Genomic DNA, 72,089 nt, shown 5'->3' on the forward strand with positions numbered 1-72,089 from the left:
GCGACTTCTAGCCTTAGCAATCTAAAATAAAGTCGTAGAAAACGTTAAACCGAGAGCGTCCATAAAAAGAACGCCCAAATCTGACTTCGTATGAGGAAGTTATGATTTTTCGAAGTTTCGGCTTAGCAGTGTACAACCCGAAACTCGAATTTTAGTTCGAGCAGTTTTCGGCCTACAAAACCTAAATGAGAGTTGAAGATCTCATTAATAGGAACTTAACGATAAAAAGACAGACGAAAACGGAGTCCGTATGAAGGAGTTACGAATTCTTCGCGGTCATTTAATAGTCTAATCTCCTCCTACTATTAAATTTAAAATCGGTCAAGAATTAGCCTACGAAGTCTAAATGAAAGTTGTAGATCTTGTTTTTACCTACGCGTGGAAAAAAATAACGTCGAAAACGGAGCTCGTATGCAAAAGTTACGGGGTTTAGAAGTCGGCAGGGTGCTGCTGCAAAAGGGGTGATGTGGCTGAATATGGGCCAAGACTTTCTCCCCAAGAAAAGCCATCAGGTGATGACACGTGGCACCGACTCGGCGAGTCCATCAGGAATTTAGCCTATAAATAGAGGTGCCGGGTTCCATTCATTCTCACACCTTTCCTCTTCCACTTTCTCTCTCTAGACTCTCTCTCTAGCCCCCCTTAAGCCCCTTAATGTCTAGGTAAACCCCCTAGCACCCGAAGGAAGCCCCGAGGCTCCCGGAGTCCCGAGAAAAGAGTCTTTCGGTTCAGAAACGCTGCTCTAAGCGAAGCCCGGTTTCCTATAAACTCGCTGTAAGTGAGTTATGTCTACGCTATTTTTAATATAGTTTTTATTTAATTATAGTAACGTTATTAGGAACTTATAATAAGTACATGGGCTATTATTATGGGTTATATAAGTATTGTTTAACGCTTATATAATAGTAATAATAGCTAGACTATTAATTAGTCGCGGTTAACGTTAGACTAAACCCTAGTGGTATTGATACTAGGTTTTGTCAAAGGAAAATTGTTTTGGGATAACGAAGTGCTGTCCGAGTACCGAGTCACCACCTTATCATGTGAGTGCATAGTTACTTTCATCTTACACAAAGATATGAAGTATTTTAATATAAATTACGTGCTATGTGTGAATATTATCTGTATACTTGCTATCTATGCTGGATGAACAATTTTATACATGTTTTAAATGATTTAAACTGTATATGTATTTTATATCTACAAAATATGTTGGGTAAACATGGGTAGATGAAATATGAGTCGGATGATGATGTGAGAGGTGAAATAGACCATGAGGTGAGGGAGATAGGTGGACGATGTGAGAAGCATTTTACCCAAATGCTGGCCCCGTCATCTAGCAGAGTATGGATGACAACCACGGACTATTCTAGACAGTCCAGTGGAACACTAGCAGGCTCGCAACCTGTAGGTGTTGTGAACGATGTGTTCACCGGTGTACTCTAAAAACCCATTGACATGTATTGCGAGTGAATTTCTCGGAAACGATACTGTTGATAAACGAAATATCCCTGGCAGCTATGGATTTAGTGCCTGCTGAGTAAACCCTGGCAACTATGGATTTAGTGCCTGTTGAGCAAACCCTGGCAACTATGGATTTAGTGCCCGTTGAGTAAACCCTGGCAACGATGGATTTCATGCCTATTCCTTAGGATGATCCTTAGGAATGAATGAACAAGAAATAGTTGATTCTTAGGGTAGATCTTTAAGAGTAAATAAGATAACGGGGATGGGTAATTGGGTTAATTGTCTGATGATTAAACATAATAACTATATTATTGTGGGTTGAAAACTCTATGTACTCACCAAGTTTCCCAACCTGACCCACTCAGTTTATTTGTATCACAGGTGTCGATATGAAGCTACTTTACACTGAGGGATTTAAAAGAGATGTAGATCACTAGTGTAAATGAATGTAAGTTCTGTTTATGCTTATGTTTCTGTATTGACGATGACATCCCAAATGTTTTAAAATGGATAAAAATACATTTCTTCGGAAATGCTTTGATAACGTATTTATCATGTTTTTCTGGGAACAAATTCCGCAACATTTTTATTAAACGAGGTACTCTGATTTTTATAAAGCATAAACAAAATCGGTCTTTTCTGGCCGTGAAAAATGGGGATGCCACAACCTCCGATTATAACCCGATAGACCCAGGAAACTCCGAATCTCGGTTGGAGACCTCAGAATCTCCCACTGCATCACGGCCTCTATCTTGGCCGGATCGACCAGAATGCCCTTCTGGTTGACAAGGTGCCCAAGAGATTGCACCTCGCGCAACCAGAACTCACAGTTGGAGAACTTTATAAAAAGTCTCTCCCCCACTTAGATTCGACTAAGTCTTCACATTACATGAGAATTGAAGGATTCCCAATCCTCCTCGCTTTCTAATATCCCACTGATGACAACCTGTGCCTACCAATGCTAGCGTTTAATCACCGATTAAACCTTGAGATCTCCCATCCTCGGAAATATCGATGAGTACTCTTGAAATCTGATCCATTCTGACACCTCGATCCATCTAACATGCTGTCAATTGAAGACCTTAATCTTCACTCAAGCTGACGAATTCTCGTTCCCACTCCTATTCTTGCAGTACCACTGAACTCCAACCCAACACAGCCCATGCGAAAACACAATTCTCTTGAACATCCAATGACCAACCACTTATGCATCTAACACCCGCGGCTGATACTACCCTCTTCATGTCACCAGTTCTGTCCTAGCAACGGTAGTGCCTTGAACTCTAAAGTTCATCCATAGACAATTACCGAACATACCTGAACAATGATAGAATCCCAGAACGCTGACTTCACTGGAGAACTATCGCCCTACTACTGACCGAGGATCTTCCAAACAATACTCCTGCACAGATCTCGACAAAGATCCGGAATGATAACGGTACACGCGGAACCCGCTCCGTAAGGTACGTCCCTCTGTGGGTTCATCAAGGACCATTCGGTATGCAGGATGGCATATATGATCCTTGATAACCCAAACACTAGCAGAAAACCGCCTCGATATCTGACTTGTCCAAACTCACTCACGATCCCAAAGTGATACGTATCCCAACATCCATCTAGTAGAAATAAGAGGTGACATACCCGCAATATCTGGAGGAATACTGATCACCTTCTGCTGACATGACCAACCCAGCTACCCTGTAGCAACCTAAACCCTTGGAGCGACAAACTCCCTTGTGCACTTTCCTGTATGGGCTGCACTGACTCCGGCCCAACTGGCCTTTCACCCGATGATCAGAAGTCATGGGTCTCTTCCCGGGACCCTCTACTATACACACCTGGCACAACCCTCTCTTTCCAGGGTGCTCCAAATCGATCTCGCATCTGCAACTCTTGGAAATCATATCCTTCAGGGTCTGACACCCTGTCACGCTCACTAGCTCGCTTGCCAATGGCCAAGCTGCAACACTGGAACATCCTCTGTCCCCAAACCGAGTCACAAACTCTCCCCGAAGCTTCTCAGATTCTCCAAGACTCTCACCGATTCGAGTATGGATCCTGTGCTTTTAGTAGTACGGGACCCAATACTACCTTCCACACCTATCCATACTTTCCTCAGCAATCATCCCGGATCCTCCAAGTCACTTCCTCAAACTGGTACACCCAAGTCTCACTGAGCCTCACTACTAACCTACTGAAACATATCCTAGGCTTCCCTAGGTTCTTGTACCTACCCAATCCTCAGCTGCTGAAAGATGTCCAGTAATGTCAACTAGCTACCTCATGAATATAGCCACATGCAACAGAGATCAGATAATCCTTCGAGTAAAAGACCCATCCCTAGAACGGTTGGACTCAGACAAGAGCTGCGCAATAGGGTCAAGTCTCTCACTCTGAGATTATCCGGCCTATGTCCCATGTGACTTAGCATATTCACTTAATAGTTAGCTCAAATTACTAAGAGTCCCACAAAGCACAAAGCAAGCAGCATTCAGACGATGGAAAATCTAACCATCATATTCCAATCAAATCATTCTATCCTCTAATCAGGAATCTGTACATGCAATTCAAAGGCTCATACAATCAGGCATAACCTAAACAGGCTATCCTATTACTGACTGGTCAGTACTAGCATGCAAGTCTACAAGCACATACAATAGGCATATAAGGCATCCTCTTAGATCCTTAGCCCTAATCTAGCATGCAATTCTCATAATCATATCATATCATACCATAACATAACATGTATGGGTATCTTGGGGAAAAACTTACTTGAGCTCGGCTGATTGCACGCATCACACACTTTGTTCTTCTCAAAGTTCTATTCTCTTTTCAGATTCTTTTCAACTCCTTTTTATAAAATGGTTTTACTTTTGAAAATTTTCATACCAAGCCCTTAGTTTGAGTTCAGACACACCCGAGAGTATGTCTGAATCCCTCAAACCAAGGCTCTGATACCAACTTGTAACATCCCAAAATTCACGACCAAAAATTTCATTTTAATTATGTTATTACATAAAACCATCAGTATAAAAACATTCATAATAACGTCTCTTGTCAAAACCCAAGTGTCAATAATCCAAAACATAGTATCATAAAACCATATAAGAGCGCAATCCCCAAGGATCTCATGTACGGAAAACATAGTCTGATGCGTTGCGATCGAGCCGGCTCCTTTCCTTTGAAAACGAAGTACCTGAAACAAAAACTGAAAACCGTAAGCACAAAGCTTAGTGAGTTCCCCCATCATACTACATACCATACAATCACATAGCATACATACTGCCGGGCAATTCTGGGGTGCCCGACCTACCCGGTACGGCCATTCTGGAGTGTCGACCTACCCGGTACGGCCATTCTGGGGTGCCGACCTACCCGTGTCAAGCCACTCTGGGGTGCTGACCTACCCAAGTCAAGCCGTTCTGGGGTGCTGACCTACCCGTGTCAAGCCGTTTTGGGGTGCTGACCTACCCATCGGTCCTAACAACCGAACCTCAGGGACTATTCCACCCCCTACTACTACTATCACATACATCATAACATAAACATACTATCAGACATATCTGGGGTGTCCGAACTACCCTTCGGTCCTAACAACCGAACTTGGGGACTATTCCCCTCCTACTACCACAATCACATATAACATATCATGCCAGCATATAAACATATCATAACATACTGTCAGACATATCTGGGGTATCCGACCTACCCTTCGGTCCTAACAACCGAACTTGGGGACTATTCTCCCCCTACTACCACTATCACATATAACATATCATGCTAGCATATAACATATCAGGTAGTAGCAAACCTAGATGAATATCACAAAGACAATCATCTAACATACAACTCCTACTGGTGGGCCGGCATTGTGGCCGTAGACCCACCGCTACTGGAAGGTAACTCACCTCACACTGCTGAAGTCCCGTAGACTCAACCTCAACTGCTGGATGACAGATTTCTTGAACTGTCAATATCAAATATCACCCAATTAATAATTGGGTCCCAACACATAACCATAAATACATACTTGGATAATTACTACATTACCCGAAGGTTGGCTTTATTCAAGCCCAAGGCCCAATCCATAGGCCCAAAAGTCCAACTATGGCTCAAAGCCCAACATATGGCCCAATTTTCCAAATTGGGCCCAAACCTTACTATGGTATTATCCTGAGGCCCAACCAATTAGTCCAGTCCAACATGTGGTATTCTAATGGCCCAATATCACATAATCATAAAGGCCCATCTATGGCCCAATTTTCCAAATTGGGCTCAAACCCCTTACATGGGCCTTACCCTAGGCCCATTAAATTATTTTAGTCCAATTGCTTGACTTTGGATGGTCCATTAGTAACCCAATCATCAAGGCCCAATAAAGAGGCCCAACAATAAACCCAAGTGAAATTAGGGTTTCACATAAAATGATGATTAGGGTTAAGTTTCCTACTTAACCCATTAAGGAATTAATCCACTAAGGACTTAATCCACTAAGTCCATCACTCTTCTAAATAAATCATATGGTGTGATTGGGCTTAATACACACTTCCATTCCAATGGCCCAAATGTGGGTCCCGATAAGTCCAAGCCCATAAATCTAATATTAGGGTTTTCTAAACCCTAATTAGGGTTTCCAATCCCATCTTAGCCCAATAGGCCCAAAACCAAGTCCTTAAGCCCATTAGAGTTTTCCTTAGGTCAATTTGGGCTTATTACACCCATTAGTCACATGTTTGGGCTTTTGGGTCCATTAGTGCTTCATTGGGCCCATTAGGGTTTAATAGGCCGATTAGGGTTTTAGTCCTTTGTCCAAACATCCAAAAGCAATTCCAACACAACTAAGCACACCGCCACCCGACACGGCGGCCGGTGGCGGCAGGAGGCGGCAACCACCACCTCACGGTGGTGGTTAGGGTTCTTTCTCATTATTCCATCTTGTTACAATTACAATGTCAATCTAATTAACGCACGCACACCCTAATCTAATTACAAATACACACACACACACACACGGTGGTGGCAGTGGCGGTCTTCCACGATTTTCCGGCTTCACACCCATAAAACACGACTCTTGCTCGGAATGGGAAACCAACCACGTATTTGGTGGCGTATGGCAGCGACAATGGTGATTTCACGTCGGCAGCCACCGCCTCGTGGTGGTGGCGGTGGTTACTAGTGGTTCCCAGTCGAACAGCCACCCCCACACACGAGCATTGGAGCTGAAACACACCCATACGAACTCAGGGCCACTCCCATGGTAGCTGGTGGTGACGAGACAAGGCAGCGATGACGGAAATGGAAAGAAACGACAGCAGGAGGTGGTTTTGCGATGACAGCCACCACCTCACGGTGGTGGCGAAGGCTCCTCTTGGTCTTTTCCCATCATCCAGTCAACACATGCACTGATGGAGCACACACAAATCTCCGGCAACATCACCTTCAATGGAAACAGGGGGCAGTTGAGAGAAAACGCGACTGAGGTGGCGAAGGGATGATGGCGGTGATTGCTCACAGTTGCTCCGGCCTTGGAGACTTCCGTTGCAGCGCTGGTCGTCGTCAGTCATCTCGGTCCTTCGGTGGCCTGGGTCGTTCAGAGAAGCTAGGTAGAATGGGGTGGCGACCGGCAGTTGGGAGGCACAAGGGGGGAAGGGGTGACGACTACTGCATAAGGGAGGGTTTAGGTTTGGGGTTTGACTGATAATGTGATTATATACCCGACTCCTCTTAAAAGTTTGTCATAGTGGCAACATCAGTCCCTCCATGCCCCTTTTCTTTCAAATGTCATCCCATATTTACCCTTTCAACCCAATCCATGGAAATCCCTTACAAATTAAGTCTCATAAATTACCAAACAGCCCCCAATATCTTAATTATGACATAATCAACCCTTCCACCTCATTTCCTTTTAAATTAAATCCAAGTAATTACCACAGAGCCCCTGTCTTCATAAATATTATAAACTGAGACCGAAAATTACACTTTTAACCTTCAACTTTCGAGTTATGCCAATCAACTCCTCGAAACCCAAACCCTGCGTATAATTATTGAATTTAGGGCTACTATACATTCATTAATTAATTTATTTATTTAATAAATACACAGGGTGTTACACATGTGATTCAAATGTAAATCACATATGAATTACATGTGATTCAAAAGTGAATCACATATGAATTATATGTGATTCACATGTAAATCATATGTAATTCGCATATTAATCACATGTAATTCACATGTAAATCACAAGTGAATCACATATCAATTACATGTGATTGACATGTAAATCACAAGTGAATAACATATGAATTATATGTGATTCGCATTTAATCACAAGTGAATCGCATATGAATTACGTATATGTACGCACATGCATTTTGTGTGAGTGTTCTTCGTTAATTACTTTTTAAAATTTTCTTGTGAATTTCACATTTGAATCTTAAAAGATACAATCACATGTGAATATCACATTATATAATCACATGTGAATCTTACATGATATAATCTCATGTGAATCTTATATGATATATATATATATATATATATATATATATATATATATATATATATATATATATATATATATATATATATATATATATGAGTGTGTGTGTGTGTGTGTATATTTGTGAGTGTTCTTGCACTAATCATTTTTTTTTAATTTTCTTGTAGATTTTGAAGAATTTGTGGAAAATATTAAAGAGGTGAAAAATGATAAATTGAAGAAAATATGAAAATCTTGATATGAGGAAATGATAACATTGTGAATCTTTGTAGTTTTTTTATATATTTTATTTTGTATCGAATAAAATACTTGTAGTATTATGTTTATAAATTAATTAATAAAAATGAGGTTTTTTATTATTTACTTACGAGTATTAAAGTATAAGAAATATTCATATTTGCATTTGAAAAAATATGCATATATGTATCTAAAACGTTGATTTTTTTTAAAAAAAATTAGAGTTTATTTTTTTAAAATATTCTAGTTTTTTCTTTAATTTAGTGATTTTTAAAAATTTACTTTTTAAAAAAAATGCAGTTTTTTTGAAAAAATTGCAGTTTTTTTGAAAAAATTGCACTTTTTTTTGCATTTTTTTAAAAAAAAAATATATTTTTTTTCAATTGTTTTTTTAAAAATTCATGTTTTCTGAAATAAAAAATCTCCATTTTTTTACAAAAATCAAAAATTACTTTTTTTAAAAAAAAATCCGAAATTTGGTTTATTATGTTAATTTTCAATATTTTTTATTAATCTTTCCAATAACAAAAAAGATTAAACATTAAGTACGATTGGTAAGATGACGATCATACCCTTAATGAATTAATTTTGATATAATGCTCCACATTTAATTTTCAGATTCTTGGGAAACTATGAGTTGTCAACGAATTTCACACACACACATATATATATATATATATATATATATATATATATATATATATATATATATATATATATATATATATATATATATATATATATATATATATATATACTCGTATTACTATTTATATTGACAATAGCATTTATTCCTATTATTATTCTATAATTTAAAATTAATTTAATGTTTTTCTTTATTTCCTCAAAAATGGTTATTGTGTGTATTTTTTTTTAGTATTTTCGATATTTAATTTAATTAGAAGTAGTAAATTTTTTTTAAGTTTCAATTCATATTAGATAATGAGTATTTTTAAATATGTTAATTATACGAGTTAATAATTAATTAGTACACAATAAATTTAATTGTGTGATGTGTTTTTATATTGATGCGTTTGTATTTTAAACCACATTATTAAACCAACAAAAATTATTTTCATATCAATAAAAAAAAGGAACCACACTATTTAAATATTTAAGAATGTAGTTGGTGCGGTTTCAACGCAACCACATCATTTAACATATTTGTTGGTGTGGTTAATTTGTTAATGTGGTTTTATCAAAACCACACCTTTTAACACCTGCTTTTTTGATGCGAAGTTTTATATGTTGCACCATTAAACCACGATTTGTTGATGCTATTCTTTCTTAAACTGCATCTTTAATACTCATTTTAATATTTTATCTGTTTAGGGTTTTTAACATATATATTTTTAAAATCATTGTTCTTTTTCATCGAGATCATATGCGCATTAAATTCGTCGAAATCCAAATTTTGACATTAAACTATTCTCTCCATTAAAGCTAACTTTATTGTTATTAATTTTTATTTTATTTAACATATTTATGTATTAACAGATTGTTTCCTTTTATTAACATCTTAAAATGTGTACATATGAGATAGAATATTCATAAAAAGGATTGGACTCTTGTCTTTAGCATATATTTTTTTCATTTTAAGCTTCTACATTTTAAAATATCTGTGTGATCGGCCAACGTTAAAATGAAAAGTTTCCAAAAAATAATGATAATATAATCTACGCGGAAAGATCATAAAAACAACTATGTTTTGAAGTTTTTATTTGAAAAACCACTGCTTCATTTTTTTTCAGAAAAATTACTCATACTTTTAAAAATAATTGATTTTCCTTTCTTTTTTTTCCTTTTTTTTTTCTTTGGTAAGGTTTTGGTTTTTCATATTAAAATATAACAGTGATTTTTCAAATAAAAGCTTGAAAACTTAATGGTTTTTGTGATGTTTTCAGTGAATCTAAAATAAAGTTATAACTTAAAAATGTATTTAAATGTTATGTATTATCAAATATGTAAATTGAATATAAAAACTTGAAGTTTAAAGGGTTCGAAGTGTAAAATACATGAATCTCGTGGTGGCTTTGTGGGGTCACCACCCGATTTTTGTAAACTAAACCAAAAAGAAACTAGATTTGCAAATGGTTTTGAAAATTGCTTTTTTTTGGCAAAAAATCATCATGTAGGCCTATAAATACTAATACCTCTTACTCTATAAACTTATAATACCAGTACACATCAATCAAAAACATGGAAGTCATCACTTTCTTGTGTTCTCCTACGTCTCTTCATCATCGTGTCTACATGCTCAATCTCTTCCATCCCTACAGTCGTCTCTGACGATGTTGTAGACATTAGCGGAGAGCTCGTGAGAAATGGTGGGAAATACTACATCATCCCGATGGAAGGTAGTGACTACCCCGTCCCAACCATGCGTGGAAGAATCAAGTTAACCGACAGTATTGATGGTGAGAAAATTTGTCCACTTGACGTGGTGCTGGATCCATCGGATGATAAACTAGGAGACGGGTTCTACTTTTCTCAGCTTACTCGACAGTTATATCTCCAGTCATCACGCATCAGTATTGATTCGGGGCCTCCTGTGGGTGAATGTGAGGCGTCGACATCTTGGACCATTCCGGATGCTGAAGCAGAGGCTCCTTCAAACTTGATTACAACTGGTGGTGGTTTTGTTGGACTTTTTCAGGTTGTGAGGTATAGGCCAATAGGTCAAGACAGGGTGTTTAGGCCTCCTACCTACATGCTTCAGTATTGCCCTGAAACTTGCTTTAACATAAGCCTTTACTCATATAACGGTGTCACACGTCTTGCTTCCGGTGGTGCTCCATTTGAGTTTGGGTTTGTTAAGGTCCAAGCATCTAATGAGATATAGCATGTGATCATATCTATAATCTCGAACCCAAAAAATATATATAAGGAATAAGTAGGAGTCCATATATGGATTTTATTCCAATAAGACCCGTTTCCAATAAAACATGCTATGGTTGTACATATATATATGTGATCATGTTCTCTATCTAATATTACTTATAAAAAAATGTGAGTTAACGTATTCAATTCGTCATGGAACACTAAAACTTTTTTTCTTTTTTTTGTTTAAGAAAAAACACAAGCTTAAGTAATTAAAAGAAATAGCTAGGTAGACGTCCCAAGGGAACAACATCCACACAACTACAATATTATTGGGTTATAAAACCCGATTATCATAGCTTCGCGCTTTGGGTATTTTTACATCAAAGATCCCTAAACACTTTTGTTGGTCATTTTAATGCTTCCATCGAAATTTCTTCTTTAAAACTTGGATCCATCAACGATATATTAATTTATATATATAGCTATAAATTTTTTAATACAACAAAAGAAATGGTGAGCTAGCGAACTTTATCTTAATGAGGATTGTAGTTCATTACGAATAAGTGAGATTTTGATGTTTATCTAAAACGAAGATCCAAGCCTTTATGATTAGTTTCGTGAAAAACTCTTAAAATCACCTTGCAAATACAAATAACTATAAAAGATACACCACATGGGCAAAGGTTGTACGTGTCAACCAACCGGAAGCCCTGTTCACGCCATTTTTCGTTTTACTTTTTATATTAAACTTTTTTGTATTAATATTTTTATGACTTTGTTGGCCGATGGCTTAGAACAGTTAACCTGGACTTACTGTATAATATCAACAGAACTCAGTCATTAATAAATCCTTTTACCCCGCCGCGACTGACAGCAACCACTGTGAACTGCCGCTCAATGGAAACGCCTGTGCGGACCCTGGATCTAGATGGCGTCCTCTCCGAGTCAAAGAGGATCTTCAGAGCCAACTACAGCCACTTCCTCGCCTTATCTTTCCTCTTCCTCCCTCTCTCTTTCTCTCTCATCATCAACCCTACCCTCAGCCTCTCCAGCAACTTCTTCACCTCCGATCACTTCCGTAAGTTTTCCCCAAACCATCAAAAACCTGTAGTTTCTAATCTCCTCTACATCCTAATCGTCTACGTTGTCACCCTCTGTGCCATAGCGACGATCACCTACAGTACATACCATAGTTTCTCCGGTAAGCCGATCAAGTTCTTCGCCGCCCTCAAGTCCCTAACCATCTCCTTCTTCCCGCTCGTTTCGACCGCATATGTAGCTCTCTCTCTTCTCTTCCTGATTTCGTTGACTTTCCTCCTGTTTGTTGGAGTATTCGTTATGTTGGGACAAAACCTCGGGTTTGTATTAATCGATTACAACTCGATTCACTTCACGTGGTTTTCAGCCGTCGTAGGTGCGACGTTAATAGTACTCGTACTTTATTTCCACATGAACTGGTCTTTGGCTTTTGTGGTCGTTGTGGCTGAATCGAAATGGGGATTTGCGCCTTTGATCAGGAGCTGGTATTTGGTGAAGGGTATGAGATCAGTTTCGTTGTGGCTTTTGTTGTATTTTGGGGTTTTTCTAGGGTGTACTGTGTGGGTGAACTCCAACGTTCTTCATGCGATGAGTAGCCAGACCTATGCATTATTGCCGATGATTCTTGGTTCGAGCATGTTGATGTGGTTTTTGCTATGGAGCACTGCTGCGAACACTGTGCTGTATATGTACTGCAAGACTTTCCATGGTGAATTGGCCATTAAGATGGCCGATGGGCTTGCTCACAACTACATCAACTTGCCTTTCGATGATGAGAAAGCCCCTCATGCACATGTTGTCACTGTGGTCGCAGCTTGATGGGGTTAGTGGATTCTTTTCCATGGATATTCACTATGCTCACATGGTTTTGTAACTTTTGTTCATGTGATATAATTCAGTTTCTTGATATATGTTTGTATGTATAATACAACTAGAACCTTGTGTAATTAATATAGAATCTTTTAAAGACATGGTGAATATCATTTGATAATCTTATGCACTTGAAATTTTGTCTTTTTAAAGCAAATGATCCGGTGTTTTGATGGATTATGATTTGGGTGTTACAAACTGTCGAACTCCTTGCTCCATGTACCTCTTCTTTATGGTTACTTTTTATCTAAAACTACTTGATGTAGATGTTCTTGTTAACTTTGAATATAAACGTTTTATATTACAAGTTCGACTTTGTACGGCGTTTAAAGGGTATAATAAATTAATAGATAAGAAACTTTATAACTAGATTATGACTAGTTCAAACACGTCTATGTTTCTATCACCAAATAGGATTTCAAAAAATTAAATATCTTGTACTTTTTCGACCTAATATCTTCCTAATCTATTTTAGGTGGTGATAAGTGTCATTTAATTTAATTTAAATTTGAATGAGATGTTAAATTTATACACTTGTCATAATCTTAAATAGATAGAAAAAAAAATTATAAACAAAAAGTAGAAGGATATTTAATTTCTCAAAATTATATTACGAACAAAAGTTGGTTCACGGACTCTTTTGTTATTTGATGTAATCAAACTAGGTTATTGATTTTTATAATTTATAAATAAATATTTTAATATGCCTGCCTTTTTTTTTCTAAGCATAATTGCGTATACATCCTTGCTAAACATCTAAATATTGTATTTGTCCGGTCTAAACTCTAAATATCGTATTTGTCCTAAATATTTTTTAATAACTTATATTCCTTAATATTTTTTAATATCGTATATATTCAAATCTATTTTTTTTGGTAATCTATTGATTTATAATCTTTTTTACTATTTTAAAATTATTAAACCAAATAGACAATATTGCCCTTAGCTCTAAATTGCAATACAACAAATCATTTGTTTGAAGTTAATTACGATTGCTTCTTACCTATATACCAGATACACTGACAAGGTTTAAGGTTTCATCACCACATTAATCATATAAGTGACAAAAAAAATGCAAAAACAGGAAATGCCTCTTAACAAAACCTAATCCTAGTAAAATCAACAATAAGTAAACAAAAACTAAAAAAAAACTAGCTTCAAATCGTAAAGATTCAGTGGAAAAGAACCGGAAAAGAACTCACCTTCCATTTAGATGAAGCGAAATAATTGCAGGAGGAGATGTATTACTTTCCATTGGCATCGTAATCCAAACAACCTCCCGCGTCTTCCCTGTTGCCGTCATCCCTACCTTAAACTATTCATTCCCAAATGTTATGATGGCATCTTGAATTCCGAACACTTGACAATTTCTTATTCAATTTCTCTCGTGATTTGGAAGTTTGCCTCTGTCTCATTTATTTCAAATAGAAACAGCCTTCATGTAAATAGCTCTAAATTGCAATACAACAGATCACTTTTTTTATCACTAAGGGTAATATTGTCCATTAGCTTGTTGTTATTTGTTTTAATGATTTTAAAATGGTACAAAAGATTATAAATCAATTAAAATTACCAAAAAAAAAAATAGATTTGGGTATATATGATATTAAAAAACATTAAAAATGGAAAATACGATATTTAGAGTTTAGATCGGACAAATACGATATTTAGATGTTTAGCAGGGGTATTGTAACATCCCAGTTTCAAGGTCAAAAATTTCATTTTTTAAAATTAAGTAATTCATAAAATAGATTACCAAAAACATTACCAACGTCTAATCAATTTAATACACTGTAACAACGTGTTCCAAAACCATATCATCAATGGTAATAAAATCAGAGTACAATCCCAAGAATCTCATAGTGCGGAGTCCAGTGTGTGTGTGATGTGCTACTACCGCGCCGGCTCCTTCCCCTTCGCTGCGGAGGTACCTGAAACCAAAACTGTAAATCGTAAGCACAAAGCTTAGTGAGTTCCCCCATCATACCTCATACCATACAATCACATAGCATACATACTGTCGGGCAGTTCTGGGGTGCCCGACCCACCCGGCCCGACCGTTCTGGGGTGCCGACCTACCCATGTCAAGCCATTCTGGGGTACTGACCTACCCATGTCGAGCCATTCTGGGGTACTGACCTACCCAAGTCAAGCGATTCTGGGGTGCTGGCCTACCCTTCGGTCCTAACAACCGAAATACGAGGACTGTTTCACCTCCTACTACTACCACATAATATCATGTCGTCTATCATATTGTCAGGCATATCTGGGGTGCCCGACCTACCCTTCGGTCCTAGCAACCGAACTGGGGGATGATCCCTCCCTCCTCCTACCACTATCACATATAACATATTATGCTAGCACATAGACATATCAGGTCATAGCAAACCCAGATGAATATCACAAAGACAATCATCTAACATACAACTCCTACTAGTGGGTCGGCATTGTGGTCGTAGACCCACCTCTACTGGAAGGTAACTCACCTCGGTATCGTGTAATGTCTGAACTGTCCTCTGCGTGAAGATCGACTCCCCTCGACTCCTCAATCCCTACACGACGCCCCTTCTAAGTCATCAAATGGAATATACAACCCTAACCAGGGTCAACTCAAGTCTAGTCAAAGTCAACATTGGTCAAAGTCAATACCCAGTTGACCTGACTCGCCGAGTTGGTCTACCAACTCGTCGAGTCCATACTTCACTAACCCGAACCAACCCCGACTCCACTTGTCGGATCTAGCAAGAACTCGACGGGTTCTCCTTCATTCAAGCTATTGGGACCATCTTCATCCGACTCACCGAGTTCATCCTTGAACTCGTCGAGTTCATCTCCCTCATAAGAGTATGTCTAGTCTATGACTCGCTGAGTTGTATGAACAACTCGGCGAGTCCATCTTCAAGGATTGGGAGATTGCCTTGGACTCGCCGAGTCTGTTCATACACTCACCGAGTCCTATGATTCCCAGGTCCCTTTACGCATCTAAACAACTAAGGGACTTCCTCCCTAACAACCGGTCCTTCCACAGAAAGGATTTGGTGGTCAATACACACCGACTCGTCGAGTCCCAAGAACGACTCGTCGAGCCCATCCATGACCATTACTATACAGTTAATTTAAAAGGGTCTTAACACACCAAAACCATAGATTTGGCCTCCTAGTATCCATTTTACACGTAAAGTTCCAAATTCGATGCACATGCATGGGGTCTTTGGCTCAAAAAGCCATAAAAGGTGGCCTTCAAAGTTCATGGGGTGTTCATGGCAACAAAATAGGCACCTTTGTGCCATAAAACCCCCAAATAGACCTGGATCTAAAACATGCACTGACTCCCAACACTAAATCCCGAATACAACCTCTCTAGGGCTTATAAAGATGAGGGAAAAGGCCCAAAAATCAAGATCTGTAGACAAAGTTTCAGCTTCATACCTCCAATAAGCTGTAAATGAGCTTCAAACTCTGGATCTTCTTGTTTCCCCTTGGTCTCACAAGTTCCTTCCCTCTTATCAAGCTTCACAACCCACCAAAAAGCACCAAAATGGCCTTAGAACACTCAAAAACGTCTAGGGTTTCGATATGATGTCCTCTGGGAGTATATGGGACGATGGAGGCTGAGATAAGGTGTTTAAATAGGGTGCAAACCCTCAATTTAGGGTTTCACTCAAACAGCGCCTACTTGCCGAGTCGGTCTCCCGACTCGTCGAGTAGGTCACTTAAACTCCCAAGGATCACGACTCTACTCGACGAGTTGGGCCACCAACTCGTCGAGTCCCGGAGAAAACGCATAAATTTCTTTAATTAAATGCGTACCAGGAATCGGGTGCTACAGGTATATACGAAATTATGCATTTTTTCTAAAACAACACTTAGGTGTGTATGGTACCAAACTTTTAAGAGTTTTTGGGTGCTTTTAGCATTTAAAAAAAATGAAAAAAAAACATTGTTTGCACGACTGTAAGAGCTTTTAACTTTCATTTTAAGCAAAAAACTCTATATCTAAAGTTACTTCAAATAGCTTTTTTTTAAAGATTTTAGCTTTTGGTTTTTATGTAATTTTGCACCTCTAAAAGCTAATAATTACTTTTGTCAAACACTTCTTCACAAATGCAAGTGTCAAGCAACCAACTTTTAATTATCAACAATCAATTAGTTTTGTCATAGATATCCTTAATATCATAGATGGATCAACCATATGAAGATGGTATACATGTTCATAGTATACTTTGGGAAAAAATGTAGTTTTTTGATATGCCACCATTTTGCTTCCTGAACCAACACATCATACTCAAACATATGGGAAAGGGAAATTTGTAGTGTCCCTACATGACTGGCCTAGCGGTAAGGATGTGAGAATGTATGAGTGGTCGTCGACTCAATCCTATATATCACCTAATATCACCTTCATTGCTCAATAGATATTGTGAGTTTAACATCCAGAAAATGGGCCTATAAGTTTTTGGCCATTTTTAGTGAAAATAAATGTTTGGGAAAACAAATAAATAAATAAGTGTTAAAATAATAAAATAATAAGAAAAAATAAGTACATTAGTTAATAAAATGTTTAGATCGTATACTCAAAGAAAATAGTCATTTCGACTTAAAAGTAGAATATAAACGAGAAAGGAGTAATTTTGATAAATTGGTAAAACTTGAAGGGTGAAAATGAAAATCTTATGGACTTAATTGCAAGAAAGTTGATAAATTAGGGGGTAAAAGTCTTAATAATGAAACTTCATATAATTGACTAGTCAAATGGTGTCCATTTTGGGAAATAAGAAAATTGATGATCATTTGTGTTAAGTATCTATAGATATAACGTGACTAACCAGTCTCTCCGTTTTGGTTGAGAGAAATCGATTTCAAGGAGAGAAATGGAGGGAGAGTTTGATGATTTTATAGGATTAAGCACAGATTTATAGTGAAATTGATGAATATAGTGTTTGGAGCTATGGCTTCAACATAGAGCATAGAAGGTGTATAACCTCTCCGCCTACTCTCTAAATCTCGATCTAGGATTTTGATTTTGATCAAAATTCAAAAATTGATCTTCATATATAGTTAATGATAAAATCTAGTTTTATATCTAGCATATGAACACCTAAACTCCATGAAATCATACACTAATTAGTTACTGTGGAGTTTGGTGAGAATCTAGGAAGTAGAAGCTCTAACCATGGTGGACATCATGTATAATTTGATTTAAGGGGTTTTGTGTAAGGTCCCAAATTTTCAATTTCCAAACTAAAATTTTCATTTTTAAGATATAAGTTTAACAACCCAAAATCACGTTTTATAAAATCCAAGTACCATAGTTTCAAATCAACATAATAATCCAGAACATGTGTCACAGTAAAGCTAGATCCTTCCCACTGCCAGTAGCACAACCTAAAAAAGATTTAATTTGAAACTGTAAGTAAAAAACTTAGTGACTTCCCAAAAATATCACAAACATCCTAGTAATAAATATACATGAAGTATTGGGCCTCTTTAGATTACGGCTAGTTCCAATTTGGTATCATCCCCGTGTACTCTTTGACTTAGCGAGCACTATTTCACTCATGGCCTACCCCGATCTTATTATCAGCCCGACAAGGCACATAACCTACCAATCAACAAGCAAACAAGCAACAAGCTTCAAACCATAATCCATAATCAAGACTCTATTAGTCTAGCTAAGCATACTAACATGTCGTAGTATTACACATGCATTCAACACACAGATGATCCTGATGGGTTTTGAGCATTACAACATTCATATGGTGCACATGCAACCTTATTTGCTTTGGATATAGGTTTTTCTCAAGTTATACATGCATAATAATTTTCCAAAGCAAAACCCTAATCTAGCATACTTATTTTCGGATTCAATGAATAAAACAAGAGTTAGAAGAATACATTTCTTGTTGATTGCTTGATCTTGACCTTCAAGAGCTTAGTGCCTCAATTGTTGCACCTCTAATGGAGTCACAAACACCATTAGCAATGAGGAATAAGGATAAAGGTTATGAAGCTTCACAATTTTCGGCCAAAGGGTTCTTCAAAGAATGCATAGCCGAAAACTGGAACCTAGGGGTTCATTATATAGCTGAGCTGCTAGGGTTTACAACTGGAAACCCTAATTTCCCTTGCTTAGGCCCTATGCAACATATGGACCCCCATATGGCAAGCCTTTGACGAAAACTCTATGAGCTCCTCATAGATTTTCGTCCACCCTATACCAATAGGATCCATTAGCCCAAACTACAACCATTATTGATTTACATAATCAGTCCCCGTTCTTTTAATCAGTATCTTTTGATCACTAAACTAATTCCAAATTAATTTCTGCACAATACTAATTAAATAATATGATTTCTCATTAATTAACCTCTTTCTCCAAAACTCATCCTATAATATTGCTATGGTGAAGGCAACCCAAAAGGACCATGCTACTATCGGGTCAAGTACATACCAATTATAGTTATGGGCTTAGACACCTAATCCAACAGTCACCCACTTGGATAAGTCTAATAACTATAACTGCAAGTACGACTTCAAAATCCGATTAGCAATCGTAGCTCTCAAAAGCCGCTGCCGAACTCTGACCTAGTCAATGACTCGCCCTTTAGATAAGGGATCATATAATCCTCCGTTCTGCAAGATATCGTGTGTACAAATACATGGAACATAATCATGCTCAATGTCCAATAGTTTGTTTCCCGACTTCTGATTTGTTTGACATAGAACTTAATTGAACACATCAATTCAGTCCTAACCGGGCCCAACACATAAGTCAACACAAAATCATCAAGGGCCCAAGATATCGCTTTTACCCTCTTAGCATAAAAGGAACAGATAAACTTTGACTTATATGCTTGTACTATTTACTCGTTAAATCGCACACAACTTGACATTTTATAACATCACGTTAGTGATGCGTTTACGCATTATCAATGCACAACCAACTCGTAAACAACAACTAATATATCTCGGTTTAAAGATTATACGATATTATCGTCTCACAATCACTCGTGATAGATTCCATGAAGTGATTCAAATGAGTGTGGGTTTAATCCAATACTCAACTCTTATTTTAAGAGCACTCATGAACGTTGCAACAAACCTTTGCTACGTCTAAGCACTTAGACAATCTACAAACCAATTCATGACGGTCTAACCTCATAACTTACTCCCAAAGTATGATCGACTGTGGATAATTTGAATAATCTAATTATTCTGGAAGTAAAACATGTAAAAGTGAAACAATAGTAAACAATTGACACAAGATAGTAAACTTTACTCATAAATAAATCTCCATTACTTAATCATCAAATGTCAATTACATTTATCTATTACAAGTTTCTAAACATCTATCTAATCACTAAAACTAATATCATCCTTCAGACCAATGCTCCTCGCATGTTGTAAGTGCTTAACCATGCTCAGACCCTTTGTGAGGGGATCTGTTGGGTTCTCCTCTGACGATACCCTCTTGACTGCAAGGAGTCCCTATTCTACCCGATGTCTGATGAAGTGGTATTTTCTATCGATGTGTCTGGATCTACCATGATCCTTTGGTTCCTTGGTTAAGGCAACCACTCCTTCATTATCACAGAAAATCTCCATATGCTCCTTTATGGCTGGTACAACTCCAAGGTCTCCAGTGAAGTTCTTCAACCATATTGCCTCCTTCGACGCTTCGCTCGCTGCAATGTACTCTGATTCGCACGTTGAATCAACCACTGTGTCCTGCTTGAACTTTTCCAAGTAATCGCTCCTCCATTTAGGGTAAATACCTAGCCCGACTAAGAGCGGAAATTATCTCTGTCGGTCTGAAAGTTGGCGTCACTATACCCTGCCACTCTCAAGTCATCACTCCCACCAAGTGTAAGGACCCAGTCCTTAGTCCTTCGAGGGTACTTAAGAATGTTCTTAACTGCTGTCCAATGAGCTCTACCCGGGTTCCCTTGATAGCGGCTAACCATGCTCAATGCAAAAGCCACATCAGGGCGAGTACATGTCATAGCATAAATGATCGAGCCAACGACGGAAGCATATGGCACTCGACTCATTTCCACTATCTCGACATCGGTACTCGGAATCTGAGTCTTACTCAGCTTGGTATTGCTTTGGATTGGCAGTTCCCCTTTCTTGGAATTCTCCATGCTAAAACGTTTCAGCACCTTGTCCAAGTATGTACTCTAACTTACTCCTATTAGTATCCTACTTTTGTTTCTCAATATCCTTATCCCTAGAATATAATCATCTTCTCCTAGATCCTTCATAGCGAAACACTTCCCAAGCCAGGACTTAACCTCCTGCAAGGTCGGGATTTTGTTCCTATGAGTAGTATGTCATCAACATACAAAACTAGAAAGCTAACTATACTCCCACTAGCCTTGACATACACACAGGACTTATCCTCGCTTCTCGAAAAACCAAACTCTTTGACTTTCTCATCGAAACAATGATTCCATCTGCGAGATGCTTGTTTTAATCCATAAATGGATTTCTCAAGCTTGCACACTCTATTGGGGTATTTAGTATCCACAAAACCCTCTGGCTGACACATGTAAACATCTTCAGCCAGCTTCCCGTTAAGGAAAGCGGTTTTGACATCTATCTGCCAAATTTCATAATCATGAAATGCAACGATAGCTAACATAACCCTAATAAACTTGATCTTCTCCACTGGTGAGAAGGTCTCATCATAGTCAACCCATGGGGTTTGAGTAAATCCCTTCGCGACCATCCGTGCCTTGAACGTATGCACTTTCCCAACCATGTCGGTCTTCTTCTTGAAGATCCACTTGCATCCGACCGTCTTACGACCCGGTACATCGTCAACCAAGTTCCAACCTTGATTATCATACATGGACTGAATCTTGCTGTCCATCGCCTCTCTCCACTTCGCAGACTTCGGGCCTGCCATGGCTTCCTTGTAGTTAGTAGGCTCATCCGAATTTACCAGTGTATTATCACTGATAAACGTATCACCTTCCATAGTACTATGAAAACCATAAAACTCCGGTGCCATCCTAACTCGAGAGGAACGTCTTAGATGTAATGACTCGTCAATCGGTTCAACAGGAATCTCTTCCTCAGGTTGAGCGCTAGTGTTAGAGGTTCCTTCACCGCTTGATTCTTTAAGCTCTTCAAGATCAATTTGTCTCCCACTGTCCTCTTGGCATATAAGTTCTCTCTCATGGAAAACCCCTATCCTTGATACGAAGACCACGTTGTCACTCGGTCTGTAGAATAGATATCCAAAAGACTTTGGGTAGCCGATGAAAATACACCGCTCACTATGTAACGCCCGTAGATCCGGGCTAGTCAATTTAGAGACGATAAGCATCAAAAATGACTTTTTCATGGAAGATTATTTAGAAGGAGTAATCTTAACTAAGTTTTAGTATATGTTACAAGGATTATGTACATATAAAGAACTCCGAAATCCGACTTATAACGAAGAAGTTATGACATGTCGAAGTTTCGCGACAGAACCGGCACGACACAGCGCGGCATAAATAGTGAATTTACGTTAGAGCGATATTTGGCCTTAGCGATCTAAATAAAAGTCGTAGAATACGTTAAACCGAGAGCGTGCATAAAAAGAACGTCTAAATCTGACTTCGTATGAGGAAGTTATGATTTTTCGAAGTTTCGACTTAGCGGTATGCAGCCCGAATACTCGAATTTGAGATCGAGAGGTTTCTAGCCGAAACTTTCTAAATGATAATTGAATATCTCATTGATAGTAGTCCAACGGCAAAAAGTCAGACGAAAACGGACGTCAGACGAAGAAGTTATGGATTTCTAACGGAGTTTTCCTGTCCCGGCCTACTAAAAATAATATAATAAAAATAATTTCAAAATTAGCCAACGGAGTCTAAACGAGAGTTGTAGAGAATAATCTCACCTATGCGTGTATATAAACAACGTCGAAAACGGAGCTCGTATGCGAAAGATATGAATTTCTGAAGTTCGGGGCACGAAATCCGATCATGTGTCAGAACTCACGACGTGAACACTGTGTTCACGACGTGAACTCAGAAAAACGTCACCTGGACTCTGTCAGACCCCACTTGTGATGACGCATGCAGTGACGATCAAGCCCTACGACGTGATCACTTGAAACTCACGACGTGAACCCAGAAAATTCACCCTATAAATAGAAATCGAGGGTCAGCCGATTTTGGTTGCTCCTTCTTATCTCTCCCACTCCCGATACCCTCTCTAAGCCCTATTTTAACCCCCCGGAGCCCCGATATCATCCCGAGACCCGAAGCGAGTCCCGAAGCCCCGAAGATCCCGAGGAGAAAGGAGTTTCCGAGCCGAAGCTCTGCCTGCGAGAAGCCAGGTATTTGAAGATATTCTAGTTTCACCGAAGAGCTACTACTCTTAGAGCCGTAGTGCTGTCCGATCATCTTCTAAACAAGTGAGTGTATAGTCCATTTCATAAACACGATCTTAGTACAAGTATTGGTTGAATGTATTATATCTATGTTATGAGTGAGTGTATAGTTACTTTCTTCTAACATATAAGTATTAAGTATTTGCTACGAAATACGTGTTATGTGTTTATATATTGTTGTTTATTTGAGATAAGCGTGGAATGGATGTTTTATATAGGTTTTTAATGAGTTAAACTGTATATATGTATGTTATATCTACAAATATGTTGGGTAGAACATGGGTAGACGAATTAGTTGGTGTGTGATGACGGATGAGTTTGAGGATGAGACGAAAGACGAACCTTGGTAGCTATGGATTTAGTATCGTATAGACAAACGTTGGTAGCTATGGACTTAGTACCTACACTGGTAGCTATGGATTTAGTACTGTAAAGATAAACCTCGGTAGCTATGGATTTAGTATTGCATAGATGAACCTTGGTAGCTATGGATTTAGTACCGTATAGACGAACGCTGGTAGCTATGGATTTAGTACTGATAGATAGACGATGATAGCTATGAAATTAGTGCTTTACGAAAGAATCTTGGCAGCTATTGTCTTAGTGCCAAATAAAGAATCCTGGCAGCTATTGTCTTAGTGCCTAATAAAGAATCCTGGCAGCTATTGTCTTAGTGCCTAATACGGAGTGAACGAATAGATGACTCTTAGGGTAAAACCTTAAGAAATAAGGAAGATAATGGGGATGGGTAATTGGGTTGATTGTTTGATGATTGAATATAATAATTGTATTATTGTGGGTTGAAAACCCTATATGCTCACCAGGCTCCCAAGCCTGACCCACTCAGTTTTCTTTGCATTACAGGTTGTGGCACAAGAGTATAAGTTGGTTGACTTGACGAGAGATTCTGGATTATAGACCAGTAGTTGTAAATAACTGTTGTAAGGTTAAATTGTACTGTTTATGCTTTTTGGTCTGTATCGGAACATGACATCCCGAGGTTTTATTATTTAATGAAAAGTACTTTCTCTTTGAGAAATGTTTTGATAAAGTTTTATCATATTTTGTTTGGGAACAAATTCCGCAACTGTTTTCTTTAAAAGATTACTCTGATTTTAAAACAAAGCATAAACAAATCGGTCTTTTCTGGCCGTGAAATTGGGGATGTCACACACTATGAGGTTCAAGCTTGTCGTGAGTTGTGACAACCCGAAATTTTTTGCCTTGTATAATCCAACCATTCAACTCAACTGAGTGTCAGACTCATTGGTAATGAGTTCTAGCCTGGTTAAAGGTCATTCTAAGGAGTTTTAATCCTAGTACACTTAAGGAATGAGTGTTAGAATGTACCTGCTAGAGACACTGTTCAACAAATCAAGCCTTAACCTCTTCATTTAGAGTTCACGGCCACAGCACTTGAGTTTACGGCCGTAAACTCAAGGTGGGCCGTAAACTCCCCCTTTAAGACTCATATCCTTCATTTTCATTCATTATCTCACTTTCACCTCAAGAACACTCCATTTCTCTCTCAACTATCATCCCGATTTTCATCCTAGATCTTCAAAAGTTGTAAGTGTTCTTCCTTGATTTATTGATACATCTCTTAATCTAGTATCATCTAATGATTTCATCCATGGAAATCATCTTTTCTTAGATCTTCAATAAACACCAAGAACACACACTAGTGTTCTTGGACCTTAATCACCATTTCAAGCCTCTATATCGTAAGTACTCACTCCTTAACTTGTTATCTAGTAAGAACACATGATTAGAGCCTTAAAACTTCATCAAACTCATCATCAAGGAGAGTTTACGGCCATGAGTTTACACCCTGGCCGTAAACCCTTAAAAGGGTGGTGTTTTGAGCCTTAAACACATCTAGACCTTTGCTAACCTTTGGGATACTTGAACCTTTGAAACGCCTTGCCTTTGAGACCCAATAAGACACCCTTTAGAGTGTTTACGGCCATAGGATTTATGGTGTGGCCGTAAACACCTCAACACTCTCCATTGAGTTGGTCTTTCTCATCCTTGTGTAGAGCAATGGTCCCTCAAGTTTCCCTAGCCTTCAAACACCCTATTATGCATGTTTGACCATGAGTTTAAGGCCGTAAACTCCCTTGGCCGTGAACACAAACCCTTGGCCATAAACACCCTTTAGGTCAATCACATGTGATTCCAACACTTGGTCAAAGTGTTTCCTAGTCCCGTGAGGTGTTTCCTTGCAGTGGGTTGCTTCCAAACACTATATTTATGTCAGTATATGCCATTATATGTCATTTAGGACTCGTTAAGTCTCGGGACTTCATTCGTGGATCTTCTCATCCTTACGCGCATGTCCGTTTGAATCACCCACATAAGGTGAGTTCATACCCCGTAATCAATCTTTTAAACTGCTTTAAATGCTTTTAAGGGGAGGAATACAAGTTGAACACAATGATAATTGTGTAATTGTTTGTTATAAACATTTTCAAAAAATTACTTATGTTATTTATAAGTTGTCAAAACATTTCAAAAACTCTTTTCAAGTTATGTTACTTTATAGTTTAACAAAACTCCGTTTTTAAAGTACCAGCATAACTTAGTAGCAAAATGAGTCTTTTCAATAACAATACAAGTAAAACACTAGTAAACTATAAGGGGTATAGTTTAGGGGTTCAGTACATACTAAATACTAGATCATACTTTAAAGAGAAACAGGGAGGTAGAAACAATACACGATAACATAAAGAGAAACAAGGAGGTAGATACAATACTTCAGAGAGACATACTATACACTACATACTATACACTACATACTATACAGAACGAACATACTAAGATTCTATAGCATGACAACATACTAGATCTAATTATACCAATGAATCACTAACTCATTGTTTGTAACAAAAGGTGATAGTTAAATTGGGTATACATGATCATAAAACTTTAATGTGAATTACACGGCTTGTAATTGTTTGCAGAGGTCGCGTTTGGTCCCCAGAATCTCTTGACAGGGAGAACGTATAGTACGGGCACTAGCCTTCACATTATATGTCACACCCCAAAACCGGAACGGCGGAAACGTTCTGGGGCGGAGGACGTCATGCGTAGTATCACAACAATTATATCATAGCAAGCGTAGTAAACTCAACCAGACATTGAATACATATATGAAAAAGGTTTCATGGTTTAATAAATAGTTTTTGTTCATATCAAAAGTAAAGTAGAAATACACGACACTAACGCTTCGACTTCTCCGAACTCCTGGAAGTACCTGTCTACTAATTCCCTGAGAATACAAGCAGTTTGAAAGTCAGCATAAAGCTGGTGAGTTCATAAGCATTTGGTTTTGGTGGAAAAATGTTCTTTGATTCTTTTGAAAAGTGTTCCTCAAGAAAATCCTATATTTTCTTATGAAAAGTATGTTTGAAAACCCATTCCTTCCATGACTTCCAGATTCATACACGGCATGTACAATCTAAGGAGTCGTGGAATGAATATGAATATCCGTTGGTTGTAAGACAATCCGTTTTGAGTTGCCGGTTTATCCCGGGAAAATCCTATATTTTCCCTAAAGGTTGATGGTTGATTTTCCGTTTTAAAACTGAGGTTTGCAAGTATCTACCATACTCGTGTCGATAAAGGCAGTTTTCTTTTAAAAACACTGGTTACACCCAGAGAGGTATATTAGTCTTAAAACTAAATAAAAGAAAACCGTGATGAACTAAGTCCTGAAGATATTATTATTAATACCCTCCAGTAATCTATCGGTTATTACTTTGAGGTTAGTTCATTTGATTCATTATTACAAAAGTAAATTCCTGTTATCTAGGTTGTGCGTTTCGTAACCATAACTGACTGGACATGGCCCGCAACGGCCGATATCCTTAATGACTTTGTCACCCGCAGACCTGCCGGTCCAACTGTAGCTAGCAGTGAGGTGCGGGATTGTCAGTTCCTTATAGATCTATACACAACAGTCACGCTCTCCCTACAAGAGATTCTGGTCACGAGTGCTAGTCCTCCACTCTGTTTCTTGTGGTGAGTGTTACCAAGGACGTGTCTCAAACATAGCCTAACAAATTTACAAGTAATAATACCGAAAATCCTGTTTATGATTTGCATGAATCCTTTATAAAATAATACATTTTACTATATGATTCACAAGTTCATTGTTCTAGTTTTGAAAACTGTTTCAACGAGTTGATTTCTTAATCGTTTGGTAAAACTGTTTTTCCGTGTCAAAAGCATGTTGAAATATGATTATCTTAAACAAAATTATATATTTTGAGCACAAGTTTCCTTGTACTTTTGCTTGTATTCCCCCCTGAAAACATGAAAAACTCGGAAAAACGTAGGGGTATGAACTCACTGTCGTTGCGTGAAAACGTTGACTGAAATGAAGATCCTCGAGTTGTTGCACGTGACGCTTAACGAAATCCGGGACTTGATCGAATCGAAGGAAATCGGTTTTCAGCCAAAAGTACCACCAAAAAGGTGTTTACAGCCGTGAACAAGAGTTTACGGTCGTAAATGGGGCTTACGGCCATAAACTAGTGTTTACGGTTTCTGAAGACTCGGCGAGTTTACGGCCGTAAACTCAAGAACAGAGTTTACGGTCTTTGAAGGTTTGGACCGTAAACTCAAGAACAGAGTTTACGGTTTCTGAAGACGAACCGTAAACTTAAGAACGCTGGTGTTGGTTGCTGATTTCGAAGAGATGAGCTTTTCCAGACGTTTCTAAGCGACCCAAACGTGGTTTTCTCGATGCTTTCCGAAGTTTGGAGGCGTTTTGAATGTTTACGGTCGAGATTCTTGGAGAGAGAAGGGGAGAGTGCTTGGCCAGAAATGTTCTAATGAAGGTGGAGGCATCGTATTTATAGGGGTGTTGAGGTGGGGTCCACTCGTACTAACCGTAAACAGGTTTACGGTCGTAAACGAGTTTACGGCCGTAAACACGTTTACGGTCGTAATCCCGCTTAAACCGGAAACGTTGATTTTTCGAGATATTCGGGTTTCCGCGCGATTTTTGGTTCCGACTCGTAAATACTTTAATTATGTATAACTACATTATTTTCTAAACCAAGAAGTTTGACGGAAAAATTAATGAATTCGAAACTTTATTAACGGAAATTGCGTAACAGAAACGGACAAAGTTTCGGGTTGTCACATCATCCCCCCGTTAGAGGGAATTTCGTCCCGAAATTCGAACATGGAATACAAATCATGGGTTGGGGAAAAGATGCAGATACTTCTGTTTCATCTGATCTTCGCGCTCCCAAGTGAATCCAAGTTCCTGTTTAACATTCCAGCGGACCTTCACTATCGGGATGCGACGTTATTTCATTCGCTTGACTTCTCGATCCGTGAGTTCAGATGATTCTCACACAAAGTGTAGACTCTCGTCTAACTTGTGGTTTTCGAGGGGAATTCGCAGGTGTCTCATCGGACGGACACTCATTTTGGTTCGACACGAGGAAGAAGGGATGGACTTTGCTGAGTTCTCGGGGTAACTGGAGTTTGTATGCTTACGGGACCGATCCTACCAAGGATCTTGGACGGTCCAACGTGTCTTGATTTTAGCTTTCCACGCTTTCCGAAGCGTATCAGGCCTTTCCAGAGTGAGACCTGCAAGAGACACGTCCACCAATCTGGAACTCCAATGGTTTTTGTCTCTCATCGGCGTAGCCCCTTTTGTACGATCTTCTCAGTCGTCTTTCGGATGATTTCAGGACTCGTGAAAGTGTTGTCGGGGACTTGACTCTTGACTAGTTGCGTGTCACCCACCTCAGTCCAGCACAGATGGGATCTGTACTTACGGCCATAGAGGGCTTCGAAGAGAGATAAATTTTTCGAGGTTCACATTTAATTTGCCGTTACGAGCGACGGGAGTTTTGCGATCGAACGATTCTAAGACAAAAGGGTTTAGCATGACATAAACTCGGTCAGACTAAACAGGATGACGTTGTAGAATCGCGCGTTAAGTTTGTCCGGAAAGATCGTTTCGTTAGCACATTGATGGCTCCGGGTGAATGTCTCTGGTGTTTGTTGTGTTTGATTCGAAATTAACAGGTACTACTAACACGAGGGTTCTGATGTCTTGAAACTATGAACTTTCATGAAATGGTTCTTACTAGATTTATCTATGATCGTTTGGTGTACACAAGCTGTGTATAATTACAACTGAACCTAGCATATTTACTGAGTTATCATAATTTGTTCATTAGGGCTTTTAAACCTTATAAATATTTCGTGATTTAATCCGGACGAGAAAGTAATCACATTTACGAACAATTATCGGGGTTTTTGAAAACGTACCAAAATATGGCAGGGTCCTTCGATGCTTCCTCATTCTCTAAGGTCAGACTCCACCTGTTTCCTCATTGTTCCTCTCTGTGGGGCAGTCTCTTTTGAAATTTCCTACACTTCCACAGAGGTAACAGGTTGGGCTTGTCCCAACATGGGTAGTCGGAGTGATGAACTTGATTAGGGTCTTACAATTGCGGGCGGTGTGTCCCTTCCTGTTGCATCTGGTGCAATGCAACACTCGGCAGACTCCATGATGATGGTAGTTGCATTTGCTGCAGTGCGGGAGATTTCCATAGTAGGGTATGGTTGGTGTTGGAACAACAGGGCTGACTGGGGTACTGGCTGTCCCAATTCGTTGCCTCTCATTAGGTCTTTGAGTTGAACAACTCCCTTTGAACTTTCGTTTTAGGATGTTAGGTTGGAGATCAGGTGTGTCCTTTCTAGTAGGCACTTGTTGTTGAGATTGGTTAACACCAAGATTCAGATTGCCATTCACACTTCCACCCACATTTGTGTTGTTAGCGTTAAGAACAGCTAGGGCGGCTGCTACAGCTGCTGTGACGGTAGCTTGGAACGTATCCGAGTCCATCTGGAGGATTGGTGTCTTACTGGTGGGTTGGTTACGTTTCTTCGGAGGCATGATCTGCTACATGCCAAGAAAAGAAGATTGTGAGCAACAATGGTTGACTCTGGACATATCCTAAATGTTCATCTATGCATTGGAATTTCTCGTTTTGCTATCTGACTCTCATTGATTCGACCCACATCCCCATGATGTGGTCTTAGGAAGAATAGAAAAGATCTGAACACAATAGAATTCACATACAATAAATTTACGAACTCCTGGTTGCTCAGCTCATTGAGTTGGCTGGATAACTCTCACATTTTCGTCATCTCTAGCTGATATGAAGGGTTAGATGTAAGGGTAGCTCCGGGGATCAAGTCGACACAGGATTCAACTTGACGCTCGGGAGGAATTCCTGGAGTGTCTTTGGGGAAGACATCAGGAAAGTTGCAGAGTTCGGGGATGCTCTCGAGGTCTTTAACTTTTTGTGTCTCATCAACCACATGAGCCAGGAATGCATGACATCCCTTTCGCAGATACTTTTGGGCTTTGGCACAGGAAATGATACGGAGGTTCGAACAAATTTTATCACTATAACCAGTGAAGACTTCGTCAGAGGGAAATATTGAGACGAATCGTTTTCTTGAAGCAAAGGATATCAACACGATTTGGGGCTTAACCATCCTGTGCCGATTATGATATCGAAGCTTTTAGGGAGACTGATATGAAATCGATGGGGAAAAGGAATGATCGTCTAAATACATCTTATGATACATGTTTTGAGGACAAAACAGTGATATGACCTTGATAAAGTTGCTTACTTTGCATGCTATCAATCTAAGGTATACTTTTGACAATAAAAATCTTCAACTGATAAATGCTTGTTGCCACTAATATTGAAACCGAGATTACATATATTTTGGAAACCTCGACCTAAAAGTAGGTCTAAATCATACTAATACAGATGACATCTTGGCAACAAGAAAAACAGAGATGTTTACGGATAAGAACTACTCGGAACATATATATGAAAGTTATTCCTTAGGCTAAAAAGGAAGGATGAGTAGAGTATTCTCCTATCGGCGACGGGCACTCCTCGGACGAATGCTTAAGTTAGCCAGCTGGCGCTCCATATCAAGCAGGCGGCTCTCGTATACTGTCTGGCGTGCTCGGAGCTCTATGACTTCAGCTCGAGTGGTAGCTAGCTCTTGTTACAGAGCTTCATTATCCCTCATAGTTCTCCCGTGAGCAACTTCAAGATTGCGAATGCGGTTTGTGTTAGCATCTGAGTCTGCCTCAAGCTCCATAGTTCGCTGAATGGCCTCCATGTTTAGTTCAACATTGCGGGCCACTCGGCGGACTATGATTGGAAGAGCTCTGTCTGCGGATCCTCCTTCATTCACATTGTAGAAGCGACGATCCCCATCGTACGGGCGGGGTTGGCCTTGTTCGTGACTCCATCTATCCAGGCTTCCGACCCACATAGGTGTTGGGCCTTCGAACTCAAGTCGGGGGCTAGGATTTGGTATCGGGGCTACTTGAGGCAGATTCTCGACTTCAAGTTCTAAATCAGTCTCTTCAGGAAATGGTTCGGCGAGGTCATCGTTCAAAGGAATATCATGGTTCTCTTCTGGCCCTGGCTCGAGCCATCCATCATCTCCTTGGTTGGGAAAATATGGGTCGCCAGGGAGATGGAATCCAGCCATACTATCTACGCGAGGTGATGGTAAAGGAATAGTTAATAGGCATCGGATCTAATAATACTTCCAATGTATTATAGCTACATGATTGATTCTTGAAGAATGGATCCTTGGGTAAGTTTCCGGCTTGGTCGTTATGGCATCCTAAAATACTCCTATAGTATTTTAATCCTTATGTTTGGCTCTAGACCTCTTCTGGTATCTAGGTAAGTTTTAGGCTTGCTGCAACACCACAGTCACTCCCAAGCACATGTTGGTCATGTCTCGAATGAATATAGTTGATCAGGCTATATTGACCCTAAACATGATTACATAACTGCCCAGGTTTAACCGCAGTGTCCCAACATCCAAATACTTTTGTTTCGCTCTATCTATGACTCTGGTTCTGTTATGTATGCATACTAGTATACTTGTTACAAAATACTTTATATTTTGAAAATATACTTTTAGTTTAGAGCACTTAGGCCCCTTAGTGTTTATAGTTGTATACCATGTAAGGTTCGGCATACTTAGTTCGCTATAAACAAGGGCTCTGATACCAATCTGTCACACCCCAAAACCGGAATGGCGGAAACGTTCTGGGGCGGAGGACGTCATACGTAGTATCACAACAATTGTATCATAGAAAGCGTAGTAAACTCAACCAGACATTGAATACATATATGAAAAAGGTTTACATGGTTTAATACATAGTTTTTGTTCATATCAAAAGTAAAGTAGAAATACACGACACTAACGCTTCGACTTCTCCGAACTCCTGGAAGTACCTGTCTACTAATTCCCTGAGAATACAAGCAGTTTGAAAGTCAACATAAAGTTGGTGAGTTCATAAGCATTTGGTTTTGGTGGAAAAATGTTCTTTGATTCTTTTGAAAAGTGTTCCTCAAGAAAATCCTATATTTTCTTATGAAAAGTATGTTTGAAAACCCATTCCTTCCATGACTTCCATATTCATACACGGCACGTACAATCCAAGGAGTCGTGGAATGAATATGAATATCTGTTGGTTGTAAGACAATCCGTTTTGAGTTGCCGGTTTATCCCGGGAAAATCCTATATTTTCCCTAAAGGTTGATGGTTGATTTTCCGTTTTAAAACTGAGGTTTGCAAGTATCTACCATACTCGTGTCGATAAAGGCAGTTTTCTTTTAAAAACACTGGTTACACCCATAGAGGTATATTAGTCTTAAAACTAAATAAAAGAAAATTGTGATGAACTAAGTCCTGAAGATATTATTATTAATACCCTCCAGTAATCTATCGGTTATTACTTTGAGGTTAGTTCATTTGATTCATTATTACAAAAGTAAATTCCTGTTATCTAGGTTGTGCGTTTCGTAACCATAACTGACTGGACATGGCCCGCAACGGCCGATATCCTTAATGACTTTGTCACCCGCAGACCTGTCGGTCCAACTGTAGCTAGCAGTGAGGTGCGAGATTGTCAGTCCCGTATAGATCTATACATAACAGTCACGCTCTCCCTACAAGAGATTATGGTCACGAGTGCTAGTCCTCCACTCTGTTTCTTGTGGTGAGTGTTACCAAGGACGTGTCTCAAACATAGCCTAACAAATTTACAAGTAATAATACCGAAAATCCTGTTTATGATTTGCATGAATCCTTTATAAAATAATACATTTTACTATATGATTCACAAGTTCATTGTTCTAGTTTTGAAAACTGTTTCAACGAGTTGATTTCTTAATAGTTTGGTAAAACTGTTTTTCCGTGTCAAAAGCATGTTGAAATATGATTATCTTAAACAAAATAATATATTTTGAGCACAAGTTTCCTTGTACTTTTGCTTGTATTCCCCCTGGAAACATGAAAAACTCGGAAAAACGTAGGGGTATGAACTGACTGTCGTTGCGTGAAAACGTTGACTGAAATGAAGATCCTCGAGTTGTTGCACGTGACGCTTAACAAAATCCGGGACTTAATCGACTCGAAGGAAGTCGGTTTTCAGCCAAAAGTACCACCAAAAAGGTGTTTACGGCCGTGAACAAGAGTTTACGGTCGTAAATGGGGCTTACGGCCGTAAACTAGTGTTTACGGTTTCTGAAGACTCGGTGAGTTTACGGCCGTAAACTCAAGAACAGAGTTTACGGTCTTTGAAGGTTTGGATCGTAAACTCAAGAACAGAGTTTATGGTTTCTGAAGACGAACCGTAAACTCAAGAACACTGATGTTGGTCGCTGATTTCGATGAGATGAGCTTTTCCAGACGTTTCTAAGCGACCCAAACGTGGTTTTCTCGATGCTTTCCGAAGTTTGGAGGCGTTTTGAATGTTTACGGTCGAGATTCTTGGAGAGAGAAGGGGAGAGTGCTTGGCCAGAAATGTTCTAATGAAGGTGGATGCATCGTATTTAAAGGGGTGTTGAGGTGGGGTCCACTCGTACTAACCGTAAACAGGTTTACGGTCGTAAACGAGTTTACGGCCGTAAACATGTTTACGGTCGTAATCCCGCTTAAACCGGAAACGTTGATTTTTCGAGATATTCGGGTTTCCGCGCGATTTTTGGTTCCGACTCGTAAATACTTTAATTATGTATAACTATATTATTTTCTAAACCAAGAAGTTTGACAGAAAAATTAATGAATTCGAAACTTTATTAACGGAAATCGCGTAACAGAAACGGACAAAGTTTCGGGTTGTCACATTATAACCTTACTAAAACATACACGTTTTAAGGTAATTAGTACTACAGATTGTCAATTCAAAAGACAACTGCGTACTTATAAATTCCCATTACTTTCAGTAAGTGACAGTTCCACTGGAAAGCTAATACAAACTATTTTCGAGTCAATATAGTTATAAACTAGGGAAAACTTACATTTTACAAACGACACACAGAACAGTCGGGTCTAGTACATTCAGTAGAAAGGGACCTATAATGCTAACTTTATGATTCCTTAGTGTATGCATTGAGGGATATATATTAATCGGGTCCGACAGGTAGTAAGATGTGTGCTTTCCGCTTCATTTCTTGTTCCTTGTTTGGTTGTGGGCTTAGAGCAGATACACCCAGCCTACTATCTATCCGAGATTAGCTATATATATGTTTCGTCTACACCAAGTAATCATAAGGGGTACCATGTATGGGTCAGGTCATAGGACACTAATTCAATGCACCGTTTTCTAGTACAAAACATACTTTTCAAATGAAGAACTTTTGGAATACAAAACTAGAAACTTAACCAGTAAAGGGTTTAATCCATTTTATTAAACCAGTAAAACTTAAAGGACCTTAGGTGGTTAATTCTATAATACCTTAGTTTATACACAAGGGTTATATATAATTTATATCCGATATGTAGTTGGGTGTGTGCCTTCCGCCTCATTCCCTGTTCCTTGTTTGGTTGTGGGCTTAGGGCAGATTCACACAATTAACTATCTATTCGATATTAGATTATATATAGCTAGTATAAACTAAGTGATTATAGAAGGAACTACTGTGGTTATCATTTTATTATAAGAAATAAGGGTTTTCTTAAAGGATCTTTTCATCAAATATAAAGGAACTATTACAGTTAACTCCATGAGTACCGAGTGAATACGTAGGGGTTATATACAACGATGATCTAACAAACAATGGGATGTGTGTCTTCCGCCTCATTTCCTGTTCCTTGTTTGGTTGTGGGCTTAGGGCAGATGCACACAACCGATTGTTTGTTTACTCTGGGTTTTATATAACTTGTATCCATTTAATACTCATAGAAAGGACTGTAGAGTCATTTTTACTTATCTTTCATCAAAGCAGGGAATATAGGATTTTCTGGAGGAACAGGCAAACTTTTCTAAACAGAACTTACTACAACTTACTACAACTTTCTACAAACTTTCTTACTACTTACTACATCACTGAAATCTTATGAACTCACCAGCTTAAATGCTGATCTACGCTTTCAAAATAACTTGTATTCTCAGGAGACCAGTAGACATGTTCGCGCACTGGGATTCAGAAGATGGAGCAGTATAGCTTCATGTCTTTTTGTTATTTGCTATGTATTCTATATTATGTGAATCGCATACTTTGTAAACACTTTCTTTCTAATGAAATGGTTGTTTATTACTTGCTTACTATGATGCATGTCTTGTGATACTAAACATGACGTCCTCCGCCCCAGAACGTTTCCGCCGTTCCGGTTTTGGGGTGTGACATGAGTCTCTTGTCTTACGAAAGCCTCGCAACCCCAAATCTTGATATGTGCTAACGAGGGAACCTTCCCCGTCCACATCTCGTGAGGTGTTTTGGCAACCTTCTTAGTTGGGACTAAGATTAAGGATATGGGCGGAAGTCTCTAAGGCATACCCCCAGAATGAGATAGGTAACGAAATTCGACTCATCATGGAACGAACAAGTCCAACAAGGTTCAATTGCGCCTATCATCTACACCATTGAGTTGGAGTGTCCTAAGTGGCGTCAATTGTGAAACATTTCCACATTCCTTAAGATAGTCGTGGAACTCGATAATAAGATACTCACCACCCTATCGGATCTGAGCATCTTTATCTTCATGCCCAATTGATTTTCCACTTCTTGCTTAAACTCTTTGAACTTTTCAAAGGTTTCCGACTTGTGCTTGATTAAGTAGATATAACCATATTTGCTATAATCGTCGGTAAAAGTCACATAGAAACGGTTAGCATCCATTGTGGTGGATCTGAAAGGCCCACACACATCTGTGTGTATGAGATCCAGCAATCCCCCACCTCTTTCACAAGTACCAGTGAAAGGTGATTTAGTCATCTTTCCAAGAAAGCAAGATTCGCACGTGTCAACCGACTTTAGGTCAAACGACTCCAACACTCCATCCTTTTGGAGTTGGGCTATGCGCTTCTTGTTGACATGTCCAAGACGACAATGCCACAAGCATGCCTTGTCTAAACCATTATACGAATCGATGTGCAACACATTATTTCCTAAGTTATCTATAACCATCACAGTTTCATATACACCACTACAAGGCAATGCTTCAAAATATAAATTACCATTATAGAAAGCATTAATAGAACCAATTTCATTATTAAATGAAAATCTAAAACCATGTCTGTACAAACCATGAAAAGAAATAATATTCTTCATCATATCTGACGAGTAGCAACAATCATTCAACTCTAATCCTAACCCACTACTAAGCACTAAAGAGTAAATCCCGATCTTGGTGACAGATGACAATTTCCTATTCCCATTTATCAGGTTTGTCTTCCCATGTTCCACATCCCTACTTCTTCTTATCCCCTGCAAATCAGAACAAATGTAAAAACCACATCATGTATCAAGGACCCAAGAACTAGCATGTGATGAGTTATTAGATTGAATAGTACAAATACCGACGAAGGAGGGCTTTATCTTCCCATCCTTGATGTCCTGCACGTATTTTAGGCAACTTCGTTTCCAATGCCCCTTGTCGTTACAGTAGAAGCACGTTGCTTCTTTAGGATCGGACGAGGGAGTAGCAGAGCCGGTTTTACCTTTGGATCCGGAGGACCCATCATGGGACTTTACCTTGTGGCTCTTAGAGGGAGCTTTCCTCTTCTTCCCTTTTCCATGTCCTATAGCGAGGACGGGGGCAGCAGCAGTAGGGGCGGACTCGACAGCTTTTCCTTTGAGTCCAATTTCAACAGTTCTCAACAAACCTTGAAGTTTGCTCAAGGTGACTTCCTCCTTGTTCATATGATAAGTCATCTTGAACTGATCATAACAGGGAGGTAAAGAGTGGAGAATGATATCAATCGCCAACTCTTCGTCAAAGTTGACATTCAACTTGAGCAACCAATCCACATACCTTTGCATCCTTTGCAACTGGCTCGTGATGGACTCTCCATCCTTCATCTTGGTAGTTATCAGCGAGGCAACAATCTCGTACCTTTCCTGACGCGCGCTTTGATGGTACTTTTCCATCAAATCTTGGCACATCTCATAAGTCCAGTAGTCCTCGTAGAACCGTTGTAGCTCAGGAGTCATAGTGGCTACCATTATACACGACACCTTTGTCGCGTCTTTTTCGTGAGCCCTATACTCAGCTATTTGTTCAGCAAAAGATTTGGTTTCATCTATCTCTTTGAGCTCTTTATCGAGGACGTATTCTTTTTCCTCGTATCGTAGGGCCATACGGATGTTGCGAATCCAATCATTGAAATTGGATCCATCGAAGGTGACCCTGCCACAAATGTTCAAAAGAGAAAAGGGGCTTGAGGAGCTGGAGTTCGAGCCAGAAGCGTTGTTTGAGCCATACATCTGAAAAAGAAAAGAGACAACATTTTGATTAGATAAAGAATCATTAATATAACACCCAAATGAAATATTAAGGCTAGGACCCAACACAATAATTCACAATTCGGAAGAGGGATGCCGTAATCCAATTGCAAATTATTTGAAGGTAGGTAAATGACGATTTACCAATTCCACCACGAAAAACGAAATGAAGAATTAGGTTTTAAATGAAATGAAATTCCTAGATTCTTTTGAGATTCATTGAATTTTTCAATGGCATGTTTGATCTCGATTATGCCCTTCAAGTTTGTGACTGGGATACCGAGGATCACAAACAAGGTGTGAATAACCATGCAAATTAGCTTGGCACTCTCGAGTCATTTACCACCTAATCAATGTGTCGGTTAACCACACACACTCCATTGATACATATGATAATTCTCGAGCTACCCTTTGCCACCCTTGTTAGTCCAAGTTAGTGTGTCGGTTAACCACACACGCTCCACTAACGACTTGACAAGGCGCAAAGTGCAATTTCATGGAATAGCATCATTTTCACATTTTCTAAAGTAACTAAGATTGGGAACTTATAAAACATTTAGTTACTTTATAACTTTCATTATACTTATTAATGAGGAATTAATTTCATATCCTACCCGTTCGGCTAACGACCCTCCACTAGTCAAGAGTGTGGTGGGTAAGAATGGATACCCAATGGCGGTAAATTTATAGGCCGCTTCCTTAAACACCCCTTATAGACCAGCTTCGTGAATGAGGCCTACTAACGGTAAGACTGGCTCATCTTATATATATATATATATATATATATATATATATATATATATATATATATATATATATATATATATATATATATATATATATATATATATATATATATATAAGTATTAAGTTGTTAATATTATAATAGTATACGGGTTGTATTTTAAACCTTTTAAAACACTAGGGTTTTAGAATTTAATATTTCAAAATTAAAACTTTTAATCAAATTTTAAATTCCAAAACTTGAGGGCAAATTTTGAAACTTTTCAAAACTTCTAGATCAAATTTTAAATGATTTAAACTAATCATATAATTTTCGACATTATCTTAAAATTTGACCATTATCTTCCAATTAGATGAGGATAATCATTACCATACCAGAAAATTTGAATTTTCAGTTAAAACAATTTAAGGTAATCATCCTAATCTAATTTAGGCTTGAAATCTGAAAAATCTGTCATCTGACGAACCAACTCATCGTCGAGTAGGTCCAACTCGTCGAGTTCTGCAGTCAGAAGCCAAAAACCGATTTTTGTTCCAGCTTTGAAAAACACAATAGCATCAAATATAACAGAAAAACACCCTAAGCTCTGATACCACTGATGGGTTTTGAGCATTACAACATTCCTATGGTGCACATGCAACCCTATTTGCTTTGGATCTAGGTTTTTTTCAAGTTATACATGCATAATAATTTTCCAAAGCAAAACCCTAATCTAGCATACATATTTTCAGATTCAATGAATAAAACAAGAGTTAGAAGAATATCTTTCTTGTTGATTGCTTGATCTTGACCTTCAAGAGCTTAGTGCCTCAATTGTTGCACATCTAATGGAGTCACAAACACCACTAGCAATGAGGAAGAAGGAGAAAGGTTATGAAGCTTCACAATTTTTGGCCAAAGGGTTCTTCAAAGAATGAATAGCCGAAAACTGGAACCTAGGGGTTCATTATATAGCTGAGCTGCTATGGTTTTCAACTAGAAACCCTAATTTCCCTTGCTTAGGCCCTAAGCAACATATGGACCCCCATATGGCAAGCCTTGGACGAAAAATCTTTGGGCTCCCCATAGATTTCCGTCCACCCTATACCAATAGGATCCATTAGCCCAAACTACAACTATTACTGGTTTACATAATCAGTCCCCGTTCTTTTAATCAATCTCTTTTGATCACTAAACTAATTCCAAATTAATTTATGATCAATACTAATTAAATAATATGATTTCTCAATTAATATATTATTCTTATAATATATTAATAAATCATTAATTAACCTCTTTCTCCAAAACTCATCCTATCATATCGCTATGGTGAAGGCAACCCAAAAGGATCATGCTACTATCGGGTCAAGTACATACCAATTATAGTTATGGGCTTAGACACCTAATCCAACATATCTAATCATGAAATAAGTAATATAGTGAAAAGACTCACCTGAAGTTAATAACAATAGTCTCACATTCTCGGATAATTAACAGCTTACCCGAACCACCAATAACCAAATAGAAGTTAAAACAGTGTTGTAAAAATCCTAACTAGGTCTCGATTAATCTTCATTAGTCCTTAGGCGCTACGCGACCGACTAGAAGGCGCCTAACGATTAATCATTACCTACACATAGAGAGAAGCAGTAGCAAACCATGAAATTTTAACACTTTGAAGAAACTCTATTTCAATATAAACTATTTGAGGAATGATTAGTGTTGTAACATATTTTGTTATGATATTAGTGATATTTACGAACTTTGTTATTATACCAGTCATATTTAATTTCTTAAAATTCAATGAATTAGGAATTTAGGGTCCTTGACTAATCTCCGTCTAGCCGATTAATCCCTTAACCCCAGCCCACCGACTAGCTAACGTCGAGCGTCTTTACAACCTTGGGTTAAACCTTAGAATATAGCTCAAATCCCAACAAGTTTAACCAAATATCAAACTGGTCAAAAAGTCAACGGTCATCATGTCGTGACCACTAGGCGACCAAACAATCACGAGTTGCATCCTCATCATACTTAATTTCCAATGTAACAAAGTCATACATGATTTCTTTGAAGTCAAATATATAGGAAAACATATTTCCACCGACTCGTAGGTCATATATCAATGAATTCTATTTCACATGCATCTTACTTGTGAATTTCTTCTTCGTGCGAATCGATTCAAGTTTTAACCATAAAACAGTAGTAGTTTTTTCGTTGAGCACTTCTTGGTGTATATATTGTGTAGGTGTAGCTGAATTTGAGCTAAGGATTGCACTCCTTTTTCTCAACTTCCGTCCAACTAGTCTAAGCTTCACCTCCAAACAATTCGAGTGTATTATCATAGTTGGCTTGAACTAATAGACCGTATATCTTCACTTACCATAAAGAAAACCTAGTGTCATGATCCAACAGAAAGAAGAGCGTACTTCATATAAGCCGTGAGAGAAAATCGATTATGGCCTTATAGAAGATTTATAGGAAAATCGATTTGTGGATGTAGATTTGTTGGGATAACATCAATTTAGACCTAGAGAAGTCCAACAGAAATCAATTAGGGTTTAGGAAATATGAGAAGAGAGAGTATGAAAATCGATTAGGAAGAACCATGTACAAGATTTATAGGAAATTGGCAAATGAACTATGCTAAGGTTTAGGGAGAAGTCAATTTAGGGTTTTAGAATGATAGGCTATGATATCACTTGTAATATGATGGATACTTGGATCACATACAGTCACAAACTAGAACACAATAAATTGGATGGGGACCCTTTGCAGGAAATCCACAAAGGCACTAGTATATATATTGGGGACCCTTTGTAGGAAAGCCACAAAGGCACCGGTATATATATTTTGATTTATGCAAGAAGGTTACAAGATTCTTTCTTGATCTCTAAAGTCAATAGGGAATCAATTAAAACATAGATCCTAATGGCCTTATTAATTACATTACAAAGAGAATCCTAAAAACAGTCCAAAACCATCCAGAACACATAAGTGGAATGTTACCTTATGTAAGAAGTTTGTCATAAAGATTCAAACTTCCAATACTCACACAATTAGACTAGGGATAACTGGACCGAAACCGGAATAGGTAATTAGGTCCAGTTACCGGTTCTCCATTTTTATGATAACCGGTCCCGGTTCTAAAAACCGGAACCGGTTTGACATTTTTCTCGTTTTTTAAAATGCATATAACGCACTCATATAAAATCGGAATTACTTGATTTTTTTTTCAGCATGTAATTTAGAGTTTGTAATTCATTTCTTAAATGTGCATAACTCATTCATATGACATCGGAATTACTTAATTTTTTTTACAGCATGTAATTTGATGTTTGTACTTCATTTTAGACTATAAAAACGCATATTTTGGTTAGATACCGAATCAGTTATAGACCCCGGAAGACAACATATCAATGCTGCATATTTTCTATTTCTATGTTTTTTTTTTAATTTGTCCCGTTTTTAAAATGCACATAACTCACTCATATAAAATCGGAATTACTTTCTTTTGTCATCTTGTAATTTAGTGTTTGTACTTCAATTTAGAATGTAAAAAATTATAATTTGGTTAAATATTGAATCATCTACAGGCTTCGGAAGATAACATATCCTCTATAATATTTCACCCGGTTCTAATTTGAAAAATACCGAAAAAACCAGGACTGGATCTGGAACCGACGGTCTGGTTCCCGGTTCTTATAATATAGGAAAACCGGTTCGGGTTCTAAGGCTCATCCCTAAATTAGACAAAAAGACATGTTTCAACACTAAAATATTTCCTTAAAGCGCAAACTATTCACCAATTAACCAAAACATCATTTTATGTCAAGTATCTCATTTCTTAACAAATTAATTAGAAACGTTGGCATTTGAGCAAATATATTCACAAACATGGCTAATGACTTCACAAATAGCCAGCAATCTCGTTTACATGAACAAATCATTCCTCAGTTGAGTCATCTCCCCCTTCCATCCACCTTCTCACAACCCCCCACAAACTCGTTACCTTTCAGTATACCCGAGTCAATAATCCAACTTCCCCATACCCCCGGGCTAATAAATGAAAAAATTGCAAAAATAGTCTCCACCCGTTTCAAGAATCATAATCTTGAATCTTGATTACATCTTCCTTTCATTTGGATAAGTCGATGATGTTGAAGAAGATGGCATCTTGAATCTTGCAATCCGTTCATCTTCTTCACCACCAAAAAACCGTGCACCCCAATTTCCGGATCTTTGAACCAACCGAGAGGATACACGATCACTATCTTCACCACCAGATGCATCATAACCATCACTAGTTGATCTCGACAGCGGCATCACCCCTACATGGGCGGCAGAGGGCGGCAGCCCGGTGGACTTCCGCCCCTCCTCAGCCCCCGATGAGATCCTAACCGGTTGAATATCCGGCGAGTCCAAGCTACTATCCGGAGAAGACCCGATGATTCCATTCGAACCCGACATTGGCCGGAAAACACTCCGGGCTTCAAGCTGCAAAGGCACCAAACCAGCCAAACTGCCGCCAGTTGCTGGCGGCTGTTCCACGGGTTGTAAATGTTCCGGGAGGCGGACCCGCTTGCTTCCCCGCCTTCGGTTGTTATCGATGCGGGAGAACAACCGGCGTTCACTGCTTCCGAGGCTGCTATCCCTTTCAAGACCATATGGGCCTGGGCCCATACCCGGGCCCATTTGTTGGCCCTCTTTTCTTGACACGGGTTGCAAGATTTTGGACTTCTTTCGGGCTTCTGCTGCTGCTTTTGACACTTCCTCTGCGTTCAAACGGGCCAAGGTCCACGGGCTGATTTTCACGGGTGCCGGGTTCTTTTTCTTCATGGGCTCTTCTATTGTTTTCTTCCCCAATGAGCTCACTGAACCAGTGTCTTGTGGAACTACATCATACTGCAAAAAGAAGTTAATCCATATTAATATTTTCCTTTCGATTCAAATACTTTTTAAACATGATTTATCCAAATAACTGAAAAAAAATACCTGATCTTCAACAAACAAACGTGGAGGTGTACACCAAGCTCCTTGACGAAAATTATTAAAGGAACTTGCACTGCTTAAACCAGTTATAGAACTTGCAGGTGACATTTGAGGACTTTGTTGTCCACCCATTCCTTGTTGTTCTTGCTCCCTTAATGCTATGATGTAATCATAAGTACTTATACCCTGTCACACGAGTTTTTTTACTAATTAATAATCTTGATTATGATTTTTAACAAAGATTTGGAGAAACTGAAATGTAGAAAGCTCACCTTCTTTATGAGAAGAATGTGGAAGAAGAAAAGCTGAACAAGTGGCAATGTTGCAATCATAGCCAAAATAGTGCACACTGCCTGTAACATTTAGAGTTTGATCTTTGTTAGAGAAAGATTGATGTTATACAAGTAAAAATATATGCATTCATATGATTTCAAAAGTAATACGGTTGACTTTAAAGTTATAAGATGAAAAGAAAGAAAAACGCACCACAACTATAACATAAGGCACCAATGAGAAGCTGCTTCCAAGTTTGGAAGCTATATCTAAGTTGAATCTCTTGTGATCAAGGAAACAGCATATCAAGACAACGATACCAGTTGACCACTGAAGTATAAGCTGCAATTTTTAAGAGTAGAAGGAATAAGACATGTCAATGTTTGACTATGTGTGCTGAAAAGTCAACACTGAGAAAAAATGGAGAGAGTTGGATTTACCAGGAGAAGAGCAGAGATCATAAGAGTAAAGAACTTTCTGTAGTTTTTCTTGCCTACACAGTTATTCAACCACTGCAAAAAGAAAAAGAATAAATGAAAATGCATTAAATGTGTTCTCCAAGAAGTAAAGGAATTATTTCATGAAATGATGAAACTATAATTGTTATATTACCCTGCAATGATGATCAAATCGATCCACACATTTGTCACAAACTCTACAATGCTTGCTATACTTGAAAACCTGCAAAAAAAAACAAAAAAAACAATCATGGATTTGCTTTTAGATGCTAAATTCTCACAAGTTGTTGAATCTTTCTTGTGTAGAAGTAGCACTACACACATAGTCAAGAAACCTGATTTTTCTTGTCAAGTTTATTGCTTTTTCAATGTATTATACAATTTATACATTTGAAATCATTCTTTTATGTGTATATGTTATGAATTCAAAGAATTAATACAGATTTCTGCAAGTATACCACCCTAGAAAACTGGTTTTTTGACCATAAAAGTCAACATGTATCGATTTTCTTTATATCATAAGAAGAAATGCACCTCAACTTCACACAAACTACAGTAGAACATGCCATCTTCACTCGTATGGAGTTCAGAAGATTCATCACTTGGATTTGAGCAATGACACATCAAAGCACAAGGAATTAAAGCCAAGATAGCCATTAATGGTTTTGATGTTGATGTCTCATTGTTGGTTTCAGACACGTTGTCTTCTGTTCTTGAATCTTGATTCTTGCTGTTCTTGATTGAAGGTTTGTCTCCAACACTTGCAGTGTTTGCATCTTGTATTGATGATGCTGATTCACCACCATGTTTTGATTCTTTTACTCTATGACCTGTTTTGTTGTTTGGGGTTTTAAGATACTTTTTTGACTTGAAAACTCCTGGATCTGCTGGATCCGCTCCAGCACACCATATGTACAAACCGAATGCAGATATAATCTGGGAAGACAAAAGTGTTGTGATTAAGTTTAGTCAATGATTTTAAATAAATATATATCGAAGGAAAATCACATAAGGGAAAAATTGTAGAAACATAGAACTTAATGGGGAAAGCCTCATTTCCTTGACTTTCAAAATATTAATTCGTTTTTTCTGTATCGGTCGAAAAGAAACTCACATGTATAGTTTACTGGATTAAAAGAGCGAAAGGGCAAAATGGTCATTTATTCATATTCAGACAGGTCATTAGTTCAATAAGGAAACACCCATATATAGTTATTACTTGTATTCATAGAGTTCATTCAGTCAAAAAAGAAAGACTTTATGCATAAAGCACTTTATCTTAAAGGAGAAAAAGAAACAGACCCTAAGATTTGACTTCAAGGCCTAAAAATGGTTTGAATTCTCAAGAAACTTGTAGCAATCTCAATTGAACATTGTTCTAAATGCTAAAACTGTAAAAATGTTGTGCTGAATTTGTAGAATATTCGTTTTTTATTCTGAATATGGAAAAAGAATTGGGTGATTTCAAAGTCAAAATCTTTAAGTTGACCACCTTTCAATTCAGATAATTCGCTCTGAGGTCATGAATAGTGGCTGATAAGTGCCCTTCTGGAACAGCCTAACACAACCAAACAGATAGCTAGAAAACAAGCAACAATTTGTTCACAAAGTTACTACTTCTTGATATAAAATGAAAAATATAACCGTTGCAATTATTATTCACGCAAAAAAATCATCGACTGAAAGAACCCATTTAGAATAACATAGAATTAACTGAACTTTACAAGCAAAATCACATAAGAAACACAAAACAAGAGACAGATCTCTGGTTTTAGCACCAAAAGGGACTTCAAAAAGGTTGAAAACGTAATCAAGATGCATAATTGAGAGTAAAGAGGAAAGTAAACTTACGAGAGGAGTGTAGATCCCCATTACAATATACTGATACATCTTTTTTCCAACAAAAGGAGCGAAGAATACATAGAAACCAAAACCCAATGCGAGAAATACAGAAACAGCTACCACCTGTGTATAGGTTAATACCGAATAAAGTTAAATTTCAAGAACTTAAAAGGACTCAAGGATGATAAGAACAAGTGATGAATTTTTTACAGACCTGGAGAGGATGATATGGAAGTTGCCATCCATGTTTCCTCATCTTTGCAATGTTTATCAGCAAGAAAATTTATTTGGGTATGTGAGAAAATGACGAAAAAGACCTCAACTTTAGGGTTAATTCTGCTATCTTCTCACTTGGGTTAAAGTCTTTTCCTTTCACCTTCCTTCATCTCATCAATGGTTCATCAGAGAACCAGATATAGGGATCTTCAAGATCATCACCATATTCATGTAGTGAACGAAAACGAAGATGAAAAACCCATTTTCGCTTTTAACTTTTAAGATGTTGGTGTTCTTGAGAAGATGAAAATTTGCTACAAATCTGTCGGATTCAGTCAATAATAGTGAGAGAAATCTGGGTTTTTTCTTGAATGTTGGAGAGGAGAGAGAGAGGAGACAGGAGGGAAGGGGATGCAAAAGGACAGTAATAAGGGACTGTGTTTTTCCTTTCAAGATTGTGAAATTACATATCTACCCCCATACCTTCTTTCTTTTTCAGTTTTGTTGGCATTGTGAGAAGTGATGATCCCCCTTTTTCATGGGTAAATCATGTGTCACAGGTCAGTGGCAAAGCCAGTTGTGTATTTCTGCTTTTGGATTCACTCCAACAACATATATATTTAAAGCCTTCTTTATCACCTCTTTTACTCCTTTCATTTTCTTATCTCTCTCTTTCTCTCTTTTGTAGCTTTAAGATTTCTTGATTATTTTCCCTCTTAAACTTTAAAAAGTAGATTACCAAAATATCCCTTGGGTAATATCCAATTGTCACTTTCAGTCCTTTGGAGTTTTTGCTAGTATTAATGGTCCTTTAAAGTAAAGTTTCTTTCATGTGGACTTAATTGGATTTCTCACAATTAAATTTCATTCCTTTTATTCTCAAACATTGAACTACTTCTCTTTCATATTGTATAAACGATATTTATTGGGACATCACTTAACAAGAAAAAAACAAAGCTTTCGTTGGATTAAAGAAAAAAAAAATTGACAATTGAGTAGGAAAGCAGGTGTAGCAATATTCATTCGTGATTAATGGGAAACCGTTTTGTGCAAAGCAGATAAGAAATGCATATAGAATCCAAGTTAAATCTAAACTATGAACTACGTTTATACGAGTATTTTTATCAATAAACACTCAAAATAAATTTCTTAAACCTTTTCTCGTTTACATTATGTCGTAAAAAGAACCCATTTCGAGTTAAATATCCTAACCTTGTTTTTTTTAACTTAAATTTGATATAACTTTATGCTTTTTTCTAGTTTTAGAAACAATTATATCTTATTAATATCATGTTAAAATTAAACATGCTTTTTCCATGGCTTTATAAAGAAAGAAAGTAAAGTTATATCATTATGAGTTTTCTTTTAAATACATTGTAAGAAAATATAGTATTTTCGGATATTAAAAAACAAACTTTATTATTAATAAGTTGGGTGAGAATGTTTTGTAGTGTTCTTTGGAGTTTTGTAAGACACTGTTATTTACATATAGGGAATCTATATATGCATGACATTTTTGCTTTTCTTCCCAGAAAGTCTGTGAAATACTGTCAGAATGTATTGGGCAAAGGCCAACCATCCCAAGGTCAAATGTAAAACTTACTAATTTAATATATTAAAATATTTTTTTTAACTGATTCATTTGGAATTTTGGTTTTTTTTTCTTTGGTAAATATGTTAATAAGTTCTCCTATTCGGTCCTTCCTCCTTATTTTATTGACAATTTTTATAATTTATCAAAGTATAAAAAAAAATACTCGGTTTAACCAAAAGTAATTGAATACTACTATATATATATATATATATATATATATATATATATATATATATATATATATATATATATTCCAATATGGATTGACATCTATTGTGCGGACGCGTGGATAGTGTTATTATGTGAGAATGACAAAGAAAATATGTTGTTTGATAATATGAATACGTTCAATCTTACATAACTATTGTCATTATCATGCATTCTCACTAATTAAATCGTCTATAAGGTTATTATAGACTTATTTTTATTATTCTCATTCTGTCATAATGTTATCAGAATATTTATTAAGTCGTATTCTGTAAGAATGAAAATGAGTGAAAAACGATGCATAAGAACAAAAATGAATAAGAATTAATAAGAATGCATGAAAATGACAATAGTTGTGTGAGCTTGAACGTATTCACATTACTAAAGAACTTATTCTCTCGGTAATTCTCATAGAATAGCATTGTCCACACGTCCGCACAATAGTTGTTCATCCACATTATAACCTAACTATATATATATATATATATATATATATATATATATATATAGAGAGAGAGAGAGAGAGAGAGAAAAATAGTTGAATTGAAAGAAAAAAAAAGGTTAAGAATGGAAATAAATCTCAGTCACACATTTATTTTGTCGTAAAATACATTGGCGTACTGACGAAAATTGGCAAGGAATGCACGTGTCTTTTTTAAACCAAACATGTGCTAAGCATTATTTTCATATATACAAAAACATAATTTTAAAAAAAGAAAAATTTAAGAAAATATTTTTATTGAAAAAATATGTTAAATATATCAAAATTCATAAATTTTTATTCTCTATAAATAGACATCCATATTAATATATTGTTTTAAGATAAAATAAAAAAAAAATTTATAGTTTTAGTTTTCCTAATTCATAAATGAATAAAAATACATCATATTTTTATTATAGTACATTCGTTATTTAGTTATGAATAAAACATATGTTTAATTTTATTTTAATATAGTTTAAGTATCATTCACATATGGATATAACACGTAATAAAGTTTTCTTACTTAAAATATATTTTTTACATCATCTTTCATCACATGTTCTATTCATATATGAATAAAACGTGTATCAGCTCTCGTCATATGTTATATTCATATATGAATAAAACATCAATCATATTTGAGTTATAGTTCGTTTCTTATTCATATATGAATAAGTAGTATGTTAATAAAAGACGAAGTGTTTTGAAAAATCAAACTACTTATTCATATATGAATAACAAATGAACTGTAAATTTTTTTTAATAAATGTGTTATTCATATATGAATATAACTTGTGAGGAGAGCTAAAACACTTTTATTCATATGTGAATATAACATGTAACGAGAGTTGATGTAAAACTGTAAAAAGTTTATTACATGTTATATTTATATATAAATGATACTTAAACTATAAAAAAAATTAAACATACTTTTTATTCATAAGTGAATAACGAATGTATTGTAATAAAAATCTGATGCATTTTTATTCATTTATGAATAATTAGAACTGAAACTATTAAAAAAATATTTTATCTTAAACTATGTCAATATGGATGTCTATTTATAGAGAATAAAAAATTATAAATTTTGATATATTTAAGAGTAAATTACACGAATGGTCCTTATGGTTTAGGGTAATTTGCACGTTTGGTCCCTAACTTATTTTTTTAACTCGGAAGGTCCCTACTGTTTGTTTTTGTTACGCGTTTGGTCTCTGTCTTACCTAAAAAGACTATTTTTCCCTTGATTTTTCAATTAATTTAAATAAACACACCCCAACCTCACCCCTTCACCTTACCTTACCTACCCCTAACATTTTTTCTTATTTAAATAATAGTTTTTTTAGGTAAGACAGGGACCAAGCGCGTAACAAAAAAAACAGTAGGGACCAAGCGCGTAACAAAAACAAACAGTAGGGACCTTCCGAGTTAAAAAATAAATTAGGGACCAAGCGCGTAAATTAACCCAAACCATAGGGACCATTTGTGTAATTTACTCTATATTTAAAATCGTTTTTTTTTATAAAAATAGCTCCTTAAAAATTAAAAAAAACGAAGAATAAAAACTATTTTTTTATATATTAAGGTAATGATTAACATAGTTTAAGGAAACATATTTTGTTTGAAAATACATGTGTATTCTTTTTTCCTTTCTGTTGGTACGATGTAGGGTTTTACGACAAACATAAATGATTGGTTGAGAATGATTTCCTAATTTTCAATCATTCTCTCTCTCTCTCTCTCTCTCTCTCTCTCTCTCTCTCTATATATATATATATATATATATATATATATATATATATATATATATATATATATATATATATATATATATATACACAAAAATAAAAAATAAAAAATAATACAAATTAGATATCACAAAAACTCTTAAGTTCTATTTAAACCACAAAAAAAATATGAAAATTTAAATCCTAAAATTGAAGCACGTGTAATGAATTGAATAAAAATTACACACTCAAATGTAGAAATATAAGTTACACAAAGTATTAAATAATAATCAAACAAATAAGATAAAATTTCACTAATGGTCTTGTGGTTTATTTTAAACACTTTATAAGTAAAACAATCTCCATTAAACCTTTCTATAAAGTTAACTAATCTTTGAGCTTCATTTTATCATAAATTTTTTGAATATTTTTGCATTTTGAAAAATAATTCGCAATATTTCATCAATGCTTCTAGTACAAGCTTCAAAAATATGAACCGATGTAACTTTTCACATTTATAAAAATAAAAAGAGATACGGATCTTTACCAAAATAAATGCACTTTTTGGGTGCTTATTGCAATTTTAAATCATCTTAACAAAATTTTGAACTTAGAAACAAAATTATAAAAATAAACACAATACTTTGATTTATATAATGATAAAATCAGTTTAAGGTCCAACAATAATAACAATGATCCGTAAAAAATAACAAAGATAAGAACAACTATAAACGATGACTGAAAATAAAACATAGCAAATGATAATAAACATTAAACTAGAAGATAACAGATATCACATATTGAACATAAAGTGTTAATTGTTCGGTTGTGAAACATAATCATCGAGTCTTTTTATAGGCAAACAATATATGATACGTCATATCGCCATTCTAGGCACGAGATACAAAAGTATGGACCAAACAGTTAAAAGATACAAGGTATATACATCCAAATATCTAATCAGACATGCCTAAAATAGAATATTATTAAAGTACATATATGTGGCCGACGCTTATAAAAGATAACTAATATCGTGAGCATATGTTGCTGATGGAAGCTTTACTACTATTCACCAATGTTGATATAAGACTGCTTATCCACAAACTCCGCATGGTCAATTCTTATGAGTATTAGCAATCCCCCATACGTGGTCATTATAAAAGTTATCTACTTTAAGTCGAGGAAGTCTAATACCCTTTGCCAGAACTTCTTAACTAACAAAATTTAGTTTAACTCCATGATGATTGACTTATTAAGTTCTTTTGAGAAATAGTTCAAGTTGAAGAAAACAATGAACTCATTGATAGTTGTGGATGACGAAAGATGTTTCTGATGAAGCCTGAAGAATGATTTCTTATGATCTTTACTTCTAAAGATTATGACTTTCTTAGGATCGGGAGTAGCTCCATATTTTCGACTTTCATTATTTTTCAAGTTCATTATCTAGTTCAGGAAGTGGTTCATCATTACATAAATTGAAGAATTTAAAGTCTATACTGCTAAAATCATACAACAGTCCTTCGAGGTAGTTTCTGAGAGCAGTGTAGGGAAATGTGTATACATGGTCTTTGTAACGATTTGTATTTTTCACAAAATATTTAACATTTAATTCTGGAAAATATGAGAATATTAATATTGTTTACAAAACTAGAGTTTAAAAAATCTTCAAAGTATTTCCAGAAAACATGTACGGGCATACCAATCCATATCCTAACCAGAACTAAAACAACAAGAATTAAAAGCATGAAACAAAAATCTAGTCCATGTTATTGATGGTTCTAGGTCCACTCTCTCTAGGGCTTGCTATTTGAACTTGTAAACATATGGAAACAATATCTATCAGAAAACACATCTAGTGAGTTATAGAGTGACATAACATACACGATAAACAATATTATATCTCATTACTGTACATATCTACTAGCCACACAAGTGACTATGTCAATCACATAAAGTGACCACACATCTCTACTCTTACCGGTATATAATTTAACCGGACTCTAACATCTATACAGTTTCCATGAAAAGACTCTAGAAGATCTCATTCTTATCACTTACTCAACAGCATATATGTGCACATATTAACATAACTAGAAATTTATTCAGATGATCTCATTTGTTCATAGCATAAACATACCAACATATAACCAAAATATGTTACTGTCTAGCAATATCATCATCTACTATCACATACTCATACAATCATGTTATAACATCAAATCTAACTCTAAAAATATACCTTAACGAAGATATAACTCACCTATTTCTAAACAATAACAACCTAATAAAGATATAACTCACGTTGCGGTAGCAATTCCACAATGGCATCATACTTTCGCCACCACGTCGCGATACCATATACCACGTTGTGGTGTAAAGTACTTTGCTCTCGACTTACGTCAAATTCTTACCCAAATCACCGCCTCAGACACCACGCCGTGACACCCTATCCATCGCGCCGTGGTGGAGCTGGAATCAGCTTTCATTCATTTTTTAAGACATTTCCATTCCCATATCTATACCTATCAATTCCAATTCATTATCCATACATAACACTAAATTTCCATCACTTCAAACATCCAAGAATTACACAAAATGCATTTAATAGCATTTTACGATCCAAATATAGTCACAAGGACTAAAATGCCCTTAAACACAAAATAACAACCTAAATTACTTATACAAAAATTCTAGGTTTTTACAATCTCGATCACGCGTATTTCAAACCATCTCTTTAACACAATGAAGTCTATAGGGTTCATGAAGGGGAAGTTTACTTGTGTGACGATATGAGTAGATCTATCACTTATTGTGAATAAAAAGTAAAAGTGTCTTGACTTCATGAAGTTATTTTGTTTGAACCTTGTGCATCTCTCGGTTACCTTATTGGACTAGACTTTGTCAATGGGTTGACTCCACTTGTGATGATATGCAAGAAATTTATTTTCTCCTTGGTCAGCAGCTCATAAAGGGGGCAGTCAAAGTCCATTCTATCATACATGGGTCACCACTTAACATTTGGAATATTTAGGATATCCGATGAAAAAATCAGCAAATACAAGGCTATCAAAAGAAAACCTTGGAAAGTATTCCTATATGTTGGTCTGCGAATATCCGAGATTCATGTGGCATGATATTCATAATAGTTTTACTCCTTTTTCAGATAATGCATTGATGGTCGACTCATCCTATTCTTTAGCAGTAGTACCCAAGTTCAGCAAAAAAAACTATTGAACTGTTCTTGCAACATTACAGGAGCCTACAAGTTGGCTTATTCTTGTTGTTGCTTTTCGGTTTTCTCTTCCTCTGAATCAATAGTCTACTCAAAATGTAAGGAAATGGACTTGAATTCATTATAAGTGAGAATCCCTATACATTTGGCTTTAGATGAAGTATGAGGAGTTTGTGGAAAATTTTATTATGGAAGAGGAGTGATGTAATCTATTACCCTTAGTTCAGCTTTATACATATAAAGGGTGTATCAACAATGGGTTCTTCAGCAGCCCCTTTAAAATCATATAAAATAATGGGCTCTAGTAGTGTAGGAATTTATGTTGACTCTTTTCCCCCCTTGTGTCGAGGTGCCAACATCTATAAATTTAAAGTTTGCATGTTTTAAGTATTCCAATGCATCAAATAGAGAAGTGAAGTGATTTGACAGTAGTTTATTATGTTCATCGGTATACATATGTTTTGGGTAATTTAGATCATCCATGTATAAGGAAAGAAACCTGAAAAAAATTGTCTAACTTCTCATTCGTAAGAACAAAATTCTTGTTAGTGTTCTTGATCGTTGATTGAAGAAATCCTATCATCACTACTTTCACATTGAACAAATGCTTATTTGTGTGCTTTATTACAGCTAGGGTTGTGCATGGGTCGGTTTGGGTCGGTTTTGGACCCAAACCCAACCCAACCCAACCCATAAATGTTTGGTTTCTGGTTTTCAGAACCCAATAGGATCGGTTTCTGGTCGGTTCGGTTTCTTGGGTTCTGAGGTCGGTTTGGTCGTTTTTTCGGTTTCTTGGGTTCAACCCATACACTCACGGGTTCTGGGTTTAAACCCATGGCTTTTGGGTTTTAACCCATTTTCCAAAAATGAAGCAAGAAGTAAAATACTTCAAAAACACCAAATTGAAGTTAAATACTTCAAAAAACATGAGTCTTACAACCAAATAGTCTACTACAAGTTACAACCAAAGCCCGAAATAGTCTATTATAACCAAAAAACAATCAAGTATGAGTCGGTTTGTTGGGTTGGATGGGTCGGTTTCTTGGGGCGGTTTGTCGGTTTTAAATATGGGTCGGTTTCTTGGGTTGGATGGGTCGGTTTCTGGGTAAAAACCGAACCCGAACCCGACTTTTCGGTTTTTAAAAAATTTAAACTCTAACCGTCGGTTTTGCTTCGGTTTCGATTTTTTCGGTTTCGGTTTCTCGGTTTGTTGGTTTGGGTTTGCTCACCCCTAATTACAACAATGTTGTTGCCATGAATTGTTCCTAGCTTAGAAATAGTTGACTCCACAACTATTCATCCACCAACATTATCATTTCCATCCTCTCCATAAATTTCTCAACATCAATAGCTCTCTTCTAATCTACTTCCCTAGGAGCATCTTCAACACACAAAGTAATCAATTCCTTTATTCTCTTATCTCTTTTAGTAAGATAAAGGATAGTAAGAATTAGGAAGAAGACAAAATCTTATATCTTTTTAAATTCGTTTCTTGTCACTAAAGTAGGGGGGAGGTGAAGATACAACAACTGTAACGTCACCAAATTACAAAAGATATTTTTCATTTAAAATAAGTTAACAAATTAAAATCCTTTACTTAAAATCATGAAGTGACATTCACTTGTTTGAAGATCATAAGATTAACAAAGTTGAGTTGCTTAAATTCAAGTTTAGTGTAGCTTAGTGACCATTAAATTACATGAACTTGTTTACCTATTAGTTTAGTGACCATTAAATTACTAGAGCTAGGAGTGACCACATCTTAGATAAGTGATAAAAGTAACAAACTTAGTTGTATTGGAGAACATAATTGTGATCATAATTGTGTTTGCTTAATTGCCTTATATAAGTCTTATATAGCCCAATTATAATAACTAATTCTGTGTTTGCTTGTGTATGACCATACATAGTAATACATGAATTGGTGAAAATATTAGTATATTGGACCGAGATTGCTAGTTACATAATTATTGGTAACCAACTTTATTAATATATAAATAGTAACTACCATAGGAAAAAGGTGGAATCAAAACTGAATGAAAGTGTTTTTAATATATTGAGTAAAACCATTTTTAGTTGAGTGCTTAAGTTTTTCAGAACTTGAAAAATCAGATAAAAACCCATTTTCAACTATTGTTTGCTTTTAGATTAATCTTTTAGTAGTTATTTTAATATACTAAATCTATTCCCTGAGTTCGATACCCGACTATTCATGTTATACTATTTGCGATTAGGTCCACTGCCTTAGATGTAATAGTTAGTTAATTAGTTGGTTGAAACTAGTATATAAATTTTACGCATCATGTTTTTGGTGTCGTTGGCGGGGAACGACTATTTCAGTTATTAGTTTAATTGCTTTAGGTTAATCGGCCCTTTTTGTGGGGTAAAACCTGCAAAAAGTTACTTTTTAGCATTAGTTATTTTTCTTGAAATAATGAACTCACGACGTGAGCTACCATAGCTCACGACGTGAGATCTGATATCTCAGAATTTTATGTCGTTTTTTAGTATTATTACCTTTTAGTTCGTTTTTACATTTTTTGTTTTTGTTTTTTTTCAGTAGTATTAAACCCGCAGATTAAAGACACCATTGACACCGCCATTTGAAGATCCTGAGTCAGCTTTTCATAAAAAGGACAAGTACGTAGGAGGATCAAGCAACAAGCCGAAAAACGAAAGCACATTCGAAAGCTTTGATAAGACTCCTAACAAAAAGGAACCTGGTTACGACCTCGAAACAGAAACAGACAAAAGTAGCGAACCCGAAAGCAAGCCCAAAAACAACATGACAGACATTGTTGACATGACGATGGAGGCATACAAGAATAGAATTTGTGAGGACACCGGTCCAGGGCTTGTGCAACCCACAACTCCCACTACCGCCACCTTCGAGCTTAAGGGACATATCCTTTCTGCACTAAAGGATACTCCATTCTCCGGAAAAGATCATGAAGATGCGTACAAGCACCTCGATGAAGTCAATGACATCGCTGACTATTTCAATATTCCGAATGTACCATGAGAAACTTTCTTGTTAAGAATGCTTTTGGTTACCTTCAAAGGAGGAGCAAAAGATTGGCTAAAGGCATTCCTAACCGGTTCAATCACCACATGGGCGCAAATGCGTGAAGAATTTCTTCAACAATTTTCCCACTATCAAAGGTTTCTAAACTCAAGAAAGCTATAGCCAACTTCGAGCAACAAGTGGGAGAATCTTTACATGAAGCATGGGAGAGGTATAAGGGCTTACAAAGGAATTGTCCTCAAAATGATCTAAACGAGCAACAAGAAGTCTCGATCTTCTACGATGGGGTAAACGTAATGTAACGCCCGTGTTTCGAGGCTAAGCATTGATGTGCTGATGTAATAGTTATGGTTAACAAATATAACTCATGTTGAAGTAATAAAAAGGAATTATTCGAGTATTATGTGAATTTATGTGCTTTATGCTTGTTAATTATGATATAATAAATCAAGAATGAAAATAAGTGCCGAAAATAAAAATATAGATAGACCCGATATCTATGAAGAAAGTTGTAGTGGTCGTAACAAGGATACCGGGGATATAAAGAACGCCGAAATCCGAGCTATAACGAAGAAGTTATGGTCTGTCGAAGTTTCGCAACAGAACCGGCACGACACTGCGTGACGTAAATAGTGAATTTACGATAGAGGACTTTTTAGCCTTAGTGATCTAAACTAAAGTCGTAGCATACATTAAATCGAGAGTGTGCATGAAAAGAACGCCCAAATCTGACTTCGTATGAGGGAGTTATGATTTTTCTATGTTTCGGCTTAGCAGTATGCAGCCCGGAGTTCGAATATTAGACCGAGCGATTTCTAGCCGACACAACCTAAACAAAAATCGAAGATTTCATTAATAGTAGCGCAACGGTAAAAAGACAGACGAAAACGGACGTCGGATGAAGAAGTTATGAATTTTTAACGGACTTTTCCTGTCCCGACCTGTTAAAAATATAACTTTAAAAATAGAGTCAAAATTAGCTGACGGAGTCTAAACGGAAGTTGTAGAGTACGTCTCTACCTACGCGTGGATATAAAGAACGTCGAAAATAGAGCTTGTATGCGAAAGTTACAAGTTTTAGAAGACGGAAAGGCAAATTGCGAGACTGATTGCGAGGCCACGCCCCATGTAGCCTTCGGACGCCTCACGTACCAAGTACGCCCCGCCTACACCGAAGGTACGCCCAGCGGTCTTCCTATGTGCGGTACGAAGTGATCCACGTAGTTCCATCCGGAGGTTGACACGCCATCATACGAACGCCCAGCGTCCGAGGCTACGCCCTGCGTAGTGAGGTACGCCCAGCGTACCCTCGCCTGAACGCGCGGCGTAGGCTTCGGCCTCGGCCTATAAATAAGGTGTGAGGGTTGTCCGAAAATTCACACCTGTCCTCACTTTTTTCTCTCGCTACTCTCTCTTTATCCTACCCCCCCCCCCCAAGCCTAGGGTACCCCCTAGCACTACAAGGAAGCCCCGGAGCGCCCGAAGGGTCCAACAAAAAGAGTTTTTCGGTTTGAAACTCTGCCCACGCAGAGCCCGGTTTTCAAGAAAACCTCCGGTTTCGTGAAAGAAGATTATTTTAAGAAGCGAAGTGTTATCCGAATCACCACCTTATGAAGTGAGTGCATAGTTACTTTCATCTTACACATAGATATGAAGTATTTTATATAAATTATGTGTTATGTGTGCATATTTACTTGAGATTTGTGCTAGATGAAAGATTTAAACTTCTTTGTTTTTCAGATCTAAACCGTATATGTATTTTGTTTTCAGATCTGAACCTTTTCTTCAGATCTAGACTATAGATGTATTTTCTTTTCAGATTTGAACCTTTTTCTTCAGATCTAAGTTGTACATGTATTTTATACTTTAAGATCTATGTTGGATGAAAGACCTAACTTCTTTCTTTTCAGATCTAAACCTTTTTCTTCAGATCTAGGCTGTAGATGTATTTTGTTTTCAGATCTAAACCTCTTTCTTCAGATCTAGGTTGTAGATGTACTTTGTTTACAGATCTGAAGCTTTTTTCTTTAGATCTGGACAGTAGATTTATTTTGTTTTCAGATCTGAACTTTTTTCTTCAAATCTTAAGTTATAGATGTATTTTATATCTACAAAAATGTTGAGTAGAACATGTGTAGATAAATGATGAGGTATGAAAGATGATATAGATGAATATTGGTAGCTGCACCATAACCTGTAGATAATTTTGAAACGCGATGTACTCTAAACATCCTAGCAGATGTGCCTATAGGATAATATTCGGCAGCTGCGCCTAAATGCCTAATAGAGAACATCAAAATCCTGGCAGCTACGCCTAAAGGATAATATTGGCAGTTGTGCCTAATAGATGACATTAGCAGTAATGGACTTCGCGCGTATTCCCTAGGATAAACCTTAGGAATGAATTAATGAAGGATAGTTGATTCTTAGGGTAGATCCTTAAGAATAAAGAAGATAATGGGGATGGGTAATCGGGTTAATTGTTTGATGTTTAAACATAATAACTATATTATTGTGGGTTGAAAACCCTATGTACTCACCAGGTTTCCCAACCTGACCCACTCAGTTTATTTGTATCACAGGTGTCGATATAAAGTTGCACTACACTGAGAGATTAAAATGATGTAGATCACTAGTGTAAATGAATGTAAGTTCTGTTTATGCTTATGTTTTTGTATTGACGTTGACATCCCAAAGTTTTAAAATGAATAAAATACATTTCTTTGGAAATGCTTTGATAACATATTTATCATGTTTTTCTGGGAACAAAAATTCCGCAACACTTTTCTTTAAAAGTATACTCTGATTTTGAAAATAAAGCATAAACAAATCGGTCTTTTCTGACCGTGAAAATGGGTATGTTACAGTTGGTATCAGAGCATTAGTTTAAGCGAACTAGGAATTTGTAGGATTTCTAGACTTAAACTTAGAATGTTAAGCGATGATTGTGAGATGAGTGTCTGCTACATTTTAGACACAAGCACTAGATTATTTTAGGGCGGATGCCTAAAATACTTTTAATGTGCTAAATACTTTATACTATTATTTGTTCGGGTCCATGGTCTGTTGCCGATCGGATCTGGAAACCTTACGTGTTTAGGATTCTAAGCGTTCGATTACGATATTAGAACTAGAATGTAACGTTTCAGAGTGATAAGGGGGATTTAAAAGTCAATCGTAAGTAAATATCTAAGTTCACCTACTTTGGTGTATAGATCAACATGGTGTGAACTCGAAGCAAAGCTGGAAACGCGAATGAAAACAGGAATCAACGACCTCAACCCCAAGTGATTGAGCATGTGCCAATAGTAGAAGTTGCACCTGATCCAGTCACAATGGCTGGAGTTCGAGCCATGATTCGGGATATGATGGCTGAACAGAGGGAAGAAATGAGACAATTGTTGTTGAATAGCAGCGACGAACCTTCGATGCCTTTTGAACAACCAGAACTACATGACAGACAGTCAGAGGAAGGGAATTACGGCCGGATTATCAGTCAAGTGGAACCCCCAGTGGTGAGAAGGAATGACCCGGAGAGGAAAATCGACAAATATGGATGTATTTATAAGAACTTCTTGGGTGCCAAACCACCGAGTCTTTCCGGAAGTCCAAAGCCAGTAGATATTATGGACTGGAACTCCGAAATGGAGATGGTATTTGAAAGCTGCAACTGTAGCGATAAGCAGAAAACCGTCTTTGCGGTCAGACAACTGAAGACCGGAGTTTTAAGCTGGTGGAAGTTATTAGCAGATACGATGCCACAAGGAGAAGCTCTGAAGATGTATTGGGAAGCATTCATCGAGCAGTTGAAAATGCAGTACTGCTCCGAAATAGATCTGATAGATCTAAACAATGAGTTCCAAAACTTGAAGAAGGGGAGAATGAGCATTGATGACTATGCTACTGCATTCACCGAAAAGATGAAGTTATTTCCATACCTGGTGCCGACTAAACTCACCAAGATAGAGAAATTTGCTAACGGATTACCATCAGACTTTGGCCCAACAGTCAAAATGGCAAGCACGTTGAAGGCAGCCGTTAGAGCAGCCAAGAATGTTGAGACCCAGTTAAGAGAAAGGGGTTTGGAGGGAACTGAAGTCGGTGAGAAAAGGAGGTTCGATGGGTCCACAAGGTCCAACGAGAAGAGAAAATCCTTGAAGTCTGGTTCGAAGAAGGAAAAGGTGAAGTGAGATGGTGCGATAAGTGCAAGAAGAAACACTCTGGAAAATGTGGCGATGAGGTGACATGTTTCAAGTGTGGGAAGCATGGGCATTACGCCAATGAGTGTACATTCAACAAAAGGGTGTGTTATGGATGTAATAAAGAAGGGCACTACAAGTAAGACTGCCCAAAGAGGGAAGGAGCTACAAAGCCAAATGCACAGCCAAAGGCAAGAGCATTTAAGATGATCCTTGATGAAGCACGCGACGATGCAAGGAATTAAGAGGAAGGATCTATAGAGTATTCGTATAAATAGGATCATGTGATGTAGCCTAATATAGGAGGCATAGTCTAGGGTGAACATGAACATCTATGTAATCGTTTCAAGAGATAATATAAAACCTTGATTTTTTCATCTGATGTGTTAAATGCTTGTGTGAAATTCTTGAATGGTGACTTGGGGAACTAAGCGAAAATACTTGGGACGAGTATAAGTAGGTGTAAATGGTAGTAGAGGCTGATGGGTTTGAGCCAAAACTACATCCTATGTGTTCATGCAAACCCTAAAGCTTGGATCTAGGTTTCTCTATTGTACATGCAATTCATCCAAGACTTGCAAACCCTAGATCTAGCATACATATTTCAAAATTAACATAAGAAATCAGATCTAGATGATTACCTCTTCTACAATGGCTTGAATCTTCTTGTCTTGGAGCTTAGAGTCACAAGTGTCACTCCTCTAATGGCTTACAAACACCACAAGCAAGAGGATGCTAATTGAGAGAGATGGAATGGGCACAATTTCGACTATGAAGACTTTTAGGGTTTCCAGTGCCGAAATCTGATGCCTTATGGTCTTATTTATACTTGTGCTGCTAGGGTTTTAGTCAAAACCCTAATGGACAGCTTAGGCCTTAAGCAGTCCAAGGAAGCTTCTGGAATAGGGCCTCTATGGCCGAAATTAGGATGGAAACATCCCTAATTTCGTCCAAGCCTGGTCCATAAGACTTCTTAGCCCAATACTCAACCATCACACATTTGACAGTTTAAGTCCCCATTATTTAATTAATGTCTTTTAGTCACATAATTGATTCTTAATTAATTCTTGTCTAATATTAATTAAACTATATGATTTCTCCTTTAATATATTATTCATATAATATATTAATAAACCATAATAACCTCTCACTTGATAAATCATCCTATCATGTTGCTTTACTGAAGGCAACCCAAAAGGACCATGCACAACCGGGTCAAGTACTTATCAAATATAGTTACGGGCTTCGACACTAATCCAACAGTCTCCCACTTGGATAAGTCTAGTAACTATAGTGTAGGTACAATTCGATTAGCAATCGTATCTCTCAAAGACGATGTCGAACTCTGATCTTATCAGTAATCCGTCCTTTAGATAAGGGATCGTATAGTTCTCTGTTCTAGATATCGTGTGGACAATTACATGGAACATAGTCATACTTATTGTCCAGCAGTTTGTTTCTCGATATCTGATTCGTCTGAAATAGAACTTAATTGAACACATCAATTTAGTCCTGATCGGGCCCAACACATAAGTCAAACCAAATCATCGAGATAAATTCCATGAAGTGATTCCAGCAAGCGCGGGTTTAATCCAATGCTCAAAGCAAATTCATAAGCACTCATGAACGTTGTAGCACACTTTTGCTATGTCTAATACACTTTAGATAATCTACACACCAATCCATGACAATCTTCTTTCATACCTACTCCCAAAGTATGAGCGACTGTGGAACGTTCGAACAATCTTATTATTCACGAAGTCAAAACATGCAAAATGAAACAATAGGTAAATAATCAACATAAGAAAGTAAAATTACTCATAAATAATACTATTTTATTTAATCCTCAAATGTCAATTACATTTATCTATTACACGTTTCGAAGCTATATAATCTAAACTAATATTGTCCTTCAGCCCGATGCTCCTAGCGTGCTGCAAGTGCTTAACCCTACTCAGTCCCTTCGTAAGGGAATCTGCTGGGTTATCTTCTGACGATACCCTGTTCACTACGAGGAGTCCTTCTTCTACCCGATGTCTAATGAAATGGTATTTCCTGTCGATATGTCGAGATCTTCCATGATCCCTTGGTTCCTTGGTCAAGGCAACCGCTCCTTCATTATCACAGAAAATCTCCATGGGATCCTTTATCGCTGGCACAACTCCAAGGTCTCCAATGAAGTTCTTCAACCATATTGCCTCCTTTGACATTTCGCTCGCTGCAATGTACTCTAATTTGCACGTTGAATCAGCTACGGTTTCTTGTTTGGAACTTTTCCAAGTCACTGCTCCTCCATTAAGGGTAAAGACCCAGCCCGACTGCGAAAACTGGCGTCACTGTACCCTCGCACCTTTAAGTCATCACTCCCACCGAAGACTAGAAACCATTCCTTGGTCCTCCGAAGGTACTTAAGAATATTCTTGACTACGATCCAATGCGCTCTGCCAGGGTTCCCTTGATATCTGTTGACCATGCTCAAAGCGAAGGCCACATCAGGGCGAGTACAAGTCATAGCATACATGATTGAGCCAACTGCGGAAGCGTAAGGTACTCGGCTCATCTCTGCTATCTCGACTTCAGTACTCGGACTTTGAGTCTTACTCAACTTGACATTACTTTGGATTGGTAATTCCCCCTTCTTTGAATTCTCCATACTAAAACGTTTTAATACCTTGTCCAAGTAAGTATTCTGACTAAGTCCTATTAGTCTTTTACTTCTGTTTCTCACTATCCTTATTCCCAAAATATAGGCAGCTTCTCCGAGGTCCTTCATAGCGAAGCACTTCCCAAGCCAAGATTTAACTTCCTTAAGGGTTGGGATGTCGTTTCCTATGAGTAGTATGTCATCGACATACAATACGAGGAAGTTGTTGGATGTAGTGTCTAAGTCCATAACTATATTTGGTATGTACTTAACCCGACCCGGCATGGTCCATTTGGGTTGCATGGCATTGCAACACTTGGATAGACAAAAATGAGAGTAAGGACACTTAAGGTTTATTAATATATTATAAGTTCTAATATATTAATAATATTATTTAATTAGTATTGGTCAAGAATTAATTTAGAATTAATTTGGTGATCAAAAGGAGACTAATTAAACATATGGGGTTTATTGTATAAATCATCCATTCTTATATAGTGGGCTAATGATCCATGGTTTATGGAGTTGGGCTAAAACCCATAAGGTGCTCCATGGATAGTCCATGGGGGTTATAAACCCATGGATCATGGGAAATGAAAAGCCATGTCAATTAGGGTATACATGGTGTAACCCTAATTGTGACACAACTATAAAAGGACCCCATAAGCTTCTAAAGTCGACACTAAGTGGAAGAACTAGAGGTCAAGCTGATTTTGTGTCATAGCGAACTTCTCTCAAGTTATTCTAAGTGTTGTGGTGTTGTGTGAAGCATTTGAGGCATCACATTTGGGGTGCTAGGCTCACAAAGTAATCAAGGAATCCAAGCTACTAAAAGGTATGTTATTCTACTTGATTTTTGTATTACAAGTTCCCCATAACATGCTAGTTAGGATGTAAACCTTGGAAATCAAATTTGCATGTATATTAGAGAAAACATAGATCCAAGGTTTCTAGGGTTGCATGTACACCATAGGAGTGTTAGAATGCTCAAAACCCTTCAGAAGCTCACTATACTCCCACTGGTTTTGACATATACACATTATTCATCCTCGCTTCGCAGAAAACCAAACTCTTTGACTTTATCTTAGAAACAAAGATTCCATCTGCGAGACGCTTGCTTCAATCCATAAATGGATTTTCAAGCTTGCACACTCTATTGGGGTGCTTCGCATCGACAAATCCTCTGGCTGATTCATGTAAGCATCCTCAGCCAACTTCCCATTAAGGAAGTTTTGATGTCCATCTGCCATATTTCAAAGTCATGAAATGCAGCAATGGCTAGCATCACCCTAATAGACTTTATTTTTGCAACCGGTGATAAGGTCTCATCATAGTCAACTCCGAGAGTTTGAGTGAAACCCTTCGCAACCAATCGTGCCTTATAGGTGTGTACATTCCCATCCATGTCGGTCTTCTTCTTGAAGATCAATTTGCACCCGACCGTCTTACGACCTGGCACATTGTCAACCAAATTCCAAACTTGGTTGTCATACATGGACTGAATCTCGCTGTCCATAGCCTCTTTCCATTTCGCAGACTCCGGGCCTGCCATGGCTTCCTTGTAGCTGTTAGGTTCGTCCAAATTCTCTAGTGTACTATCACTAATGAACGTATCCCCTTCTGTAGTAATATGAAAACCATAAAACTGGGGTTGAACCCTAACTCTTTCCGAACGTCTAAGAGGTAAGGACTCGTCAATCGGTTCAACCGGAGTTTCCTCCTCGGGTTGAGCGCCAGCGTTAGAGGTTCCTTCATCGCTCGACTCTTGAAGCTCTATAAGATCGATTTGCCTCCCACTGTTCCCTTGGCTTATGAGTTCTCGCTCTCGGAAAACCCTTATCCTCACAACGAAGACAACATTGTCACTCGGTCTATAGAAGAGATATCCAAAGGACTTCTACGGGTAGCCGATGAAAATACACCGCTCACTACGAGGTTCGAGCTTGTCGTGAGTCTCTCGTCTTACGAAAGGCTCGCAACCCCAAACCTTGATATGTGCCAACGAGGGAGATTTCCCTGTCCACATCTCGTGAGGTGTTTTTGCAACCTTCTTGGTAGGGACTAAGTTAAGGATATGGAGGCAGTCTCTAAGGCATACCCCCAGAATGAGATAGGTAGCGAAGCCCGACTCATCATGGAACGAACCATGTCTAGCACGGTTCGATTACGCCTCTCAGCCACACCATTCAACTGCGGTGTCCTAGGTGGCGTCAATTGCGAAACAATTCCGCATTCCTTGAGGTAGTCATGGAATTCAAAACTTAGTTACTCTCCACCTCAATCGGATCGAAGCATCTTGATTTTCCTGCCCAACTGATTCTCCACTTCTTGTTTGAACTCTTTGAACTTTTCAAAGGTTTCTGACTTATGCCTGATTAAGTACATATAGCCATATCTGCTATAATCGTCGGTAAAAGTCACGTAGAAGCGGCACACATCCCTTGTGGTGGATCTAAAGGGCCCACATACATCAGTATGTATGAGATCCAATAAACCCTCACCCCTCGCACAAGTGTTAGTGAAGGGTGACTTGGTCATCTTTCCAAGTAAACAAGTCTCGCACACGTTATCGTCCTTAAGGTCGAATGACTCCAATACTCCATCCTTTTGGAGTTGGGCTATGCGCTTCTTGTTGACATGTCCAAGACGACAATGCCACAAGCATTCTTTATCCAAATCATTGGAAGAATCAATACACAACACATCATTTCCTAAATTGTCTACAACCATCACAGTTTCATATATTCCATTACAAGGTAATGCTTCAAAATAGAAAACACCATTAAGATAAGCATTAATAGAACCCTTTTCATTATCAAATTAATATCTAAACCCTTGTCTATACAAACCATCAAAAGAAATGATGTTTCTTGCCATATCTGGCGAATAGCAAAATTTATTTAAATCTAATCCTAATCCGTTACTAAGCACTAAAGAATAAACTCCAATCTTGGTGACAGACAACGATCTTTTGTTCCCCATGATCAAGTTTATCTTCCCATACTCCACATCCCTATCTCTTCTTAGGACCTGCAAACCAGAACAATTGTGAAAACCACATCTTGTATCAAGAACCCAAGAAATAGCATGTGATGAATCATTAGATTTAATAGTGTAAATACATGCGTAGGACGGCTTGATCTTTCCATCCTTGATATCCTGCAGATATTTCGGGGAGCTTCGTTTCTAATGCCTTATTTCGTGGCAGTGGTGGCACTCTGCCTCCTTGGGGTTGAAGTTGGGTTTAGCAGAACCAACTTTGGTTCAACTAGAAGAGGTACCATCATGGGACTTTCCCTTATGATGGCCCTTTGAGGGAGCCTTCCTCTTCTTACCCTTTCCTTGCCTAATTGCCAATATTGGGGCAGCAGCAGGAGTTGTAGTTGATGCAACAGATTTGTCCTTGAGGTTGCTCTCATCAGTCCTCAATAAGCCCTGAAGCTTGATCAAAGATACCTCCTCCTTGTTCATGTGGTAGGTCATGCAGAACTGGTTGTAGCAGGGAGGCAATGAGTGAAGGATGATGTCAATTGCCAGCTCTTCATCAAAGTTAACATTTAACTTTAGCAGGCGATCGACATATCTCTGCATCTTTTGCAGATGAGCAGTAAGGGGCTCTCCATTACCCATTTTGGCAGTGATCATCGAAGTGATGATCTCGTACCTTTCTTGCCTAGCGCTCTGGTGGTACCGGTCCAACAGATCTTGATGCATCTCATATAGATACATGTCCTCATAGGACTTCTGGAGTTCTGCAGTCATAGTCGCCAGCATGATGCAATGGACTTTCGTGGCATCACGCTCGTGGGCCTCAAAGGTAGCGATTTCTTCAGCAGAGGCAGTGTTGATGTTGATTTCCTTCAGCTTCTCATCGAGGACATACTATTTGTCCTCATAACGAGTGACCATTCGGATGTTGCGGATCCAATCATTGAAATTGGACCCGTCAAAGATCACTCTCCCACACAAGTTCATGAGAGAGAACGAGCCAGAACAATTCGAGCCGGAAGCGTTGTTCATGTTCGACATCTGAAATAGAAAAGAGACAAAGTTTTATTAGATAAGAATCCCCAATTAAACACCCAAATAAGAAACTAGGGCTAGGATCCAACAACATTACTTACAAATTAGAAGAGGGATGTCGTAATCTAACAAGCAAATAATTTGAAGGTAAGTGAATGACGATTCACAAATTTCCGCCATGAAAAACAAATTAAAGATACGTTTTAAATGTATTGAAAACTCCTAGATCTTTTGAGATTCATTGAACTTTTCAATGACATGTTTAAATCATATGCCCCTCAAGTTTATGACTAGGATGCCGATGATCACAAAGCAGGTGTGAATAACCATGCAAATATACATGGTGCCCCCAATGTTACAGTCACCTATTCGACGTGCCGGTTAACCACACACGCTCCATCGAACAATGACAAACATCGATTCACCCTTTGCTACCTTTGCTTAGAGCCCAATTAGTGTGCCGGTTAACCACACACGCTCCACTAACGTCTTAGCAAGGGTACAAAGTGTAATTTCATGGAATTGCATCAATTCACTTTTGCCTAAAGTAACTAAGATTGAGAATTTTTTTGAAAACGCATTTAGTTACTTTATAAGTTCATTATACTTTTAATGAGGAAAGGTTTGCCCTATCCTACCCGTTCGGCTAACGACCCTCCACTAGTCAAGGGTGCGGTGGATAAGAGTGGATACCCAATGGCAGCCATTTTATAGGCTGCTTCCTTAAACACCCCTTATAGACCAGCTTCGTGAATGAGGCCTACTAATGGTAAGACTAGCATTTATGTCATATATATATATATATATATATATATATATATATATATATATATATATATATATATATATATATATATATATATATATTAATCTTATAATAAATAAAGTATAAGGTTGAATTTTAAACTTGTAAAATTCTAGTGTTTGAAATTTAAATAATTCAAATTAAACCTTTAATCAAAATTTAAATTTCAAAACTTGAGGGTAAGTTTTGAACTTTTCAAAACACATAGGATTAAATAGCAAATATTTAAATTAAACATTTTTTTATTTAATGATTATCTAAATTTGTTCTATTCCATTTTATTCACAAGATAATTTACCAAATAATTTAAATAATCAAATATTATCATATAAGGAATTTATTATTCAAACAAATGGTAATTATCTTTTGTTTTGGTAAGGATAATCACATGATAACAATAAAAATCGGATTTTTATTTGATAAAAACACTTTTGGTAATTATTCCATAGCAAAACAGCAAGAAATCCCGAAATTCCATCTGTCTGACCCCCCGACTCGTCGAGTCACTCACTGGACTCGCCGAGTTGGACTGACTCGCCGATTGCAGCAAGTGACTTGCCGAGTCAGGTCGGGCAGAGGCAAAAAAACGATTTTTCAGTTAGATGAACATACAAGGCATCAATACAATAGAAACCAATCAAGGCTCTTATACCACTGATGGGTTTGAGCCAAAACTACATCCTATGTGTTCATGCAAACCCTAAAGCTTGGATCTAGGTTTCTCTATTGTACATGCAATTCATCCAAGACTTGCAAACCCTAGATCTAGCATACATATTTCAAAATTAACATAAGAAATCAGATCTAGATGATTACCTCTTCTACAATGGCTTGAATCTTCTTGTCTTGGAGCTTAGAGTCACAAGTGTCACTCCTCTAATGGCTTACAAACACCACAAGCAAGAGGATGCTAATTGAGAGAGAGGGAATGGGCACAATTTCGGCTATGAAGACTCTTAGGGTTTCCAGTGCCGAAATCTGATGCCTTAGGGTCTTATTTATACTTGTGCTGCTAGGGTTTTAGTCAAAACCCTAATGGATAGCTTAGGCCTTAAGCAGTCCTAGGAAGCTTCGGTAATAGGGCCTTTATGGCCGAAATTAGGATGGACACATCCCTAATTTCGTCCAAGCCTAGTCCATAAGCCTTCTCAGCCCAATACTCAACCATCACACATTTGACAGTTTAAGTCCCCGTTATTTAATTAATATCTTTTATTCACATAATTAATTCTTAATTAATTATTGTCTAATATTAATTAAACTATATGATTTCTCCTTTAATATATTTTTCGTATAATATATTAATAAACCATAATAACCTCTCACTTGATAAATCATTCTATCATGTTGCTTTGGTGAAGGCAACCCAAAAGGACCATGCACAACCGGGTCAAGTACTTACCAGATATAGTTACGGGCTTAGACACTAATCCAACAGAGTCCAATACTACCAGAAGCACATGACTCACACTTGGATCAGGGAAGGTCACAAGGTTACCAAGAAGCTAGTAAATGATTCTGTTTTGTTCATGTCCGTCACTACCATCATTTCGGTAATGACTAAGAAAATGATTGTTATTCCGACCATAGTGGTCGTATCAATTGAGTCCGAATAGGATGAGTATGTTACGTGGTTCATAGAACCAAGTTCAATGTAGCATCTGACCTAATCCAGAAGATTGAAGTGAAAGATAATCGAAACAATCAATAGAGGTTGTCATAACGATCGTGGAAAGCATCAATAAAGCTCGAAATGAAGCTTTAGAGGAGAATGACCGAAAGGAAGAACGTTTAGGCAAAACGTTGGTGTTCGGTACGAATAATCAAGGATTGAAGGTATTCAAAGATGGGCGAAGTAAGAGATCTTCTGATGGAAGGAGCCCATAAGACCATGTACTCGATTCATCCCGACGGCACAAAAATGTATAGGAATCTGAAACCCTACTACTAGTGGCTGACGATGAAGCTCGATGTTGCGAAGTATGTGGCCGAGTGTGTGACATGTGCGAGAGTTACGACACAACACCAGAAACCGTATGGGAGTTTAGAACCTTTACTTGTACCCATGGGTAAATAGGAAGACATCACCATGGATTTTGTCACTAAACTGCCCAGAACAAAGGACAGACACTACTTGATTTGGGTGGTCATTGATCGTTTCACTAAGAGTGCACACTTCATAGCATCCAATGAAAGATGGTCTATGGATAAGCTTGCAAATGCTTACGTAAAGGAAGTGGTATGACTTCATAGTGTTCCTTTAACTATTGTATCAGATCGTGATAGTTGTTTCACGTCAAGGTTTTGGAGGAGTCTATAAGAGGAATTGGGTACGAAGTTGCGTCTAAGTACAACTTATCATCCACAGACCGATGGTCAGAGCAAAAGAACGATTCAAACGTTGGAGGATATGCTAAGAGCATGTACCCTGGGATTCCAAGGTAACTGGGATAAGCATTTACCCTTAGTAGTGTTTTTCTATAATAATAGTTACCATTCGAGCATCAAGATGGCACCTTACCAAGCTATGTATGGACATAAGTGTCGTACGCTGTCTTGTTGGCTTGAAGCTGGAGAAAAGCAGTTTATGGGCCCCGAGATAGTCCATCGGACTGCTGAAAAGTTGAAGATAATTAGGGAAAGGATGTTAGCAGCTTAGGATTGTCAAAAGAGATATGCTGACAAGAAAAGACAACCGATGACATTCGAAGTTGGGGACTCGGTTTTGCTTAAAGTCTCACCATGGAAGGGACTTATAAGAGTCGGGAAAAGAGGAAAGTTCAGTCCAAGATTCATTGGACCGTTCAAAGTTCTTCAGAGGATTGGGAACTAAACCTACAAGCTAGAACTACCAGAAGAAATAGATGATATTCATAACACTATCCATGTGTTTTATTTGAGGAAGTTCACGGGAGAATTTCCCGACATAATTCCAATTTTTGAGTTAAGGGTGGATGAAAATAAGAGGCTAATTGAAGAACCGGAGGCAATTGTTGACCGTAAGACTAAGAAGTTGCGACGCAAGATGGTCGACGTAGTGTTTGTGCGATGGAAACTTTCGAATGGGCCAAATCTCACCTGGGAAACGGAGAGTGACATGATGAGTCGCTATCCGCATTTGTTTGCTGATGCATGATTCCGGGACGGAAACATCCTAAGGGGGGGAGAATTGTAACGCCCGTGTTTCGAGGCTAAGCATTGATGCGCTGAAGTAATAGTTATGGTCAACAAATATAACTCATTTTGAAGTAATAAAAAGGAATTATTCGAGTATTATGTGAATTTATGTGCTTTATGCTTATTTATTATGATATAATAAATCAAGAATGAAAATAAGCCCCAAAAATAAAAATATAGATAGACCCGATAACTATGACGAAAGTTGTAGTGGTCATGACAAGGATTTCAGGGATATAAAGAACGCCGAAATCCGAGTTATAACGAAGAAGTTATGGTCTGTCGAAGTTTCACGACAGAACCGGCACGCCACTGCGTGAC

General features: G+C 37.5%; 2 protein-coding genes and 1 non-coding gene across 3 annotated transcripts; 1 reads left to right on the plus strand and 2 right to left on the minus strand.

Annotated features, from left to right (window-relative positions):
* The first annotated feature begins 11,926 nt into the window (after window positions 1–11,926).
* Window positions 11,927–12,886, plus strand: LOC145130555 (uncharacterized). Its single transcript, XM_079065335.1, has one exon. The coding sequence runs from the start codon at window positions 11,927–11,929 to the stop codon at window positions 12,884–12,886; it is 960 nt and encodes a 319-aa protein (XP_078921461.1).
* Window positions 12,887–42,697: 29,811 nt separating this feature from the next.
* LOC145129650 (putative protein S-acyltransferase 22) lies at window positions 42,698–47,215 on the minus strand. The gene is made up of 9 exons (XM_079064423.1): window positions 46,653–47,215; window positions 46,448–46,561; window positions 45,131–45,532; window positions 44,751–44,819; window positions 44,579–44,650; window positions 44,352–44,480; window positions 44,138–44,218; window positions 43,869–44,051; window positions 42,698–43,778 (listed from the first exon to the last, which is right to left on the minus strand). The coding sequence occupies exons 1-9, from the start codon at window positions 46,692–46,694 to the stop codon at window positions 42,999–43,001; spliced, it is 1,872 nt and encodes a 623-aa protein (XP_078920549.1). The 5' UTR covers window positions 46,695–47,215; the 3' UTR covers window positions 42,698–42,998.
* Window positions 47,216–57,063: 9,848 nt separating this feature from the next.
* LOC145135308 (small nucleolar RNA R71) lies at window positions 57,064–57,170 on the minus strand. The gene has a single exon (XR_013719771.1). It is a non-coding gene; the product is annotated as a small nucleolar RNA R71 (small nucleolar RNA).
* Window positions 57,171–72,089: the final 14,919 nt, after the last annotated feature.

The sequence above is a fragment of the Lactuca virosa genome, chromosome 8 (assembly GCF_052849685.1).
Source record: "Lactuca virosa cultivar CGN04683 chromosome 8, Lactuca_virosa_CGN04683_v6, whole genome shotgun sequence".
Classification (NCBI taxonomy): Eukaryota; Viridiplantae; Streptophyta; class Magnoliopsida; order Asterales; family Asteraceae; genus Lactuca; species Lactuca virosa.

Bases quoted from the DNA above. Each gene is read 5' to 3' on its own strand.
- LOC145130555 (XM_079065335.1), top strand. From the start codon at position 11,927: ATGGAAACGCCTGTGCGGACCCTGGATCTAGATGGCGTCCTCTCCGAG.
- LOC145129650 (XM_079064423.1), bottom strand. From the start codon at position 46,694: ATGAGGAAACATGGATGGCAACTTCCATATCATCCTCTCCAG. The intron at 44,651-44,750 runs GTAATATAACAA...TTCTTTTTGCAG, and splicing joins GATTTGATCATCATTGCAGG to TGGTTGAATAACTGTGTAGG. The intron at 44,219-44,351 runs GTGCGTTTTTCT...TAAATGTTACAG, and splicing joins TGCCTTATGTTATAGTTGTG to GCAGTGTGCACTATTTTGGC.